Raw genomic sequence first — 72,089 nt, forward strand, 5'->3', positions numbered from 1 at the left:
GCCAGAATCAGATTAATGGAAAGTGTTTATGTGAAATAAAATAAATTACGTGTAAAAGTGTACCAGTATAAAAAGTCCAACGGGCCTTATTTTGCCCATGCCTGATTTAGAAGCACATAAGCAGCTGTGTTTTTATATAAATCTTAAACCTACTGCCTAACTACTATATACAGCTTTACACAAAGACCTTGCTTGACAATATTTTTACATAATTGTTGTTCAACTTCCAGGGCTTTCCAACAGTTAAAAACTCTCCATTGGGGTCTAAGAACAATTGTAATACAAATTTTTCTATCTTCTACTCTGATCACCTCCTCACACTTTGGTGTCCAAAACTTCACAGCTCCTTTGAAAACCTCTTCTACACCAGTTTCTCTAAACAAGTAAACCCTTATGCACCTATTCAAGTAGGCTTCTGTTATACGTTACTATCCAACCAAGGAACTTGCTACATACACTGCTCAAGCTTTGTTACCTTACCCAGTGTTTCCACCCGTCTGTCCTCTAGACAGTGAAGGTCAGGGCATCCCCCTCTTGTTTCTGCCTTTGCAATAAGGATTCTTCCTAAACATGTAACTGTATTAGGTGGTCTCATAGTTTACATTATTATACTTTATTACATTATTTATACATGTATTATTTCTCTGAAGCAGTGGACATCTCTACGAGTGTGAGCTGAATTCTTTGTTTGTATTGTAATTTGTACAGTTCTGCAAAAAATGATGGGATTTAAAAAATAAATTATAACACATGTAAGTGGATGTAGCAAGTTCCTTAGCTACTTAGTAGTTGAATGTATTTTTATTTTTTAACTTTCCATTGTCACAATGCATTTTCATTTTTTTGGAAAATATCACGCTAAGAGTGTTGTGTCAGCTAAACATATATTTACCTGCTGAACTGCGTCACCAGAGCTGTTTCCATCCTGGAGCATTCTTACAAATATTCAGTGAGTATTCAGTGAGGTGTAATGTGTGCAAAGGGGAAGAAGATGGATTCCTATAGGGGATCTATGAATTATAAGAGTTCCAGGTAAAATTAAACCCAGAAATCAAACTTTGGAGGTAAAGAAGAGATTTAAAGGATATTTTCACCTACATTTTCAGTAATAGTGTTTTCCTATTTGGTATACATGATTAAAGGAAAAGTTCTGCTTCTTTTGCTATATACCCACACCCAGTCTACTGATTGTACAGAAAAACATCAATTTCTATTAAGATTAACTTAGTAAACAAGGTGACCATGTTTGATTTGAACATTGCCTTTGCAACAGAGTCTGACTGCCCCTTTCCAACTTGGAGTCTTGGTGGGCAGCATATTAGGGGGCAAAAACGAGAAATTTATAATGGCAGATTTAAAAAATATATTTTTTACAACTTTCCCCTCTTATGACAACCCTCCCACCCACCAAAATTGTGAATCAGCCACTTGAAACATAGAGGTGCCTATGTCTGCAGGACCTGCATCCCCTCCTACTAACTCCAAATCCCTGGCTAGGCTAATTGGGCTAAACTCAGTTTTTCTTGATATTGTTAAAGTTGCCCATAATTTATATACATATGTATTTCCATTTGCCCAATATTATGATAGGCTGCTTTATTGGCCAATAGGAAGCAAACCTATGGCAGGACAAAATAGAAAAGCTTTGGCAGTAATAGTAAGTGACATGTGTGACCAGAGTGTCTTAGTAATTGGACATAGTGGTTTGGACTGCAAACTTTTACAACTATGTATATAGATATCCTATAGATATTCACAATTTATAGGTGTAACAGGTATTTTTAAATGACTTTAACAACTTTAGCCTTTATTCATTGATTCCTTTTAGATCAGATAATAGGTCCTAATAGGGGAGCTTTGGGTTAATTTAGGGCAGTGGTCACCAACCTTTTGTACGTCATGGACCACAAATTTCATATGGATATCTTACAGTTGTCAAGGGTAAAAATTCAGGTTTTATTCAGATCGGGATAGGCCACGTGCCTGAAGCAGTCACTAAAAAAACTCCAGACAAAAATCATAATCTCAGTATCTAAATATTTGCCCCATGTATATGTCCAACCTCCTTTGTAATTCCAAATTCCTCAGTATACAGTTCAACAGCATTCTCCTCTAAATATTATGGCAATTGTTATCATCCACTCAATGGGAAACAAAACAAACAAATGCCTGCAAAAGCTTGAGTTCATTAGTCATCACCTCCGTCATTGCTTATGATTGGACAGGTTTGGAGCAGCAACCACATGATCAGGTCACCAGTGTGTTCTGCCCACCTTGAAGCATGTTCATAGATAAGATAAGCATTGTACATGATACACAGCAATATATCCCATTCGCAGACTGCAGACTGAGCCTGATTTATTAAAACTTTCCAAGACTGGATAATATAGACTATTTTATGTGAACCTGGGTAATCCAGAAAATCCGGAATGGATCTAGTCCAGGATTGAAAACATTTGCTAAATAACAGAATTTTTTTTTAAGAAATCTCTTACAGATTTGCTTGATCTTCCAGGTTTTCCTATAATAGTCTCTAATCTTGGAGAGCTTGAGGAAATCAGGCCTACTCTTATAATTTGAGCACAAAATTGGATCAATTGGTATCTTCTGAATATTCATGTGTTGATGACCCTAGACAGGGATATTTTACCACTACAGGACCTTTTTTATTGATACATGGTACCAACATAATTAAGCTAACTACTCTTATTCACAATCACAGTCTTGCAGAACCGACTTCCTTTTCAGCTCTAAGATATTGTGGTTAAATGGTTAGAAATGGAAAAATATCACCAAGCGATTGTGATGTATACAAAGCCATGGTGGCCCATTGGTTATGTTTGCATCCCAGGTCTAAGGTTCCCAGTCTTTTCTCAGTTCTTTGCACAATCATCATATATAATCTGGTGACAGACAAAGCAGTGATGTGTTAGGATCTTTAGGAGGCTTACATCATATATAGATTGAGAATGATTCATGCTAGCTCTATGCAAAAAAAAAAATACTTTTTGTTAAATAAATTCTTTTTGCATGTATCCCTATTTAATGTACAGCGCTGCGTAATATGTTGGCGCTATATAAATCCTGTTTATTAATAATAATAATAATAATAATTCCATAAATATACACAAATATACATACCACATGTTTTCCTTTTTTTAACCAAGCTGGATATTTGGTCATTTTGAAGAGGTCCAGGAGAAAAACAATCTCATACATAAAAGGGCACATACTGCCCCTGATTCATCAATGAAATCCGCGCTCGCTGGAAGCGCGAACGTACGCGCGGCCATCGATCGCGGATTACCGCGGTCCGGACTCGAGTATGCGCGTACACTCGCCTCACTACCAGCCGGATTCCAGCCTTATCGCCAGTAAAAAGCTGTCGGATAAGCGCGGCTCCATGCGCGAGCTTTTTCAGTTGCTGAATAGCGCGACCGCGTACGATTCCGGATCGCTAATACGAATGCGCGAGCGATAATCCGATTCTGCTTGATGAATCAGGGGCACTGTGTCCTAGTAATACCTAGCAGCTGGACTCCATAAATAGCAAATGAAAACATAAATGACCTAATGTCGTGACCTTCATAAACCTTGACAAGCCTTCATAACTTGATGTTACTTTTTGTTAGATGTTGAATTATTCATAATGCGAATAAATTGGCATTTGTCAATTTGGATTTGCTTTTTGGTTTGTGAACCACCCATTACTCTGGTTGTCAACTCACATTATTAATATGTTCAGGTAACACTGAACCATTTGCAATTCAGCACAATGTAGTTTTGCGTTTCAACCAGCTGCAGATATGATCTTTCTTTTTAAAAACCACACCTTGAACACCTTCTACAGACATTAGCCAGCAGCAACATTCCAAAAAACTTTTGTTTTTTTCAGGCAAACCTTTACTAGAACTAAACACATACCAGGTAGTCATGTGTTCCTAACAAGGAACCTAACACCTTATTACTGAAAGGATCACAACAACATTTACGTGTCTAAGCTGACTCTCTGATCATACAATTTGAAACCACTATGATTCTTTCCCAATCCTAAAGGACAAAATATATATTTTTTGTATCCTATGATTGTGCATTGTGTCAGGGAATGCACGTTTACACACTGTATGCACACCTCTTGCATAGTGTTCCAATCCACTGATCAAGAAGCATGAACAATTTTTCTTTTACTTATTTTTTTACACCAGCATTCAAAAGTACAGTGGTAACAAAATAACATGTATGCTTTAACATACTTAAAAAAAGTATATTGCATATATTGTTAAATTTACCATTGTTAAATTTGCATATATTGTTAATTTTACCATTTAAAATTTACCATTGTTAACTTTGCATTGCATATATTGGTAAATTTACGAAAAGTATTTGCATATATTGTTAAATTTACCATTCTTTAAAAGAAGAATGGTAAATTTACCAATATATGCAAATATACAAAATAGCAGACCAACAAAATTTACGCCAAGTAGGGAGAAAAATATCAGTGGAGGGGTATTCATAGCAACAATGGTGTCAATTGAACTTCATGAACAAATTTTTAATGGAGTACAGAAATTGTGATTGATCAAGAGAAACATGGGAGGCCACTGATATCCAGACCACAGCTCTCACACAGAGTGAAATGGTCCAGCTTTCCAGCACACACACACATATATATTCCAATGGAATTTGAAGCCAAGCTGGGTTGATATAAAAAAATTACATTTTTACTTGACGGATCCACTTATTTTTTGTGTATTATCGGGGCTTTTTCTCTGCACCTTTATTAAGGGTTCTTTGCTGATAGGGTCACCTACTTCTTTTAGTACCAAGGTAAATTTTGACATTGGTTGTCACATTTTGCATGATACATCAATCTTTTTCTGATTGGCCATTGTATAGACTTTATTTTATCATTTATAACACATGCAAATCTGCTTCAGAAAACCATTTTCTGAATGTATACATGTATACTACTTTATTTGTTCCAATTAAAAAATATACAAATTTTGGAAATTTTCAAATCAGTGGGGATGACAGCTTTATCAAGACATCTTTTCAGGGTCTTTTATTGCAATCAAGATTTTCATTATGCTTTGAATGTTTTTAGCTACAATCTCTGGGAACAGTACAAAACAAAATTGTGTTGTATCAGCAAGGGAGGACTGGGAACGTTTGGTCTATTGAGACAAACCCAACCAACTGGCCTTTTCATGGCAGGGGCAATCTCCTGTGAGATAAAGAAACTTTAAAAGCTATATCGCAGATCTGCATTTCTGCAGCAATGACTTCCTCTGCATCTCTCTCTGCATTCATTTATAAAACCTCTGAGAACTCTAAAGATAGTCAATGGTGCATGACTTCTTTTTGGTAGGTGCTGTGATTGCAGATCTAATCAGTGAGCATATAGTTACTGTATGTATAAAACCCAGTGATTGTTACTGACTGTGTGCCTAACGTTGATTTACATACACAACCCAATCCTTCTGTGTAAATAGCCCCTGACCAGTCCTCTACACCAGAGGTCCCCAACCCCTAGTGGGCCTAGTGGGCTGCGGCCATCTGACAGGTGGGTCGCGAGAGCACAGAGACCAGCGGTGGTCAGGAGAATGACCACACTTGGGGGGCACACTGGCCAGAGCCGGGGACTATGTCTCCCATACAGATCGCAGGCTCAGGGCCCAGAGACACAACCCGCCCACTCTCCCATCGCAGGTCTGAGTGGGCGGGTTCTGGGAATATGACATCACTCAGGGGGACTTTTCTTCCCCTTTGAGTGACACAGGACTCCGGACCGCGTGTCCATTGATTCAGTGGTTCACAAGCTGCAAGAGGTTGGGGACCACTGCTGTACACCACATTACATATATGGTGCCATATGATTTGTTTCTGTTTTACAACTAGAAGATATTCAGGAGTATTTAGAAATAAATCACTTCAGAACACATTTTTTGAAACAATTCAAATCCCCAAATGCCTATTAGTAACCTTTAAACCTAATAAATAATGTCCACAGAAGCGTTGACAGACAGTTTCGGGAGGTTAGGAGATCTTTAAGTGTAGTTCTTTTCACAATGAGCGATTTCCTTTCAGATCTGACTGATATGATAAGTGTAACTCACTGGTACATCTCTTTCTCTCCATTTCCCAATACAGAGGATGATGGTGTCGAGATAAGAAAATAATTATTCTTACCCACCACAGTCCTATCTCAGGTATCAGGAACCTATACTTTTCTTAGATCTCACAAACCCCCAATCTTTTTGGCTTTCTGCTAAACAAAAATCTGCCCATAACCTGCACTCTCCTAATGTTACCATTTCTAAAAGTAAATTGATACTCATTGCCAGAGGGCACAAAGACCCAATTAGCATAAATAGATGGGAACCACATCTATTCCCATTGTGCTAAAGCTGTAGGATGACATATGGAACTTTATCTCATTTGTGGTGGTTTTACTCTTTTTGAACACCGTATTGGGATCAAGTTCTCCATATGAGAAAAAATAACCTCTATTTACCTCCGAAGACATCATTTGGCATTGTTTTTTTTAAAAAACGTCAGCACCAATTCTTTTGAAATGAGAAAGTCATGGTGCCCCACCATATAAAGATTTTGATTTTGGAGTACTAGAAAGCACCCAGGCCTCTAACAGTGGTGGAATGGCTACTGAGAGTAGGCAAAACATATCAGAAATTTCTAACCTACAAAACACAGGTTATTAAGCCTTTTTCTAAGATTTTGGATGGCTGAATTTCAAGACTTTAGATCCATGCAGTGAGTATTTGGAAGCTACCTTAGACTATGTTCTGCTGATCTTCAACACTAATTACCAAACTCAATGAGTGATCCCATTAATATCTGATTACTAGATCTGAAACCTTCAAATATTTGTACAAATCACCTCCCACAACCAAATGCCTGTATAGCTAGTTTTAAAGGACTGGCTTAAAGATCTTTCTAATCTAATGTTTGTGGCAATTACATGATTTTACATAATATTATTCACTTGATGATTTATTCTTTTTATTTATTCTTTTTATTCCTCTTCCTCAACCCTCATCCCTGCTATTACTGGCTGTCAAAATGACAGCTGGGAATTGCTTTAGATTGCACAACAGCAGTCAAAATGTAAATGTTCCTGTAAAAAATGACACTTGCAAATCAGTTTGAGATGACATTTGATTTGCTTATTATATCAGTTAAGGAACCCGTAAAAGTAAAAAAAAAATTACTTACCATTTCTTTTTAGTCCTTTTATTATTCCTTAGGTAACCCTAATCAGCCCCTATTAAATCTTCTTCCTTTATCCCTTTGTGCTAAAAACATAGTCACAGTATCTTTTTTATAAGTATATGAGTTTTATGGGTTTATGAGTAAGATGTATACTTTTCATTTACAGTAAAACTAAAAAAGTAAAACTTACAATATTTTTTTAAACCAATACTGATCAAAAATTCAAAAATAAACATTTTTACATATATTGTCTATAAATTACATAGCAAATTAAATTATTTTTGCAAGACACAGTTACCAAAACAAAAAACCTAGTTTTTATAGAGCATGGCTAATTTAGGATTTGAGGATACTTTGGATAAATAAATGTAACCTGATCCTACATAATTGTTGTAACTCTAGTGGCTTAACATGTAAGAGCCATGGTTCTTGTTTTGTCTGTACCACTGACGTTTCTACGCACCGCCTTTCTTGACTAATGGCAAAATGCTGTATATAAAAGGAATACAAACAGCGGGGCAGTGGGGAGCATTCAATGAGCATCCATACTATGTGCATACCAGTATTACCCAAAGTTAGCCAAAGGTAGCTCACAAGCCAACCGAATGTTGGATGTTCAGGCTTAATATAAAATCCAAACAGCAACATTAAATTGTGGGTACTTTTGGAATTTGGAACTTTAAACATATATTTTTTTATTACATAGGTTTGTAGAAATTTTGTTTGAAGGGTTACAAGGCGTTTCCCCTACAATAAAACTGCTGTACTCCAGCACAGATTGTCCATCGTCAATCTTCTAATTATTGGCATAGTCCTGGTTGGAATTTGAGCCCTGTATGAGATTTAGTACATATCCAGTTTATGTTTTGTTTGTTCTCATGTGATATCAAAAAATCATAGATAATATTACCTTTAATTAGATAAAATCAGAGGTTAAAGTGTAATGCAGATCAATCCAAGCATTACCAACAAGCATTACCAACAAGCATCCAAGCATTTTTCCAACAAAAATCTTAAGTATTTGAACCTTATTTCAGTAAGAAATAAACCCCCCCCCCCATGAATAGAGACTCCAACAAAAATGAATATCTTTAAGGACACCTATCAGAAAATGTCAGATTTATTCACTTGGTACTGAGGGATTTATTTACTCATTGACAGTCATCTCAACAGCAACATACTGATCATACCATGCTACCTGTGGTCTGGATTCTACTATCCAGTAGGGAAAATTCCCATCTAGACAGGAAGTAAAAGGGATTTTCCAACAGGTACACCATAAACCAGCCATTCTTGACCAGAGTTCCTCCAGAGGTTGTTAGGGGTTCCTTTGCGGTGGATTGACCTCCCATCTCATAATTTCTGCAAAGTCTTGGTGTTAACACCACTGGGTTCTGCCAGCTGCATGGCTCGAATAATGATTTTAGGAGTCTATAATTTTTCCACTGGCCACCAATTTAGGAGACTTTTTACCTACTGGCCCCAAAAAATGGTTTCAGTTAGGGCTCCCTGAGAACTGCAAATTATTTCAGGGTTCCACAGGGGTAAAAAGGTTTATAAAGGCTGCTGTAAGCAAAAAAAAAATACTTTTTCTTAGAATCAATTTACATTAGTCAATTGTAGTAAAGCATGTATGTTCGATGAGCACATTATTGAGAGTCAAACACGTGTTGAAGCCAAACTCTGCATGGGTGAATTGCTCATTTGGTTGAGGGGAAGGGTACATACAAATACTAATGTTATTTCTTGCTATCCCAGCATATGAGCACTGGTAACTTTAAAAAACTTTCCAAAAAACTTCAATTTTATTTCACATAATATAAATAACAATAATTTAACCCCTCAATATAACAAAACAGGACCTTTTTGTGTTTTCTGTTCATGGAAGGCCTCTAATCACCAAAACTACCTATGTCTGCATTAGCATGATATTCTTGGCTCCCAGCCACGAATTCTGTTCAGGTGCTGATATCTGCCATATGCAGACTCCTCCCTGGTCTAAACAGAATCGCCTATTTACCACCCCCTTTTACAACTTCTGAGGACACCAATACCACAGATGGGTTCCCCACACTCTCCAGCATCACCGAAATCACTGCCTTCCAGAAACCAGAAATCCAGCTGCCCACCCACTCTAAAATAAAACCACCTTACCCTTAACCAAAACCAACACCCAATAGGTGAACAGGCAGAAAACTTTCTCCCCACCAGCATCAACTGATCATGCCCCTCACCTCTCCTTGACCCCACTAACCAGCCTTCTTTACAATTCCACCACCAGGGTGCGCTTGTCACCCTTTCATGCAGTCCCTGCACCAATTTTCTTCATTTTTCAGCTCCAGGCCTTTCAGGATTTTTGGTACCATGTAATTGGAAGGTTAAAGTCAAAAGAGCTTCACTTCATTTACTAAGCAAAATGAAATGTCTCTTGCAAAGTGTGAAGTCTCTTTGCTAGGTAAACAGCCTATATTTTTGTAGTAAATCAGCCTTTTTGCATTGTCTCTCTATATTTACTTTTTCATTCATATGTATATCAAAGGTGTGATCATTTTATCTGTGTATGATAGGAGGTAAAGAAAAGGGATGACTGAGAAGACCTCTGACAGTCTCACGAAAATTTCCTCAAATTTCGGCAAACCGACTTTAAACATAAATAGCAAAGCACCTATACATGTTAGAACCACCAAATTTGCTGGGTATGTGTAGGAGAACAGTGGCAACAAGGGAAAAATACCAAAATTCCAAAAGACCTTGTGGTTTTCCAGAAAATGGCAGGCAAAGTGAAAGCAGGCAAATTGGATTTTTGTGTGATGGACAGCGTCCAGAATGCAGTATAAACATTAAGACATTGAGAAAGGGTTAACTCAACCCACCAGCAACAGTCTCAGCTCTCAAAACAGCAGAATTTCTATTTAATGTATGCACCCCTATTTAAATTATATAGCTGCCTAATTTGTTTACGCTATATAAATCCTCCTATTAATAATAATAATTGCTAGCTGGCATCATGACCTGGATGACATGTGTTGGTAATGCAACCCATAAAGTTGCAGACAAGTAGCGCGGTGACATTAGGTAAAAGGATAGAGGACTAGAGACAATTTTTGTGAATGGAGTACTGACAGGTGGCAGCATCAGGAGGAGGAGGCGGAGGGTCCTGGGACAGAGCGTGGACCACATTGGTAACTGGCATCTAGAGCTGGGTGTAGTACATCATCAATGCCACCCAGAAGTGTACAATTGTAGTGAAGTACTGACAGGCGGCAGCAGCAACAGCAGGAGTAGGAGGCGGTGAGCCCTGAGAAGAAGCAGGGATCGCAATATTAACTGGCATCTAGAGCTGGGTGTAGTGCATCATTAATGCCACCCAGAAGTGTACAATTTTAGTGAATGGAACACTGACAGGCGGCAGCAGCAGCATGAGAAGGCAGTGGGCCCTGAAACCGAGCGTGGACCGCATTGGTAACTGGCACCTAGAGCTAGGTGTAGTGCATCGTCAATGCCACCCAGAAGTGTACAGTTTTAGTCAATGGAGTACTGACAGGCAACAGCAGGAGGAGAAATAGGCGGTGGGCCCTGAGACAGAGCGGTGAAGGCTTTGGTAACTGGCATCTAGAGCTGGGTGTAGTACATTGACAATGCCACCCACCCAGAAGTGTGTAATACAATTTTAGTGAATGGAGTACTGACAAGCAGCAGCAGCAACAGCAGGAGGAGGAGGGGATGGGCCCTGAGATGGATTGGAGACTGCAGTGGTAACTGGAATCTAGAGCTGGGTGTTGTACATCGTCAATACCACCCAGAAGTGTACAGTTTTAGTGAATTGAGTACTGAATGGCGACAGCAGTAGGAGGAGGAGACAGTGGGCCCTTATATGGAGAGTGGACCGCATTGGTAACTGGCATATAGGGCTGGCTGTAGTGCATTGACAATGTCACCCATGACCACTCCGCCAGCGGCACTGAAAGTTCTTTCGGATAGAACACTGAATGCCGGGCACGAAAGAAGCTTGATAGCATACAGTGCCTGCAAAATGCCTGGGGTGTGACAGCACAAATGCAGGTTGGAGGGGACCTGTCCAGCAGCCCCAACATGGTCTCCCTCATCATCATCGTCATAATCATCTTCTTCCTCCTCCTCCTCCTCTTGAAACTCCTGATGCTAGTCAATGTCCCTTCTTGCTCCTCCTGATGCTGGCTGTGTGCTGTGGAGTGTAATCTCACCCTCATCCTCCTCCCCCATTTCTTCCCCTCCTCTCCCATCGCCACTTTCCATCAGGCCACACAGGGTACTATCAAGCAGAAGGATGATGGGTATGACATTGTTCCAGCCTGATCTCTCCCAACTCACAATGTTTGTGGCCCGCTCAAAGGGGGCCAGTACGTTGCACATCTCCATCTGCAGCCAATGGCCACTGGTCACTGATAAAATAGCTCAGTTGTGTGGCTGTACCAAGGGCCCCGCTGCCTCCATGCAGCACGCTGACCAAGTAATGGTGGATGGCTAGCTTTTGCTCACACTGATGCTGGAGCATGTGCAGGGTGGAGTTCTATCTTGTCACAGTGTCACAAATGGGTCTATGTGGTGGCAGCCTCTATTGTCGCTGGATCTCGCTAAGCGCCGCGGCAGCAGTAGGGGATCGGCGTACATGGCTGCAGATGGAGCGAGTCTGTCTCAGAAAGTCCCGCAGTCCTGGGTACATGTGGAGGAACTTCTGCACCACCAGGTTCAGTATGTGCGCAAAGCAAGAAACATGTGTTATGTGGCCTATGCGCAGCGCGGCCACAAGGTTGGCCCCGTTGTCGCACACTACGTTGCATGGTGTGAGCCGAGAGGGCATCAACCAAGCCCCAACCTCTCTGTGCAAAGTGGACCAGAGTTCTCTGGCGATGTGACTTTTCTCCCCCAAGGACACCAGTTTCAGCACTGCCTGGCAACATGTGTGCTTAAGGGAGCCGTAGTGGCGTGCCCGCTTAACCACAGTGTCCCCCGCTGATGGCCTTTCAGGAGCAGTGTCGAAAAGATAGGGGTTGGAGGTAGAAGGAATGAAGAAGGAGGAGGAGGAGGGACAGGACTGGGGTGGCTCATGCTTTCCCACCACACCCCTCGGCGGGGGTACCAGGTGCTACAATGCCTCTTGCAGACTATCACCCATTGAGCTATGCAAGGCCACCCAGCGAGTGGTGAATGACAGGTAGCGCCCCACTCCGTGCCTAGTTGTTCAGCTGTCCATGGTGACGTGGATTTGGCTAGACACCGAGAATGCCAATGCCGGGGGGGAGGTTACCCATTACATGTGCATGTAAACTGGGTACAGCTGTGCGGGAGAAGTAACGCCTTCTTGGTATATTCCACCACCGCTCAGCACAGGCCATCAGGTCACGGAAGGGAGCAGAGTCCACAATGCTGTACGGCAGTAGCTGCAAGGCCAATAGTTTGGCTATATGTGAATTGAGCTCAATTACTCTTGGAGTACCCATCTTGCGGTGACAAACGTCTGACGCCACGAAACCTGCGGGCAGAAGCTGATACTTCATCGCCGTTAAAAGTCTGGCACTTACCTCCTTCGACTTAGTAGCAATGACAGTTGGAGGTGGAGAAGGAGTCAATGTAGGTGGAAGAAGAGAGGATGACATGGTTGCACCTGCTTCAAGAGAACGCAAGTACTGCTCCCACTTTGGTTTGTGGTTCTTGCGCATGTGGGAAAGCAGGGATGTTGTACCTAAATGTGATCCGGCCGGGCCTCTGCAGATGTGCCTATGGCACAGGGTGCTATGCACCCATCATCATCTTTCAGCGTGAAAAAGGACCACACTGGAGAGGTGCGTGCAACCACTCTGCTGGTCTTTTTCTTTGCCTGCCTCTGCATCTGTTGGGTGCCCTGCATCTGCTCCAGCTCCATCTCCCCCACGGTCACATCATCTCTGACTGTTCCCCTGCTTGTGCCCACTCGTCTGTGTGTTCTTTGGGACTCACATGAGGCAGATTTGCAGCCCTTTCCATCCCCAGTCTGTTGCTGCTGTTGCTGCTGTCCTTCTTCTACGTCTGTTTCGGAACTGCTGCTAGCCCTTACACGCACCGGTGGTTCCCAGGTGACATCAGTCATCATCATCCTCATTTTCATCTAAGCCAACATCTGCAAACCCAGCCACTGATCAAGAACCCTCGCCCAGCAAGTGCTGACCACACTCTCTAAGGGTCTCAAAGTCTGCCTCCTCCTCTAAAATCCTCAGGCTGTTTGTCAAACAACAAGGGAGAATCATTGGGAGGTACAGGCACATTAGCCACACTAACTCCTGTCTTTGCTCCTTATACGGCTGTGCTGGTTCCTGCTGCTGCTGCAGAAGAAGAGCCTGCTGCACTTGAGGCCCCTGAGACCCAGTCCACAATACTCCCCACATGACGTGGCTGTATGATTGTATTCCGCCCTCTCAATACACCTACCAGCGTACTGGTGCTCCGCACACATCTCAGGCCTGTTTGACCACTTGTGCTACTGCCTTCAACAGTTTGCTACTGCTGTCCTACAGTGGCGGACTCCCGGGGAGTATGCCCCCTGCCAGATGCGACAGGTCACCCAACACCACGCTTTCCCCTGCGTCAACCACTCATCTTTGTCTTATTCGGGCAAAAATGCACCTAAACAGTTTCTTTGATAAATAGGAACAGGTATCACACACTAAAATTTTTTTAATAGCAGGACAGAAATTGGTAAACAGCAAATGGTATCAAACACTGAAATATCTGTATTTTTTATATAGTAGGACCGAAATTTATTTTTTACCAAACGTTCTTCTTTGGTAAAAAAGCAAGAGGTATCAAACACTGAAATATCTGTATTTTTATTTGGTAGGACAGATTTTTCTTTTTTACCAAACACTCTTCTTTGGTAAATAGCAAGAGGTATCAAACACTGAAATATCTGTTTTTTTTTTTTTTAGTAGGACAGCAATTTTTTTCTACCAAATGCTCTTCTTTGGTAAATGGCAAGAGGTATCAAATAGTGTTGGTGTTCGAACTCCGGTTGTCCTTTTATTCGACCCGAATATGGCTGTTCGAATTCGGAAAGACCCAAACAGAAAACACAGGATTCAACGGTGCAAATTTGTGTGTTAAAAGAATAAACTAAAAAAAAAATAATGTTATTTATTGGGTTAAGTAATTTATTGAATGTGTGTGATTTGTGTAACTAACTTATTTTTTTAAAGGTTATCCCACATTGACAGGATGATTCCACGACTGCACAGTCGTCGGAATCCTCCTGTCAGTGTGGGATCCCTGGGCACTAGAGGTTAAATGGGGACAAGTCTCCCCTTTCATTCACCTCTAGTGCTCTCTGATTGGCAGAGGAGAGCTCAGGGAGCACTATCCCTATTCCTGGATAGAGTTTCCCTATCCAGGAACACAGGACTCCTCTGGTATAGGATAGAGAAACTCCAACATCCAATACAACTAGTAAAGGGCTGCAAGAGCAATCAGGGGAGTGGAGCTGTCAGCTCTGCTCCCCTGGTTGTTCTTGCAGTTCTTCACAGTCCCAAAAAATAACCTGAATTTTCCCACCTTTAATGGAGTTCGAATTCGACATTCGATCACCCAAACAATATCCCCCTATTCGATCGAATTGCTGTTGAATCGAATATTGAGATATTTGACCAACATCAGTATCAAACATTTAAATATCTGTATTTTTTATATAGTAGGACAGACAGTTTTCTGTAGCAAACTGGCTTTTTTGGTACATAGGACCAGATAGCATAAAAACTACTATATCTGTATATATACAGATATACAGAAGGCTCCTAACCTGTCCCTGTCACAGTGCATGTCTCTCCCTGCTTCTATCCTTCACACAGAACACACTGTATATATGCCTGTGCTCAGATCTTTCCTGATTGGGCTCCTGGGCCTTGCTGTGCATCCTGGGAGCAACTGATTCGCTCCCAGCCATGCCATTCTCGTCGGAAATAGTGGATGTTCCCGCCCCCTGATTTTTCCCTTGTTTGTTCGGCAAGAACACGACCTCATGGCGAATTACAAGGCCATTCTCGCTTAAATGTTCGGTAAGTAAGAACCGCTCGATTCGCCGCGGGATCAAATCTTGCTCATCCCTAGTAAAAAAACCTTACAAAATAATAATAATAACAACATTGAAAACAAATAATAAAATGTAGTCCTAGTTGACCTCAATAAACCCTTGGTAACCTTAATAATTTATAAATAACTCATTCCTTGCCTTCTTCTCTATTAGTATTAATAAGTAGCTATTATATTTCTAACTTTTTAATGTCTAATTGTTTTTAAATTGTTTTTTTAATAACACATTTTTTCATTTTTTTGTATTTTTTTAATTTTTTTTGTGCCATGCTGGAAACATCATTTAGTGTTATTTTAAGCAGGGCACATTATAGAAAAAAACATATACTTTTTTATAAAGCAAAAGTGCTTTTTTTAAATAACTCTGGTGAAAGTGGAAAAAATATGTATTCATAATATTTACATCTGTTGTCTATAGATTTATTTTAAAATTAAACTTATTTTTGGAAGGCAACAATACACCCTGAAAAACAGTGAACATATTACTTTGTTATCTCAAGCAATGATAAAACTATAGCCAAATTAACGGGGCTGTGGTGGAAATGTCACATTTTCCTGGGCCTTAAGGGGTGTATAGGCCTTAAAGTTTGAATTATTAAAATCCAACATGACCTCTTTTATAATGGGACAAAGACAGCTTTCATACCTGATAAAAGTTTTTACCCTTTTTACCTCTATCCAATACTAAAAAAAACACCTGGCCATATTTGGATTTTAAATGTTATTTGAGTTAAAACACAATTTGCATTATAGTTATGATATAAAAGGGTTATTTTTGCAGTCTGTCTCTTCCCCAGTGAGCTTTCTTTCCTCTCCCAGTCTCTAGTGTGGAAACCATTAAAACAGTTGCTGCCTACCCGACAACAAAACAGATGGATTTCCTTGCTGGGGGAGAGAACACACCCTGCTCAATCCTCTCAATAATGCATTTCTTATGAACTGCTGACAAAATACCGAGCCATGAAAAAACAATAAATCTGAATTTGATCAGTGAATAATTCAATATTGCACAAACCTACAGATGGAGCAAACATTTTGTACATATACAATCCATAGACCAAGCATTGACATACCCAGCTAGGCTCTTTCCCCCTGATCATAAGGGAGCACTCTGGAGAGCTCTCCGGTAAGGATTTAGGAAATTTGAACAATGATTGTTAAAAAGTCTTTGTTTCCAGACTAGACAATGAAATGACAAAGAAGATTATATGGGTATGTATTGTATTGTAAGCATGTCACTTAAGCTACGTACACACTTCCAATTATTATCGTTGGAAAACGAACGACGAACGTTCATGCACGATATATACGAACGATCGTATAGCAACGATTCTGCACATAGAGTTAACGACACGATCGTTCGTAGATATTGTACACACAATAGATACGATCGTTTGAGCGATAGAGGAACTATGTGCACGACAGGAAAGTGAACGGACGTTCGTTCATCACGCATGCTCTGACCATGGACGATCAACGAACGACCGTACACACGAACGATGTTCAACGATCGTCGTCCAATCCGATCCGTCGGTCCGGTCGTTCGTTTCCAGCGACTTTCCTCGTTCGTCGGCGTCGTTGGTTACTTTTTTACGAACGATTTTTTGCCCAATCGATCGTTCGTCGTTCGATTGGAACGATAAAAATTGGAAGTGTGTACGCACCTTTACCTAAGCATGCCTCCATTGTATAGACATCTAAAAGACCTGAGATGTGTACTTATGTGATGTGATGTCAGAAGTCATTCTATAACAGCCTTTCTCAACGTTTTACCTATGACAAAGCCTTAAAATTATGCTCAGGTCCCAGAGAACACCTGCAGAAACCAATATGTGTTTTTTTTACACCTTAGCCTACAACCAGAAGAAATTTTATTCTTTTCTACATTACTGTGCCTTTGGGTTGATTTAGTTCCAGGATTGTTTTTTTCTGTATTGTAAAAAAGAAGACAAATACATTTATTGGGTAAAATCAAAATGATATCAAAAGTGCCCCTATTACCTTCTTAAAATGTTGTTATTATTAATATTTTTACTTGTAAGGTTTCTTTACTAGGGATGAGCAAGATTTGTAAGTTCGATACCATGGGGAATCGGGCGGTTCTTACTTACATTTAAGGGAGAATGGCCTTGTAATTCGCCATGAGGTCGTGTTCTCGACGAACAAACAAGGGAAAAAGCAGGGGGCGGGAACGTCCACTATTTCCGGCGAGAATGGCATGGCTGGGAGCGAATCAATTGCTCCCAGGATGCACAGCAAGGCCCAGCACCTGTGAAAAAAACTACCAGCTATTACTTGTTCAGCTTGTTCCATAGTTACACTGTGGACATTTGCAAAATAAATTAAAGCAAATCATGGATACAAAAAAATATATATTTATATGTTTTGCATGTTTGTGAAATGCATTTTTTACCTGAATATTCCAAAGAACTTTATTTAAAAAACCTTGAAATTTCCATTATTGAGTTCACATGGTGCAGCAGGGCAATATACATGGCCACTGCATGCAGGAAAGTCATTAGCATGGGCATGTCCCCATCTACCATCCAAAGCAATATTAAAGGATCAAAGGATTAGAAAACTGTCAGGTTTTTATAGCTATCTGTGTCCCTGGTGAAGAGATTTTCCCTCTATATTTGTCCTGTTGAACTTTGTCACAAGGATAAACAGTGATGAGAAATGCACAAATTCATAGTGATCAATGGAAGAGATTACAGGAAATCCTTCAGGGGTATCATCTGGTCTAAGCAGGATTTCTGCTAACTTTTAAGAGGTTTTTCTCTCGTTCCTTGTTTGGACACAAAGTGAAGGGACCCCCCCCCCCCCAACCTGGCAAAGGTCAGACTTAAGATACCTTATAACGGTCAACTAAACCAAGCAAATTCTTGAAGTTATCTATAGTGTATTTCATTAGTTTACCGGTGTAAACTCCAAGTATTTCTGAAAGTTTTCTAACTCCAAAAACTGTAAAAAAAAAATAAAACTCATAACACTTTACTTCAGTGCACTGTTTGTATGCAATTATCAACCTGATTGATATTTGAATTTGTCTTAAACGAATATGGTTTCCGATGGGCCATGCATTGGGTATTTCTGCATAATTTTTCTTGAATTCTTCCTGCAAACCATTGCTAGATCCATAAAGCCATAAAGTTCATCAAAAGACAATTCTGGAATGCAGATTGAGGTCTTTAAAAGACATTTAACTTGGAAGTGCAAAATGCAAAGGTACAAAAACCCTAGTTCATTTACATTACATGATGTTTCCTAAACGGCTACCGTTTAGCTTTAAAAAAAGCAATGTTATTTGTTAATGGAAAAAAGCTTTTGTTCTGTTTGATTAGAACAATGATGGTTCACCAAGCTCGCTCCAATTGACTATATTTTCCATTACAATCCTGGTAAAAGACACACCCATGCTAAGGCATCCGCTGCCCCACCAAGCCAAACCATCTGTGATTGTTAAACAACCCCATCAGAATTTTGCTATGAAATATGGAGGGGACATGGAGGGAGAATAAGACGTTCCAACTATTGCATCAGAACTTTGCAATATGATTTTTTGGCAACATTTTTAGAATCAAATTCTTGCAGACCAAAGTACAATTTCCAATGAACTCTACAATCAGCGTGCCCTGTGCTTAAGAGGAAATTGTTCTAGAGTGTATAGATTACTGTACAATAAGTTAGTAGTAACCCAATGCAATTATCTCACACTTGCATCCAATTAGAAATTAGATACTTTTAATTAGCATGTGACATTATATTCTATAGGGTGGAATGCTTTTGTTATTTGGCAATGGAATACAAAATCTTCATTTTAAGCTGAAAATCATGTTGATTGCTCTTCCCAATTGCTTCATTTTGCTCCATTTTTTTTGTTGTAAAAAAAGAAGAAGATTAAAATGCTTGTCTGTGCTGCAGTGCACATATTTCTGGAGTTTTGCAGTAACTGCGAAAGTGCCATATAAGAATAATTATATATGAAAAAGCCTGCATTTTATCATCAAAGGCTATTAAGCAATCAGCTTTTTTTTTACTATACAAACGTGATCCAATAGGGTAAGAAGGAGCTGCAAAATTTGCAAGCTCCTACGGGAAACTTTTCCTAATCTTGTTTTTTTTTTTGTTTTTTGTTTTTGTTTTTTTTTTTTTGCTTTTCTACTCATTTCTGGACAGCAAATAAGCTACAGCGGCACATAAACAAGTGTTGTTGAAAGAAGTCAAATGTCTCTTTAAAGTCAACATGAAACCATCTCTTCTTATCATTGTTGGTCTTTATATTTATAATATATGAAGCAGGCTTCATTATTGCTCATATAGCACATTGGATTTTACTAAAATAATTGGATAAGAGATGAAGCTTTGACAAAATGAGCGATCATTTAAAGAGTATATCATGTAATATATTGCAGCTTACCAGACCTTAGCTATAGGGGTTCTATTAATATTTTGTAGGCTTTTCTTTATTTTTACATGGTGCTTTTACCCACTAGGGTAACAAAGCTCATTTTACTGTGGTGTAACTACCTATCCCAACTCTTCTCCATAACATGGGGAACAATGATATGTGTCAGTAGCTAGCAAAGGCATAGAGCACAGGAAGTAATAAGGTCACAAGATTAATAAACACAATCAACAGGCACTTATTGAACAGACCTAACAAAATGTTTTCAGTGGTTTATTAAACAGACCAAATACGGGAAGTTAATTGGTACAGTTTACATATCGTTTAGATGTGCCTATGGTGTCTAAATACAGCTGTAATAAAGTAATCTTCGTTTTCATGAATACTTCTTATGCAATACTTATTTTCATACAATGAGTTTCTGTTCTTATTAACAGTGAAATTCGCAAATAAGAGCACGATCACTTATCAGCTGACAATAAAATAGATTTGTATACAGAAATAGGGTGCCTCCTATATTTATACACGTAGAGTACATGAACATTGGTACAATGACCCTGATTTATGATAGCTCTCCAAAACTGGAGAAGATAGACTATCATGAATGAACCTGGGTGATTCAGCAATCATCACCACTACTATTGATCTCCTCCAGACTTTGAGACACCATCTACCTATATGCATGCATTCCAACAATGGCTGCATGACATTTCCCAGGGCAAGTTTTACAATGGTGACAATTGTAAACTGTGTCTGCACAAAACTGTGTCTGCTTTTTTTAATCTTTACCGGCAGCACATGTATAATCTTTACTGAAAAATAGGAGTGTTGTCACCCTTTAAATGTCCAAACAAGAACTTTAATGAGAGTATTGGTAGGAATATTTTAATAAAAACTGAAGTTTCAACTGGAATTTGTTTGCTTCAAACTGGTCTACAGGAATGAAAAACCCTCTTGAAACAGGCCAATAAATGGGTATGGAAAGTTTATTACCAAATGATGATTATACCAGATTTAAATGTTTGGGTTATAGGGCTTTAGAACAGCATTAGCTCCATCCCCAGCAGCACCGGCACTCAGAGGCTGCAGCACATAAATGGGTGGAGGAAAGAAACATCGTCCATAAGACAAAAGACTATACTGTGTTTCGTGTTGAAGGTTGCTAGTGGCTGTTTAAAAGCCTTAAAGAACCTCTTTGAACACAAACTTTAAAACAAACCCTCATTGAGCTGTAGATGCAGCAACTATGGAGTTATTCATCCTCACTTTTGGGGCAGAATGGGAGTCTCCAACCCACTGTCCTCAATAGATATCTACATTTTTTGAATTCTTTATTTCTGTGGAAATTTAGGTTGCATGCCAAATATTTCTTATCAATAATAAAAATACTTTTTAAAAAAGGGTAAAGTTGGGAGATGCACATATAATTCTACTATTGGAAATACTTTGCAGTTTTGAGAAGCTGGGAAAATAATTTATGGCCAGCCATCCTATCAGTTTTACTAAGGTGTACTTAGAAAGTCCAAATTGTGAGGACTTCTTCCACAGACCACAGCCTTGTAAGGACAAGGGAGCAGCATTTTCATATCAGCATTTCTGGGATAAAAGTATATGAAAGCATCAGTCACAAATCATACCATGCGCCAGTACAGAACTACAAAGTAATACAAAATGCGATACTTTATTTGTGTTTTAATAGGCCCACTCTTCCAATAGAAAGAACAGGTTGTTCCCTTGGAAACCTAGATCCCATCCATTACAGCTTTATTTAATGATATGCCTATGACAATGGCTTAAATAAACACACACTATGTAAAAGCAAACACACAAGGACATTGTATATTTATTATCTTTTCTTTTTCAGGACTTTTTGACTCTGGTAACCCCCAGCTGTGATGATTCATATGTATGTACCCAAACAACTTTGTAGATATCCAAGCATCATTCATATTATTCTATTTCAACTATCTTTTGCTATTCAACCAGCTTTCACAGAGAACACTGAGCCTCTGTACACATAACTGGTTTGTCCTCATGGAGGCTGGCCATGGACTAGGCAATGATAGATCGAGGGACTGAAGGACATGACAATATAGATTTCAACTGAGAAACAATCTCAGATCTCCTGCTGTCATGTTGAATCTGATACTGATCACATTCCACTTCCTGAAAGCTGAGTGAGAGCATCTAACTGCCAAAATGACATAACCAGTCTCGGTGTAGTACTTACTGATATCCAAAGTAGTCAACCAAGGTACGAGTTAAGTACAATGATGCAGCATGTGAGTTTTGTGAAGAACGTTATGGTTGGTTGAAGAACTGAACTAAAAAGTAATGTGTTAAAAACCCTAAATTACTACATGCCCTGTGTAGCATTTATTCTCCTATTCAAATGGTTTAGATGCCACAAAGCCAACAAAGACTAGATAAATAAAGCCGGCTTATAACTGGAGCAGTACTTGAGAGATGGATCCAATAGGTCAGGTAAATGGGTGCTTGAGGTCAAGCCAAGGATCAAACCTTCTAGTCTGGTGTATTGTTAACTAGTTTTGTGAGAATTAAACCAAAAGTCAGTATTTGATGCACTAGGCAGGTAACTGGCCAAGAAAGACAATAATTAGAGTCAAGGTACACAGCAAGGATTAGGGCATTTTTTTTCATTGCCGATTTTGTTGTCATTATCATGCTCAGTAGAGAGCAGCCCATGCTGCACTTTAGTTTAGCTACTTGTGTAGCAAGGACAATTTTGGTGGAGTCAGTTACCCTTTATTCATGTTTTTCTTTTTTTGGGGGGATGTGTAGGGAAAACAGTGCCCAGACAAACACAGAGAAAACATGCAAATTCCTGAGCTGCAAAGTCAACAGCATTAGCCACTGAGCCAACCCTGCCATCCTTAACCAATTTTTTTTGCATCCCAATGTAATTGTATAGAATATTTACTTCTCCTGGATTACCATGTCCTGGTCACTAATTTAGCATGTATCATAAAAGACAGTATAATTTTGCAGCAGATGTTCTAGTTCCTGAGAATCTGGATAGGAAAGCTATAGCTCTCATTCTATTGTCCACAATGTCTTTTAGAGCCCCACTTCTTGCCCAGGCACAGACCACCTTCTCTTCTGTATATGCAGGGCTGGGTACACACGTGCAATAATTGTCATTAGAAAATGAACGATTAACAACCAATCAACGATTATTCACAATTATTTTGAACAATCGTATTGTGCACAATTCGGTAAATGCTGAAATGATACGATCGTTCAAATATAATCCACCAATAACGTACACACACTAGATACGATCGTTTGAATGATGCAGGAAGTGACGTGTACAAGAGAAAGTATATCACAGAACAATCCATGATCACTGAACGACTGTACACACAATAGATAGCGAACACCTGTCGCTCAATCAGATCCTCTGGGACGGTCATTCGATTCCAGCGACATTAGACTCATTAGTCATCATTGCTGTGCACTTTTTTTGTTAATGATTATCGTCCGAATGGTCCTTAATTGTTCATTTTCAATAATAATTATTGCACGTGTACGTAAAAAAATCAAACCCAGAGAGTCCACACACTTGGATGCCTGCATTCCTTATGTAGCTGATATCTTATCTCAACAGTCATTAGGCAGGGAGGAACAAAACATGTAGTGGCTTACCTGTTTAGACGGATTATCTGCAAATCTCTAATTAAGTAACACAGAACTAGAGAAACAAGGGTGGGAAAATAAAGTACAAATGTATATTTTAATGTAACTAACATTCCACTTTAAAGATGACATCAGGCAGGGCTTTATTGCAGAAACAGACTTCTGAAAAAATGAATTCTTATATGCCTGATCACCGAGCTGCACAGGCAATCCTGGCTTCCCCTGCAGGCACCAGGACTGAAGGAACTCCTGTGCAGGAGTTAGGTCATCCCAGCCTGGCCAAGCCAAACAGCCAAAGATTGGAATGGGGAAAAGAAGAAAAAGATGGCTGCACCCTCGATGAAACAAAGATAGGTGAGTATATTCTGGGTTTAGTTCCTCTTTATTCAATCAAAGACTGTGGCAATTGAAATTAACATTTAGTCAGGATCATTCTGACTCCATTATCACTACAGGATTATGGTGAAAAATTAATGCAAGTCTGGATGGAAATAAATATTTTGGCATTGCATTAGTTTATTGAAATGGCAGTGAATGCATTCCATAATCAAAGCTAGCGTGTGACCTATTTTTTGGTCAGGCAGTATATTTGTCTTGGCATATTAGTAACCATGTTTTTATTGCCCCACATTCTTCTAATTGTTTATTACTGCCAGGCACAAGGACAAACTCATTTGACAGCTCACGTCTCTAAAGAGAGTTTAGAAGCCTATTAATTGGCTCCTGGCCCCATGATAAAAATTCATAGGGATCAGGTAAATTTAAAGAATCCATGAACATATTTTCGAATATGTGTACCTAGGACGCACATTAGTATGTAAACAGAGTATCACCGCACATGCCAGGAACATTCTTATTTATAGTTAATTCTAAGCTAATAAGCTATATAAATTTTCAGTGCTTTGCCTATTTTAGCATCATAAATTTACACCATTTCGCAGGCATCCACAATTTCAGGGCTTTACATATTTGGAATCTATTTATGCAATACCCAATATTATTCATTACATTTTACAAAAATAAAACTACTATATACAGTTTTGAGGTGTCATGCCGGGTATAAGACTTGCCTTGGTTGGGGCCTAGCAGCCATGTTAAGTCCATGATGGGTGCCAATTTTGAAGGGTTAGTGATTGATGTTAGGTGAATCAGATAAACTCTTCCGCTTTGACTCCTGAGGAAGCGGACTAGGATCTGTGAAACGCGTGAAGCATACTTGTGAATTACAAAGCTATATAAATTATAAACTGAGTTGTATGTTTTTAAATTTTGTTATGTGCGTTTATTTTATTATTTATGAATAAAAGTTTGGTAATTTTAATAGTTGGTGCTTACTGATGCCTTAAAATTCTCTCAAAACATTTTTGGTAAAAAAAAAAAAAAAAAATGTGTGAAAAAAAGAAAACTTTACCTACCTCATACCTGTCTTCCAGCATCCTTACCTAAGTATGTATGATGTTATAAAGTCTAAGTTTGGCATCCTGTGAAAACTGAGAATCACAAATCTTAAAATAATTCACTTACACTTGGATTTAAATATTTTGCAGAAAGATGAATATTACTGTCAATCACTGACTGATATCTAGCTGCCAATAAAACTAATGCAGGGGAAATCTCTGGGTTGAATGTGAATGTTGCAGCAAAAGCTGATTTGTCATTGTATTTGCCATTGTTTAAAGGACTTATAATTTTATCTTGCTGTTTTTGGCAAGAGTTCTTTAGAGTGCCACAGTGCTTTAGGAATTACAGCAATAAAGCCTACTCACTTGGAATATACAACGTAAAATTAGAGATCCAGCATCCCAGGTTGCTTTAGCCACGTTAGCAGCTGAGAAGGAGAAGGAAGCAGGAGAACAAAGTGTTATAACAGAGCAGCCAAGAAATGTGTTTACTGAATAAAAGCCCAGAGCCTTGTGTGCAATCCTAGGAGACAAAAATTACGAAGGTCGGGAAGAAATAAAGAAGGGAAGTGCAACAAGTTTCACAGCTTTTAGATTTCAGGTTTTCGTTTTCCTATGCCATAGCTAAATTGAAAAAGCTTTTCTTTAGTGTCAAGAATAATCTGTACAGTACCCAGCAGAGGTTTGATAAGAGAGGAACAAAGGCAAATGTCCTCTGGAACACACCTAAAAAGAATCTGTTAACTTTATCATGAATGGGCAACATGACATGGTCTCTTTTTGTAATAAGTGCAATTTAAAGTATATGTAGACCAAATTTAAAAAAAAGGCAATTGTTTATGATGCACAATGCATAGGCAAACTAGACTAGTTATGTTATTAACCAGTTGTTATGTTTCTTTATTCACCCTACTTATTCATAGCTTCCCTTTTAGGGAATTCTGCTTTTCCAGAAAATGCTTATTTTAATAGACTTTCCACATGGATTATAGAATAAGGGGTTATTAGAGAAAGAGTCTCTTTTTATTAAGGCTTAAAGGCACACATCTGCCAATACAGGTGTGGATGACATGTACCATTACAAAAATCCTTTGCCTTTAAGATGTATGTTATTTAAAAAGTTCCCCTAAATTATACCTAAGTATAAGTGGGCAGCATGGTGGCTCAGGGGTTAGCACTCTGGCCTTTGCAGCGCTAGGTCCTAGGTTCGAGTCCCAGCCAGGACACTATCTGCATGGAGTTTGCAGGTTCTCCCTGTGTCTGCGTGGGTTTCCTCCGGGTACTCTGGTTTCCTCCCACATCCCAAAAACATGCAGTTAGGTTCATTGGCTCCCCCTAAATTGACCTAGACTACATTAATGACATATGACTATAGTAGGGACATTAGATTGTGAGCTCCTTTGAGGGACAGTTAGTGACACAACTATGGACTCTGTACAGTGCTGCATAATATGATGGTGCTATATAAATACTGTATAATAATAATAATATAATATTAATAATACCTACTAGATTGTAAGCTCTTCAGGGCAGGGTCCTCTCCTCCTGTATTAGTCTGTCATTTGCAATCCCTATTTAATGTACAGCGCTGTGTAATATGTTGGTGCTATATATATATAATTATTATTGTTATTATTAATAATAATAATAGTAATAATAATTTAGCTACTAAATAATAGATCCTTGCTGTGGTGATATCACATGAAATCTTAAATAAAACAGCATGGTCAATGACAATATATGCTGTCCTGTAAGTGCCATGAAGACTGTAGTTTGGGGATCATGGACTCATATCCATATGATTGCATCTAAAGAGTGATTCCCCCCAATACCAAGGTGTACCCTGAATAATTCCTTCCTATAACCAGGTGTTCCCTTTATACCCAGACATACCCTAAGTAATTAAATTTTTTTACCCAGATTTACCCTATCTGAACCCTTCCTTTACCTGAATGTACCTGGCAAAATTTGAGTTATTGCCCCCAATGCACAGATGTACCTTAAGTGATCACCCTTAAACCCATATGTACCCTGAGTGATTCCTCCCTAAACTCAGATGTATTAGTAGGAGTAATTCCCTCCTATATCAAGATTTACTCTAAAAAATTCCCAAATAAACACGGGTGTACCCTTACTATTTCCCACTCATACCCAGATGTACCCTAACTTTTTCCTACCTACAGTATATCAAGAGGTACCTTTTTTTTACCACCATTTTTTCTTTATACTGTATTTTCAACATAATTTGAAGGCTGAATGAAATGTTTTATGTAGTAAAACCCTATACATCAGGCCAAAAAAGAAAAAGGCAAAAAGATGAGAGCTATGCACATGCTATATGCTGATGTTTTAAAACTTCATTTAAATTAAAGTTAGGATTAATACAGTTCTCTAATTTTACCCTGATGCCCTAAATTCTCAGATAAAAAATATTCCTTAAATTCTCAGTACACGTGTACCCCATACATGTCTACATTTATCACATGTATCCCTTACTGTATAAAAAATAGTTCTAAATAAACCATAATACATTTACATAACTTGATACTAGAAAAATCTGTATGTAATTTACTATACACAATTGTCATTAATCTGTTCTTCTATGTCCATACCATGCTGGCAATATTCTGTTCCAATAACATATCTGTGCTTGTTCTGAACCTGCCGAGATCATTCAGCAACAGCATATCACACAGCAAGAGCATTTCATATGCTACAGCTCATTATATCATTCAGCACAAGCAAATTTCACCACTCAGCAAGGGAATATCAAATCACTGTTGTATCACAACTGCCTATTATATATTGTGATGATCAATCAGCAACGGTATATCAAACCACAGATTATGCATCACAGCACTACATATTTTTTATTGTGCTAGAAAAGTACATGATATTACCCAGCAAGAATAGATCATACTATAACACAATATATCTGCTAGCAAGAGAATATTAAACCACCACCCAATGATATCATGCAATACTATTGTATATCAGTCGCTTTTATTCCTGCCTTTTGTCTTGATGCCCTCAACAATTTCATCATTCGTTTCCAATACCTATTGTTTGTCTTTGTCTGTTGAGACCAGCAAAGTTTATTTCACTTCAACGGCATAACACCCAATCTTTTTAGCTACATGATAAAACACATTGCAGAAAGTTATTTCATCAACTGCTCACACCAAAGTAATTACAACCAATGGATGGCGGTTGGTACAAGGTATTTATACAAAGACAAAGAAACCAAATTGTCCCCCCCCAAAACTGTAAACGATTTCAGAATCATAGGAAGCAGGTCCTCTCCTGTTTGTTGTGCCTCTCTCCTGCTAAAGCACCCAAGGTGGCCACCCTTCTGCTTTTGCTTTGACCCAATTCTGCAACTAATACTTAACGTGGCCATATACCGGTTAATCAAATTCAATGGTAATCCAATATATATGGGGGGTACAGATGTCCCCCGACAGAGGAGGTCATAAGGGATCAACTGCTATTGGTATAACAAACCAAAGGGGCACCTCATGCTCATCATTTTCCTCTTCCTTCCCCATAGAACAGAGTCAGCTGCTTGGCGGAGAGCCAAGAGACCTGCCGGTACAAGTTTGTTCAGTGACAATATTTGCAAGTGTGTACTGAACATAGGGCTGCCCTTCAAGTTTAGGGGAGGGTGAATGTGCCTTTAGGCTATCAAGTATTGAATGTGTTGGTAGATGGGGTAGACAGATATATAGTTTCTAAGGGGGTTCTATTAAGAAGCAAATGTATGAATATTTTATCTATAAACAGTTGACTATTAAAGTGAACATCACTACAATTTATTGATTAATAGGATTCTTACCAAAAAATAATCATCAAACTTGAAATCATTTTCACAGTTTTTTGCAAAGTGAATTTATTATTAGGTATTATTGAATAATAAAGCACTTTCATGTTCACTGGCGATTTACAAACTAAGGAGCAAAGATGGGTGCATGATACACAGGCGGTAAACAGCATGAATGTCACAGTTACTACAATAGATTATACAGTGTTCTCCCCAGCTCCTTTTAGTGACCACTGAGCTGTTTGGGGTAGGTATTGAAAAGTTTAGTGACAAAATACAGCGCCTGCCTTACGGTTTCCCTTAGTCTTGCCCTAGTCATTAAGTTAAGTGAAAATTTAATTTTGCGATATTAGCATGCTCTAATCCTTTAGAAAATCAAGCCCATTCATTTTAAGACTTGTATTTCAGTTAAGGGTATTATTTGAATCCCACCAGCTACAGCCGTGGTACATTTTGTGTCTGTATAGGTTGAATCAATATTGGATATAATTGAGAAACGTCACTACAGTACAGTACAGAACCCTTTATAAATAGGTATCATGGTGATAAGCCTTTTCTTAACCTTTTTAACATGAGGAAACCCTTTAAATAATTTTTACGTCTCAGGAAACTTCTGCTATAAATACTATACATGGCTCACAGCATGGTGATCAATGGGAAGAATGTCTCTTATATTGCTGGCCAGTGGAAGGAATGTCATCCTTACAGATAGCCAAAAAGATCATTGATGCCAGTTAATGAATTGCTTGCTCATTAATGAACCCCTAGCAAGCCTAAGGTTCCATTAAACCCTGGTACAGAAACACTAATCTAGGTATTGTATTGTAATTGTTCCATACTCCATGCTTAACAGCTCTTTAACTTGTTTTTTTTTTTTTTTTTGCAGGCAAACTATCCAGGTACAGGACGGACTGGTGCACCAAAAAAGCAAATTGACTCAAGAGACAATCCAGAAACCTGCCTGGGAAATTGCCAAGTATGTCACCTTATCCTTCCCTCCAGCCCTTGTGTACATATTATCCGATTGCTAGTAAATAGCTGCAATTAAAAGCTTAGGTGATTGAAGTTGGGTTTTTTTTCCCAGCAGGATTTACTTGCATACCAAAAAAGAGAAGCATATGGAGAGGGAAGTTAGAGGGGTCCCTGTTTCCAAAAAGTGTATTTTGCTGATAAATTGTATATCTTAGTTAAAGTAAAACTGTAATATATATATAAATATATTGAAGAATTTTCAAGCTTATTCATAAATTTGCATACACGCACATTCAGTTCTGTTTACATTTTGCTATTATTTTGATGATGTGTGCTGCTTTTATCTTGACATGGCAAGTCTTATTAAAACTTAAGTTATTAATAATACTCAAAAGCTACTTTTTGTTGTGATTTGCATTCAAAATATAACTGTTTGAGTGCTGCTACATTCACATTCGACACAAGCACTTAGTGTACAGAAATACTTATTTATTCTTCATTCTGTGCTAGATACTCCAGAATGATAATATTATATTTTTATTTTATACAAGTAACATCATGTGATTATTATAGAATAAAAATACACTACAATGGGAAATATAGGGGGTCCATTAAAATCCCAAACTTATATTTCAGGTGTGTAAATTTCCAGGGATAGAAAAGGGAAGCAAAGAATCATATTGTAGGTTTGGATTCCTGGACTGTCCCTTAACCTTTCTGAACTAGGCACAAGAAGTAATTTTATGGTAAACATAGCCCTGGAGGTTTCCAGCTTTTGCTGGTTGTTGATTCTGATCTCCTAAAAAGATAGCATGAGTAATTTGCTAAACAAGTCAAGGCCGCTGACCTTATTTATCAGAGTTTGCTGTAATTTTTAGTGTCATTTAGCTAAAGTAAATCAGGAAGTGAGGTGTTCGTTTTGAATACCCAACCATCATTAATATTATTATTATTATTATTATTATTATTATTATTATTAATAATAAAAAGGGAATTTAAAAAAATATATGAATTTTGCTTGCATATGTTGGAGGATTTAGGTCACTGCAAGCCAAGCTTAGGCTATGTACACACGTGCAATAATTGTTGGAAACGAATGATTATCGTTCGGTAACCGTTAACAAAAAAAGTGCACAACGACACCGATGAACAAGGAATTTCACTGAAAACGAACACCCGTCCTGGCAGGTCCGTTTGGGCAATGATCGTTCACTATCTATTGTGTGTATAGTCGTGTAGTGATCATGAATGGTTCTGCTGTACATTTTCCCGGTACAGGTCACTTCCTGCATCGTATCTAGTGTGTCTACATTATTGGTTGATTATATTTCGTTCAAAATATTCATGAATAATCGTTGATCTGTTGTTAGTCGTTCGTTTTCTAATGACAATTATTGCACATGTGTACCTAGCCTTATTCACAAGGATGCTTAACGCCTTTATTTATTCAACCCCACTGCTAAAATTTAGCATCTCATAAACAGGCTTATTAAATAAGGCAATAACTGATGTGCGTGGATTATTTCTCACTTCTCACTTCTCTAAAAATCTCAATCTGACCACTTGAGTTCCCACTACACAGAACTAAAAGAGTGCAGCCTACTTACTATAGGGTAATAGGCAACTCATTTAGAATTGTTCTGTAGTGTAGTATGGCCCCCAATATTTGGATCACCCTGACCCCTTAAAATTATACATGTCTAGGAAGGCCCTGGTATTCTTGCATTGATGAAGAATGCAGTGATGGGCGTTTTACCTTTTGCATAGGTTTGGGGTTTTGTGATTCTAGATAAAATGAGTTGAGGAATGACATTCAGACAGGGCTGTCAGGTTCAGTTGACCTGAAAGCTAAAATCGTAATAAAATGCAGTGGCATATGGTCATGTGACTGACCACTGTAATGATATTTTAGCCACTAGGTATTGTTTTTCGTGAAGTCATGTGATCAGGGTATTCGGTTAATTTACCCGATTATATATGCCTGTCATGTTGAAATACAAGTGTTACAACCAGTTAAGTAACCTGTAAAAGAGGACGTTTGAATAGTAGAAAGAAAAGGGAAGTATTTCCACTCCTATACAGTTAAGAGAACAAGTACACCTCTTAACAATCGGCTCTATTCAAACAGTGCCTACAGATAAAAGTGATATACGTAAGTGCAGAAACACAAGAAAAAATCAATTTAATTTAATAAAAATTTCTATAGATTTAACAATGTATTGTGGAAAAAGTGAGCGTTTTTATGACCAATTCAGTTAAGTTTTTTATTGTTCAGTTCATCTGCAAGGTGATTGTGAACTGCCCATTTAAAATCACCACAGCATTTCAATGCAATTCAAATCAGTGCCCTCCATTTCTTTATTTGAGAAATTTCTTGGATGATCTGCTTGTGTGCTTCTGATTGTATCATGTTGAAAGATCAGTTTCCAGTGTAAACTTTAACTTTCAAACATATAATCTCACATTCTCATCAAGCACATTTTTATATGACTATTGTTGTTGTTAGTGATTGCGAGCTGCCCAAACATTGGGGCAGAAAATCAATCACAATAGTATTTCAACTACAATTCTTCATGGTTGGTATGAAGTTCCTGAAGTGCCATCTTCAGTTTATACCAAACATGTCTACCATTATTATGACCAGACAGCTTTCTCTTTGTTAGCCTGGTCTTTGCCTATATTCTAAACAGCAAACCAAAGTCTTGATCTATTTTTCCTCTTGGACAGCAAATGCTTTTCTTTAGTTCACTTTTTCACAATTTAATTAGTGCACTGTCTTTCCAATGGTAGTGAATCTCATACTTTACCTTGAGCAGTCAAAGTATAAGTTTGCTTTAAATCTAATAACAAGCTTGTAACAAGTCTAGCTTGTTGTGTTGGTTGTTTTATTGCAATACTTTCACATCCGAAACTAGAGCATTAGGCATAATTATATACACAGCCTTCCTAGTCATTGTCATTTGTAAGGGACTGCTCCAGAAATGTCAGTGCCACAGTTCTTATGGTGTATGTTTAGTAAGTGAAGCAGCTCAGATCAGCAATTATATTATATAAATGACAATGTTTAAACATTATATATATATATATATATATATATATATATAGGGATGTGTACTAGCAGTTATGTTTAAACTAGGCTAGTATTATACATATTATACAACAAAATATGTAATCTGTCACAATGTTCAGATGTCAGAATACATCATCTGTCATGATTTCAGAGCACTCTATGTACTCAGCATGTTTACAACAGAAAATATTGTTATTGGCATGCCAATAGAAGCAAGTCTAAAGTGGTCAGCATGGCCCTGACAAAATGTTTCAGCTAGTCATTAACATAAGTGCCCAATTAATTTAGTATTTCCATGTTAAGGGTACCCAACATCTCGTACTCCCTATTCTTTGTGCTCTGGATGAGAACTTCACATGGACAGCAAGTTTCAGCAGCACATTTTTGTTGTCAACAAAATGCATCAAATGTTTACCATCAATTTTATTTTTGGCTATGTGCCTGCCATATTTTTGCCAAGGTATTATGGTGGTTATCATGTTCATGGCAGTGTGTGGGTATTCCCTGCATACCTCTGGCAGAGGGTTTCTAGTACTCATGTTCCTAGCACAGTGCTTAAGACATAGTATAAAACATAGTTCCCCATATCGCTATGATTTTTATTGTGGATTTATCTGCAACTAGCGTTTGTTATACAACAAAATGTGCCTCCATGTTAGCTAGTAGTAGATAGTCATATCAGCTGGACTTGTTCTTCTAATGCTGAGGACATTTGAAAGCTTTCCAAGTCATTTACCAAGAAACTGTCTTTAGGAACATGGGGAAAAATGTATCTGTGAAGGTTCTCATTTATCTTGGTCATTGTATATCTATATCAATACCAGCTAGTCACATTTAGCTTTCCAAGCCACTTCAAATCCTGATGAATTGGCTTGGAAAACTGCAAAAAAGAAAAGAATGAAAGAAAAGAAAGCCAATTCAGTTTGCTGAGTCAGGTAGTTCGGTAGCAGAGGTCACTGGCCATATTGTAGGATCCACAAGATTAGCACTTATAAGTACTGTATGTCATAAATAGAGAGGTTCTCTAGAGCAGTGGTCCCCTACCTTTTGAAATTTGTGGAACACTAAATCCACGGACTCCGGACCATGCATGTGCAGGGAGCCGTTTGTCACTCAAAGGTGAAGAAACTTCCCCCAGAGTAATGTCATGATGCCAGAACCCTCTCACTCTCCCATCACAGGTCTGAGCCAGATACACAACCCGCCCTCCACCCTGAGCCTATACTTGTATGAGAGACATGGTCTGGGGCTCTGGCTGGACATGATGAATGTCTGGTATGTGCCCTTCAGCAATATCTATCAGTACCCACAACAACAACAACCATAATTCCCTTGTAACAGAAGAGTGTAGATCAGGCTTTGGTACTCTTTAAGCAACCTATGCAGAGAAACCAGTTTTTTAAGGAAAAAGTGTTTGAGATATGGAATCTACACGACTCCTGTGTCAGTGATTTCAGTATTGTAGTGCTACTCTGCTACCAGAGGTTTTGGATTGGATGAATCCTTTACCTGCTTTTTTAGATGCTTAGTGGAGACTATTTAGTTGTATTCTTAGGAACCCTTACCTTTCCCACCATAAATAGCTTTATGTATTCATTTACTAATGTGATAGGTGAGCTTTGTAGTACATTTTTCTTTTATATATCATAATTTTACAAATTAAGTCAGTGTTCTCCCCAGCCCCATTTAGCTAGGCGCACCACCCAGCACTTTTCAGTCACCACCCGGCTGTTTTTGGATGGCTACTGAGGAGTTTGGTCATAATAAAGGTGCTGCCACCCACCTACAATTTCGTCCCACCCGGCTCAAAAACATTTATGGGTTGAGCACTGGAAGTTAACACACACTAATTGCCAAAAAAAACTTTTTTCCTTCAATATTGTAGTGTGAATCTCATTAAAATATGAAATAAATCATATGTCATTACATCCCAATACCAGTGTAGCCAAAATAAAATTAAAACAAATATCTTGTTATAAAACATTCAGAGCTATTTGTTTTACCTATCTAAAAGGTTTTATTAAAATATGTGCTTAATGGGAACTCCTAATAAGCTATTAGGAGTATAAGCTAGAACTCCTATATAAGCTAGAATAAGCTAGAACTCCTAATAATAACCTTTTATGCAATATGTAAGACATTCATTGATATTTAAAACAATAGCAAGTATTTAGCAGCCTCCTTACTGTGTATTTGAACGTATTCAAAGTGGAACACGAGTATCATAACACTGCACACAAATACCATGTTGAAGGAATGACAGTGGGAATGACCTTTAAAAGACACACATTTTCAATTAGTGCATTTCTAAACTCAAAAATATACATCTAATATATCTCAGTTTATCATATACACTCAAAAATAAATATATTCAAGTATAAACCTGAAAAAAACAGGTAAAAATAGTTGACTTGGCTAAAAAACCTAGGAGGCTAGGTTTACAGTTATAGGAAAGTCTTGCTGGGCAGGAGGAATTGGTATAGATACCTATCCTTGTGCCAGCCATTACATCTTCCCCATGTATTCACTGCCTGCCCATGGTTTATGCAATTTTACTTTTTTTTTCCAGGTTTCACTTTAGACTGCTTATAATTTTAGGAATGCAGTTGGATGTGCAGGTGCATACACAGCTGCCCTTAGGTGCTGCTTTTGGCTGCTGGGTGCATGCACTCAACAGCCCATTTTCCTAGTAAGTCATTCTTATTGTGGGAGGAGTAAAGTTGCTTGCAGACATTGTTGTCAAACAAAGAATCAATATTGATTTGTAATCTGCCTTATGGGTTCCTATAGGCAGTGTCAGTCACTTGTAAGACCCATAACATTAGTCATATCTGTGGCCAGCTTTACCTTCTACTTTATGGAAGCTAAAAATCATAGAAAAAATATTTTTTTGCATCCATTGTAATTTTTAAAAACCGTCTTTGAGTAGACGGAATGTAGTTATTATAGACACCTCCAGTGTTCATTCTCTACCACCAGACTCATTTTACATGAGTGCAACATCTGACCCAGAAATATTATAAGAATGGAGCTGTCAGTGTGACATCACAATTGGCTGGAAGAAAGAAGAGCTTTGTAGGTTATTTATATTACAACAAAAAAAAAAAAAAGGCACGCGTTAACAGCCATAAAGTTCTAACAAGTTCAACCACTGGAGTTTTCTAAAATACCTTCAGGGCTAGAGCTTCTTGTAATTCTTTCCTTTACCCTATTGTCACTTTGACATCTGAGTACATAGAGTAATCATAGTAGCGGCTGACAATGAAGGTATCTGGGGTCAGAAGTTATACAGCTTCCAGTGACTGATCACAGTTGGATATTTACTGTGTCCCTGCAAGATATAAGGATTTTGTTTTTTAAATTTCAACCCCAGATTATGGTTACTTGTTATGCTTAATAAAAGGACATTTAAGCTCATCGAGTTTTCTTTTGCTAAAGCATTTTCTATGATGACCAATTGCCATTTTTAAGAGGATGTTTTTATTTTTTATTACACCTCTGCTGGTCCCCTGCAGCCAATTCTTGTCTATATGCATTTACTCCATCATTGGCTGCACATCATTGTTCTGGACTGTTTGTGGACCTTGCTTGTGCAAGATGTGTCAGCGTAGACACTTGTACATTCAACTAGGGTAGCAAGTGATAATGCAGAACAGTTGGGAGGCAGTCATCAATATATGAAAAAAGTGCCTTGATGCAATATTACGAGGTTTTATAACAATGAAAGCTGCATGTTTAAACAAAGATGAAAAAACTTCTTAAGCCAGGTTATGCTAATGTGTATTTGAGATAATCATGATTAGGTTTAGATCTACTGTAAGCTGAATTTAAAGTGAACCTGTTTCTTAGGCTGGTGTCACACCCATGTGAACAATCTGTATGGTTTAGTACATAGAAAAAATGCAGCACACCCGGTTTTTGGTGTATAAAACTAATTGGTTACCTTAATATGATGCACAATAATAAATGTTAACACGTGTACTGTGACACACTGCAACAGAATAAATAGGATGTGAGAGGAACCAGAAACATTTAAAGAAAAAGTTTCTGGCACAAAAATGTTACCGTTTCTAGCCAAAAAAGAGTCAAAGTTATCTGCACCTAGATAATAGGGATTGATTTATTAAAGGAGTTTGGGTTGTCCACTTGGCAAAGTAAATTATCACCTTGATGGACTGCGTAATATGTTGGCCCTATATAAATCTTGTTTAATAAAAAGAAAAATAATAACTTTGCATTTTTTCTTTACATGATTGGATAGGTAAATTCCACAGAGTTTCACTTTTTGTCTAAGCTCTGTAACAATTCCCTTGCAGAGTGATAATTCACTTTGCTATCTGAACTGCATAAGATCCTCTAGTAAATTAACCCCACTGAATCCCTTGGGCATGAACATTAATCTGCATTTAGTTGTATGCTTGTTTTGGGTGTGTGACAGAAACTACTAAAGACAAAAGATCAGATTTACATCCAAGCAATTAGTGTTCTTTAAATTGAGCAATGGTAGCCACCATAATCTCACAGTATGGGTCTACTTTAAATTATTAATTATAATTAAAGTGAACCTACACTGAAAAGAGGTGAGCAGTTCAGGTAGATGGTACCTTAGCAATGGAACACAATTTTTTACCACAATTTATTGTCCTGCCAAAAATCATTGGTTAGTAGACTTGCATGGACATGAGATCGTTGGCTTATCTAATGCCCATAATTATCTTTACACTATAGCTATGTACACATTTGCAATAATTGTAGATGGGAAGGATCTTCCGTGATCTTTTCCAATGACTAATGACTGCACAATGCATACATACAGCACCGTTCCGCTCTATGAAGAGGGAAGAACTATGGAGCAGCACCCTGATGCGCTCTCTCACTCCCTTTACTTCCATTAGGACTGTTCGTCGTCCATCGTTCGTGGATCTGCCAGGACAGTTGTTCGGATGTTGGACGACAAGCGATGTACACACGTAAGATTTTTGACAGATATCGGCCCTGAGCCAATTATTGGACGAGAACAATTGCACGTGTGTACATAGCCAAAGAGCAAATAAATGAGAATACCTTAGAGAATAGGTATAACCGGGAAATACATGGAAAAAAGTTTGCAGATGCAAATGAAGCTAACCCATTAAAATGCATTATGTTAAAATCCTATATATTATTTTTCTAGTTCAGAATCTCTGTTAATTAATTTGGCCATTGATTTTGTTTTAAAATAAGAAACCAAAAATTCCACTCATTTTCCATTCGAACTTTACAGCTCGTTTCTCCTGCTGTTTTTGTTATCCCGTATTCTCAGTGTAACAGCTATCAGCCCAGTCTTCCACCTGTTCCCTCTTGGTGTAATCCAGCTCATAGACGCGTAGCAGAACAGAATCCTTAACAGATGGGTTTTATAACTCACCCCCATCTCATTCCTTTCGCTTCCAAATGTCACAGATCTAAGTCTTGATGTCCCCTCTTAGGTTTCCCTAGGACATGTATCTACCCAGCTGTCTGCCAGTTCCCTGTGTCTTGCCAAGACTGCCACCTTTCATCTTTTTACAGGGCACAGATATATTGACATGTCATTTCCTTCAGGCCAGCAGAATGTGACACTGATAATGTCAGAAATGTGGACAATGTCATTCCTTTTCACATGAAATTTTATTAGCTCGACATAGTGGGATAATGTGTAATTCACATACACTTTGACATTGAACCCAATGCCTATGTTGTGCTTAAAGTAATAGGGAATGCAATTATGTTTCTTTTTTAAAAATTCAAAATGCCATTCTGTCATGCTGCTTGAGCTTCAATACTGTAGTTGGAACAAGTATGCGAGCCAAAACATCTTCATCTGCATTCTTTTTCTGGGCAGAGAGGGTCTGTATAGTAGCCAGACGGCAGTTTCAGATGGAAAGGTCATTAGAGACATTCTTTCCTGACAAGTTGCTCTAGGTTCAGAAAATCTACTTTATCTGATCAAGAAGACAAATAACAAAGCTGCTCCCTGTGTCATTAGAAGTAGACTTCTAATAAAGATAATCTCTTCATTAATAAAGCAAAAACAAAATATTCATGTGTACAAAAGTACAATCTCATTAATAGTACAATGTACAGGGTACAAGTATGTGGCTGGTAGGATAAACTTCAACTTTCTTCTGAAACAGAAATCTTTGCCACCAACTTCACAGCGGTTTTACAGGTCCACGGCAATCCTCTTTGGCCATTGGATGGTTACTGATGACTGTACTTGGTGTGCACAGGAGTTACATTCACCCAGTGTCTGAGGGCTCTACATTGGGGTCTACACTGAATCTACACAGCACAGGATTTATATAGGGGTCTGCACTACATGGCAGGCAACAAAAAGCCACCAGAAACCAGGAAAAGTTATTACTTCACATGTCTCCCCTGAGAAAAACCTTTATCTCCTGAAGATTTTTTGATTAGAAATTTTAAGTCCACTATGAAAGGAATGGCTGAGATTTGCATCAGACCCCAACTGGTATTTGCAGTATGTATTGTCCCGTAGCACTGGTGGTTCAGTTGGACTTCTTACCCTAGGTGGACCACTGTACACGTGCCACATTTATCCCCGAGACAAGCACAACTGTTCATCTCGGGTAACAATCATCTGATATGTGTATGTAGCTTAAGAGGAGTTCATTGTTTGGACTTATGCACATTTTAAGTAAATCTTTCTGACCATATACATATGAACTTAAGATAAATTTAATGGACAACAAACTTAAGTGAGTGTAAGTGTAAGACCCATAACACACTGAGGTTCAACCACTGAGGGTGTTATAAAGCCACACTGTTTGAATTTGATCATTAAACAAAAAGATTTTTTGAGATAATCAGCCCTCCCAGGCTGAAGAGGATACACTTTAATCAGGGAACCTGGGTGATTTCCTAATGGATTTCCTAAAGGTCATTTGCTATTTGTTAGCAAATGACCAGATCAATTCCAATTTGCCATCCATCTTCACTGATGAAAGTGTATCCTTTCAAGCCTTTGAAAGCTTTGATAAATCAGGCCCGTAATGATCAAGATGTTTTATGATAATTACATTATTGTTCAAATGATTATAATATAACATTTTTGTTTCTAATAAGTTATTTTTGACAGATAACTAAAAGACAATTTATGTTTTGCAGTGATTTCTGGCAAGGCTCCGGTCCTTCTACAGTGATGAAAAAATTGGATGAGAAGCTGGAGTCTCCGGACAACCAGGCTATGCAGGAACAGTAAGATTCCATAATCACAAATCTTCTTAGTCGGACTTTATCTTATTGTGATCAGAAAAAACTGAGATAGATATGTGCTTTTTTTTTTAGGAAAAGTGACCTCAAGAAGGCAGCAACATTATCAAAGTTGGTGACAAAACTTAAGGTTAGCAGTGCCAGTGAAAAAAGTGAAATTTTGTACTATTTTGCTATGATATCAAATCATATTTGAACCTATGAGCAAACTTTTAATATTTTGCAGTTTACTAATCCTTAGATAAGGAAGGCTAAATTATTTTCTTCCCTTTATTTTCATCTGGTGGTGGTGCTGCCAGTAACACTCTTCCTGTCCTAGGTTGACAACGCTTACTTATAATACTGTATCCATGGAGGAGCAGTGTTGTCACCCTTTGACAGGGCTGCAGAATACTTACCGCTGTCATCTGTAAAATGGGGAAAAAGATGGCTTTAGTCCTCAGAGCTAGGAACCAGGCTGATAAAATGCAGCAGAAGCATGGGGCAAAGGAAGTATTCAGCTTACAAGATTTTTTGTATCGCCAATTTTCTGGCTCCTTTTCAACAAATATAACAAAACACTGCATATTTAAAGACTAAAATGTGGCAAATATTAAGTTCACTGACAGGGATTACATGCACCTAATAAAACTTCACCTAACAACTTATAGCAATCTGATTTTTCTGGCTTGCAAAGTTACTAAATGGTTTAGAAAAGGTCAGTAACAAGCAAATCAAATCAATCAAAACTCACAAACACTTGAGGAACCATCTTGGTAACTGTACCTAAAGATTTGAAAGAAACACAATTACCGTAATGAGCAGAAGTTTGGTTTTCATGTTTGTAGCAGTCATTGATGATTCAGAGATCTGCCTTTTCAAGTAATGTGAATAGAGCCTGTAACTCCAACAACGTGAAACTTGCTTGTGCCTCTGCCATCACAGCTTATCACTAAAAGAAAAAACAGTTTTAAGAATCGCAAAGACCTGATATTTGCAGTTACATACTAAGATATTAGGCTGTCATATGCGCCCACATTCATTTTTCTATATCATCTGGAAGGGGGCAAAGGCAGGAACTTTATCAGCACCCCCTGGTAGACCAAATCTATTGCTGGATCATCCAGGTTCACCCATCATAGTCTATTGTTACAGAGTTTTAATAAATCCGGAGATGTTCTGTAATCCACACAGAGAACTGGGAACACTGGTAAAAGTTAGCAGTGGTGTACAGGAAGGTGTTTTGGCAGGATTGTTATGTTGTTTCAGATATTGTGCAGATGTGAGCAGCTTCGATCCAGCTAGGATGCGATATTTGTCTGATTTCCAACATTCAAGTTACTCCATACAGTTCATCCGATTATAAACATTTTTACATGATTGTCTGGACAGATATTAAATGGTATCTACAATAATTGTGTGCTTTTGTCTAAAATAGGGTAGTGAATAAAAATGTTTCAGCAACTCTATTAGTGTCTATGAGGCTTAAACATCTGCATTATTGGCAGGCTGACTATTAATCAGATTTTTATTGCAGAAAAAAGTGTGGTGTCATGCTTTAAAGCCCAACTAAACACAAAATCAAAGGTTTCCCTAAATCAACTCTCAAAGTTTTCATGTTAATTATTTATTATTATTACCTATAACTGAACTAGGACTGTGCACATATCCAGGACCTCTAATACTCAACACCTACTTCCTACACCTAGTTCCATCACTTCAAACAGAAAGATGGTTTACATTGTAATGCATGGATGCTGCAAGATTTATTTCAGCATCTTCTGTTCTTACTACTTTGAGTTTTACATAGTTAGTCAGGTTGAAAAAAAGACATAGGTCCATCAAGTTAACCACCAACCCCAGATAAAACCCCACAGACATAGTTGATCAAGAAAAAGGCAAAAACCCATCTAAAGCAGTGGTCGCCAACCTTTTCAGACTGACAGACCAGTAAATTTACCAGGTCAGGATTGTGCATGGCCAGGGATCCGGGTGTCACCTAAAGGGGGAGAAACTTCCCCCATAGTGATGTCATGATGCCAGGAACCCCCCCCCCCAATCACCCATCGCAGCCTCAGACCCGGACCTCAGACCTGAAAGTGGGCCAGTTGTGTCCACCAAAATTTTCTCACAGACCACCTGTTCTAAGGTAACCGCTGTTCTTAAGCATTCTTCAATGTGCTCCAACAGGGGAAAAACATTCTTTTCTGATGCCTTGGGGCAATCAGATGTTCCCTGGACCAATCTCTTGTATCATGCCTTTAAAGCTTTAATACCCAGGTACATTCTGTGCTTCTAGAAAAACATTCAGCTTTTTCCTAAAGCAATCTATAGTAGTTGCTGAAACTACTTCCTGAGGGAGCCTATTACACATTTTCACAGACCTTACAGTGAAGAATCCTTTCCTTGATCCTAAAGTAAAAAGTTGGGAAAAGAGTTCTCTATATGGACCATTTATATATTTTTACAGGGTGATCATATCCTCCCTTAAACGTCTCTTCTCAAGGGATAATAGATTCAGTACAGCTACAATCTCAACTCTATGGTACATCAAGATGGTGCATAGAAACCATCGCTTTGACGGGCTGGAGAACCTTTTGACCACCAGCTATTTACTCCACCACTTGTTATTCTCAGCCAAACTGAGCTTACAAGATCTTTAGTCCTTTCATTTGCAAACAAATAGCTAATGACTTTTAGGAAATCCATTCCATTTTTACTGGATTACCCAGCTTTACTGATGAATGTGTACTCTCTTCAGCCTTGGAGAGTTTTGTTAAGTCAGGGCCAGTGGATCTGCTTTACTAAAATATTGCAAAGCTATTGGAAAAGCTAGACCAATATATGAGAACCTTGGCGATAAAGCAAACCTGGAACAGATTTTTTCAATAAGATTTGTACATTTTTACTGTTCCTACTGCTGGTGCATGCACATTACTGTAATTGTACAAATTCAACATTATTGTATTTTCATTAATTATCACAACGTCTACTTTTACCTGGTTAAGGATTGAAATTAAAAGTTGCAAATTTAAATTTTCGACCTAGTAGCAATCCGCTTTAAAGAAATCTATACTATGCTTGTAGATCACCTTGGTTCACCAATGATGGTCTATCTTCTCCAGTGTTGGGGAACAATGCCTGCAACCATCCTCTAAGTTCTATGGGTATCCTAATAGTATGACATGTTGACCACGCATCAGTAGAAATGCAAGGGTGCTTGTGATGAAAGCAGTCCTGCCACTCTAATGTAAAACCTGCATACTATCACGGTCAAGTTCTTCTATTGTTTAAAGTATATGTAATCCTGAACAATAAACTTCTCTTATTTGCTTTCATTGGGTCAGTAAATATACAATAAACTGTTGCAGTGTGTTAATAATGCACATGCGGTAACGTGTGTTATCATTTTCTGCATTGTGACAACACTGCTTCCCTATGAACAAAGTACAGTGACTGAGCGTTGTCACCCTAGCACAGGAGGTATTTTCATTATCTGGTGGATAAAATAAAGAAAAATATATGCAGCTACAACATTCTAAAGATAAGCTTTAATATATTATGTTTTGTTCTTAGGTTTAGCTACATAATATTTACTCTAGAGTTTGGAAGTTGCCAGAGTTTGCGTAAGGTCAAACCAGAAGACAGACTTACAAACAGCAGCTTGATCGTTTAAAATCTACAAAATGTAATTAAAAGTAGATTAAAAATAATATCCCTCATGATTGAAATTGCTCTCTAAATACATGAAGTTTTATTGGAAGGTCTAATAGTACTTTGCATGGGGTCCTATATGCTAAGCAGTTTCATTTGGCAGCCACTCTTTAATTTGGGTGTTTGCAGGATCAAGGAGATTTGTAATGCTGATTAGGAGGCCAGTTAGGGAAAGTAAAAGTGGAACTCCAGACAAAAATTGCTAAGAGGTTTTCTGTAAAAGCTTTTGAATAAAATCGAAAAGGGCAAAAACCTCAACCAGGTATGTTGCTCTGTGCATCCCTAATCCCTATTACAAATAATTCCAAATAGCTCCTCCAACCTCTGTCCTATGACGTTAGACAGTAGCACATATACTAAGGGTGCATACACATGTTCAATATTTGTCGTTGGAAACGATCTTTCATGATCCTTTCCAATGACAAAAGACTGAACGATGCATACAGCGCCGTTCTGCTCTATTGAGAGGGAAGGGGTAAAAGACGGAGCAGCACCCTCCTTCACTTGTTCCCCTTTACTTCCATTACGATTGTTTGTCGATCCACCAGGACGGATCCATAAACGGCAAACAACGAGCGCTGTACACACGCCAGATTCTCGTCCAATATCAGGGATTGTTTGATGATTTCAAAACACATTAGCTCTTTAGCTTGATTGATTACAGCAATTTAAAAATTATGGATTTTGATGGAAGATTAAAGATTCGGGTTCACTGTTTTGTGTTGGGAACAACCTCACCAAAATTGGTGGATTTCTTAATCTTTCTTAATAGTAATTCATTCTCAGTTCCTTTGACTTATATGGTCTCATTAGACAGTGGCACAGCAAAGATGTTTTTTTCTCTAATGAATCATTGTAATAAGAAAAAAAATGTATAAACCATATGTATTACTTTTTATTCCAGGTACAGGAGCTTCCATCAGCCTGCCCCAGGTCTATCCGTGCTCGTGTGCAGAATGATACTTATTTTAATAAATTATTCAATTTTGACATCCCGGTGCTCATGTGGGACCGTCATTTAACAGAGGAGAATAAGAAAATCCTCAGCCAGAGGCTACTGCCATATGGATGGAAAGATGTTCCCATAGAAGGTAATCAGTCAGCATTCATTTACATTAACTGATCCATTAAAATCCAAACTGAAGAAATTTTCAATACTAGTTGTGTTTAAAAAAAAATAATTTTATGCTTACTAACCAGAAGGAATACCAACACCAAATATTGCACTTATGTATTTATATATGTATTAGGAAAAATCATTAAAGTCATTAAAGTAATTAAAATGGAACTAACTTAGATCAAATAATTTCATTTCATTTCAGCCTTATGTTACTCCCTGTATATTAGTAGGGAGTTGACATTGCTAAATCCAGGTCACCAGGCTCGCTGTGCTGCGTAGATTATAGAACTGCATAGGGAGAATTCATTAATTAATTTTTTGCCAAGATCTTGTATTGATGATAGGAAAGTTGGGAGCTGCATAAAGTCATCCCGGCACATCCTAAAGATTCCCAATGGGGGCAAGGTGTGGTGTGCAGTAGCCAATGCATGTGTGAATATTATGTCTTGTGCTCCTTGGACCATTCTTTAACAATCTAAGCCTGATGAATCCTGGCATTGTCATCCTGGAATTTTCCAAAACTCATTATTTGGGAAACCTGGTCATTCAGTATGTTCAGGTAGTCAGCTGGAAGTTGCTGAACTTAGACCTGATCTACTGAAGTACCCCAGATCATAGCACTGCCACCATAGGCTTAGGGACTTTTTCTTTGGCTAAGCAGTGTATCTAATTCAACTGTTCATTTAGGGTTCAGCTTCAATGAACACACAACTATACCTTTTATATCTTTATGGACTTTAACTGTAAGTAGCACATCAAAAGCTACCCTTAAAGTTAGTGAACACCTCTTCTTTATCCCGAATGCAGGAATATAAGGACCCATATCCCCAAACCAAATGCTTTGAGTAGACTGGTCTCTGTTCTATAGTTTTCTGCATTTATAAAGTTCTCTATGATCAGAGAATTTCTGAATTCTTCCTGTTTTAAACATATGAGGCTTCCCTTCTGCATATGGATATATAGCATCAGTTTAATATGTGTAACTGGGATTAAATATTGTAAAAACAAAACCCAATACAATCTGTCTTCTACCCAGCTTTTACTCCAGATATTGCAAGGGGTTTCCTTGAGTCATGAGCAATTTTGGCTATCTCTAAGAATACAGATACCCCAGGCCAGCAGTGTAAGGGTGACATTCTTTCTATTAATTTACTGTGGATATAGTAATTATAGAAGGGGTTCCCAGAAAAAAACCTGAATGTTATTTCAAGGGTTCCCCCATGTTAAAAAGCTTGCTCTAGTGTGTGTTGATGACAGGACATTGAGCAGTAGCTGATGTAATTGGTACAAAAAAAATATATGACAGCACCTGAATCTTTCCCCATCATACATGTGTAAGGTGCATACAGAATGACCCTGTGCCATTCACAAGCTGTAGCATCGTACAATGAATGTAAACTATCCCAACCCAGCACATACCTATACAAGAACCATACGGAATATACTCCACTGCATGTGATCCCATTATATAGTCTTGTTTGATGCTGCCATTAGCTCCCTGACCCTTCCCACTTATTCACACAACTCTTACTCATTCATGTAATCTTTCTGATATTCCACATCCCTAACAGACCTCTACCACATGTAATATTAGGATGAGTCCTGTTTCACGCCATCCCATGCCAAGCTTACAGCAGACCATACAAAATATAGAGACAACAGATTAGGAATTTGACATTTCAGTAGTGCATATCAGATCTGTGAAACAATGACATTACTTATTTTTGGTAGAACCATCAGCTGAAACACACAAAGTTTCACTGTCCTAAACTCCCTGCAGTGTAGGGCACAAAAAGCTGCATTGTGGGTGTTGGAATTAACCACATAGGAAGCGGATCATTTGCTGAGCTGCATTTTACAAAAAGACAATAAAAGTCCTTTTTGTTGGAACTATATAAATGGCAACCCAAATATCGGGGGAATGTATTGTATTAGCCATTAGCCTAGATTGTAGGCTCTTCTGGGCAGGGTCCTCCCCTCCTCTTGTGATACTGTCTGTATCTGTCTGTCATTTGCAACCCCTATTTATTGTACAGCACTGCGTAATATGATGGCGCTATATAAATCCTGTTAATTATTATTAATAATATTAATAATAATAATAGCAGCCATGGAAATCAATTGTGAATTATTATGCAAACGTATTTTTGTCTAATTTGCAATGTTTAGTACCAATAACGATTTATTTATGAAGCAGTCACTGAAACATTGTGGAGAAATTTCCAGGTCCAATGGCAGTAATCAATTCTCCACCAAGGAATGTCATAGCCACTGCTTTATCAATAGACCCCATAGTGTTATTTAGCACTTTGCTTATTTACCAACATACATCTGGCTTTGTGGTCTTCATGGGATGGTGAGATCATAAAAGCTGAACTCAAAGACTGTAAGCTCTTCAGGGCAGGGTCCTCTCATCCTGTCATTTACAACCCCTATTTATTGTACAGCATTGCATAATAGGTTGGCGCTATATAAATACTGTTTATTATTATTATTATTAATTATATTACTAATAATAATAATAATAATAATACTAGGCAACAGCTAAATGTGCATATGAGACATTTTAACTGCCAAATGTTTTCTTTCAGCTCAGTCCTAAAATTTACACAGCTGTATTAGTATAATTTTACCTAACAGGGTCAAAAACCTGATCTTTCTGTCCTTTACTTCCGCTTTTACAGGTCTTTCATCCCAGTTACTAAACCATGAAAGAAGAAGCAGTACACCTAATGACCTTTTTATTAGCTTTCTATTCCCCTTTATATTTGTCTGGAGTACAACTTTAAACATTTTAACACATGATGTATTTCCACCAAAGGATTGTGCTTGTCAATTATGATCGCAGTAGAGATCTATACACAGAGCTGTATTCACTATTTATATATATATATATATATATATATATTTATATATATATATATATATATATACATACACACACACAAAACCACTACAGATAACTTAACATAGAAAAAGTAAAAGTCTCTCCTTTACATCAAAAGACTGAAAGCAGCCGTGCAAATGCTATTGAAATGAAACTGTTTTTTCCTATTTTTTTAGTATTCTTGCTTTTCCAGGTATACAAACAAATTCAAATATATTTGACATCAGATTTATGAAGTCCAGTAAATCAATTTGTATTGTAAAATTTGTAAAACCTGTACTCTCCCCTTGGTCACTCAGTTTGTACATTGCAGGGATAAATCCAATTGAAATTTATTTGGCTGTGTTATTTGTTGGACGGATGTGCCTTTTTGAGGTCATCGCAGTTGATTCTCCTTCCTCTAATACAAAGCACAAAGCAATATTATAGTTGTACACAATGAAAATGCAAACTACATCACAGATGCAAAGCAGTTGTGTATCACATTACCAACATTCATCTGAGAATGCAAACTGAGGAGCAGCACACTGTTTTGCATTTTACATATTTGGCAATTATATGAGCTAGGCAAATTGAATTAACTTTGTTCCAGAGGCTCTTATTCTTATTTTTTCCATTTTCTATTAATTTTAAAGTAATGTCTAGATGATTCTGAAAATGGTTTTACATTGAGTAAGAAGATCAGTTGTTTGCCAATTATTTTTCCTGTTAATCACTTTTTTTATAAAAGATTTATTTTGCATATTTTTCTTTGTGAGTCCCATACCCCTCTTGTTGTTTTGTGGGTGGCTATTTTGGCCAAATGGAAAACACAGAGCCATGCTTTTTCAGTTGCATCAATAAAACTCTAGCCGTTTGACACTCTGCACCTGGTAACAAACATTTCCTGCTGATAAGAGAACCATAAAACTATAAATTATAGTAGAAGCAGAATCCAGACAAGCAGATGTATATGTTAACAGATAGAGTTGTAACTCTTCTGTTGAACCTGTAATATAAACCCTCCACCCACCCTGCATTGCTGTTTTAAGCTATCCACACATAGTAGCACACAAGGTAGATAATTGTTGTGGAAGACAAATGATTGCCGTGGTCAGTTGCTAAATGGCTGACCAGGTAGGACTGCTGTCAGTTCCTATGGGGAAGGACACAGTGGGGTTCTGCTTGCCTGTCCTCCCCTCTTTCCTCTCCATATAACTGAACAGCGCTGCGTGTACAGAGCCTATTGGTTCTGCGTTCACTGGCAAGGAAAACAAAAAATAGTTACCATCAAATTTAATTTCTGTATGTAGCATAACTGCCATATACTGGTGTTGATTGGATGGTGAATTAGCCTAACCATGCTGAATTTTGGAGATGTATTTAGCTGTTTACCTGGGTTAAGCTTACATTTAAAAAAAACTAAATAAAATACATATATAAAAACTGTTTTACATGACAAAGGATTTATCAGTTAAGTCTTGAGCTTTACAAGTCCCTGCCACACAGCACAATGACCTCTTCTGCAGGGAAGAAGACCTGATTTTTAGTTTCTTCTGAAGTTTACTAACACTTACACAGTGATCTCCCCAGCCCCTTTTAGCTGGGCGCACAACCCGGCACTTTTCAGTAACCACTCAGCTGTTTTTGGGTGGTTACTGATGAGTTGGGTCAAAATCAGGGGCCACCACCTACCTACTATTTCTTCCCACCTAGCTTAAAAAAATTTCTGGGTTGAACTCTGTTTACGGATCTTGTCCCTTTCCCCGCCTAGGACTCGACGTTGAAAGTAATAGAAGGAGACTGATGAGCTTATTTCTCTGTCTCCTCCAATCAGCTTGTTCCTTGTTAGTACATGAGCAATGCAGCATTACTGACAGGCTCTTAGTGCTGCTTCCTCTTCTCCAAATCTTGCTGTACAGTAACTGCTGAAGGCTGATATGAAGTCAAATTCAAGTATAATGAACTATTATACTATTCAAGTAATCAGTTCTGCAAATCAATATTTTTAATGATTTATTTAAAAGTACAAAGCTGTATCAATTTGTTTCTGTTATACTGACATTGAGTTTAATTTTTATCTTAAGTAAAAAATCCATATCAATTTTTTTATAGATGTCACCACTACATTAAAGCTACTCAATGATTCTGCAAACAGGAGACTTTTTGACTGGCAGACACCCAAGGGGTGCATACGTTGTGCTGTTGTTGGAAATGGTGGAATCCTGAATGGTTCCCGTAAAGGGAAAGAGATAGACGAACATGACTATGTGTTCAGGTAAGGGATATAATTGCCCCCTTCCCGCAGTCAGATCCTGAGAAGGAATGATAATGTAGCTTTTTGTATCGCCTTTCCCATCCTTTTAAACATGGGGTAGCCTTTAAAATAACTTTACGGTCTTAGGGAACCCCTTTTACGATTATTATTACACCCACACCTTAAAGTACATGGTAGCTTGGTGGTCAATGGGAAGAATTTCTTTTATATTTTAAATATAACCAAAAAAGATCATTGGTGCCAGTAAACTGACCTGAGAGGCACAGATTGCTCAAGGAACCTCCAGCAACCTCCCTGGTTGAGGAAACCTGATCTAAACCTTGAGGGCCCATTACTCCAGAAGACAATGGGATGCAACACACTAATTTTCTTGCATTGCATTACTGAAAATGAATTGGCTACAAATCACTTAAACCTAATAAAAAGGTTGGGACACATAAATTGTATCAGGAAAAAATGCATTATGCAACAGCAACTGAACACATTCGGAGGTACGTTGGGGTGCCATACGTACAATGCCTGGAAAGGTGCACTAAGCGTTGTAGCCATCCATGTGTTTCCACATTTATATTTATTAAACAATAAAATGTTGACCCTTTAAAGATAAAATTTAATAATATGATGATGAATGCAAATTGGCTTTCAGTATTACCCTTTAGTGCTGTTCCGTATTCCCTAGCGGGGGCCATGACCTAGTTTGGGGCCATTGCAGTGAAATAACATTTTGCGGAGGGGAATCTTCTGCAAAGAGACTGCCGTCTGCAAACTGTAAATAGTTATTATTCTTCTGTGAAGTGTTTTATTGGCTGAATCTGAAAGTTATCCCTGCAGGAGAGCAGTCAATGAGATCAGCACAAGCTTAAAGTTGTTCTTGTCACTCCTGTCCATCAGCACCTAACACTGTAGTATTTAAGGATCACTTGTCATAGGAGAAGTATGTAGTGTGCTGTTACAGACCTCTCTGAATGTGTGTTACCTGGCTCAGTTCTTTTATTGAGTCATTGACCTTGAGACAGAGACACTTATAGACAGCTCCACGTCTGTGACTCAATATTAAGGTAAGCCAAGTGGCATCACCCATAATAAAAATTTAAAAAACTCTTGTTTATAAAATTAGAATAACTTTGTCACAAATTGTTGTGACGAAAGTGCTGATGACATCAGAAAAATCTTCCAGCAGATTCCAGAAGCCACTGTTACACAAGCCTTAGCCGCATTAACTAAATGTAGCAGAAGAGATTTTTTTTTTATTTCTTAAATGAGAGGAAGTTAACATGAAATAATAAGCAATCTCCCCCCACTATAAGGCAATGTTTTTTTGAATAAATTAATTATTGCCTTGATGGCAGAAAATTGTTCAATTTAAGAAGACATGGTCCCATTGGTTTTCTTTTAAGGGTATGTTAGTTAATAGGAATTTAATGGATAATACATACCGAATCATTGGAAGAAGCAAATTATTATGTTATAGGGGAATTTGGACCTTTGAAAAGTTTATATTGCTGTGTTGGAAGTTTTTTTTTGTAGTTTTTTGTCCTCTTAAACAAAAAAAATGAAGAGAAGTAAAATTAGTGCTAATCTATGTTTACTGCGGTCTATTAGGATATAATGATTATTGGATCTTGTTATTGGATAGTGTAAAGGTTGTCTCTTGTTCCTTAACTTGCTATGTTGTGTAAAAGTGTTATTTTACAGATTCATGTGATTTATTTTGATGATTAGATTTTGTTAGTTGTACTGATTTATTTTTCATTTTAAATAAAGAAATGAATAAAATCTTCCAGCTTATTTATTTTGCTGGTTGTGTACCATTGGGGAGATTTCCAGGAGACTGTCTAAAGGATGCAATGGTCACCATGACTAATGAAAGGTTAAAATCATCAAAGTGGAAACACAGTCAGCAAAAGAAACTGGGTTTAATCTTTCCTCTCAAAACAATCACAAATGATTTTAATGAAACACTCTGCTTTCAAATATATATATGTGCAGTTTTAAGGAGATTGGTGCAGCTCATTGGTGCATTCTTTGGGAAACACGGAGATTGACTAACATATACATTGTAATACCATCCTGTGTACAACTAACTGCAACCAGTTCTCTTTCTTGTACCTTTCCAGGCTGAATGGTGCAGTGATTAAGGGCTTTGAAGAGGATGTTGGTACAAAGACTTCATTTTATGGCTTCACTGTCAATACCATGAAGAATTCATTGATTGCTTATAATGAGTATGGCTTTACTCAGACACCCAAAGGAGAGGTAAGCTACACAGGGATAGCCACCATGTGATCACTGGCCGTTATATTCAGGAATAGGTGATTTCCCCCTATTGAGATTCTAGGCATTATCCAAATTGCATTCTATGCCCTCACCCTGTTTCTCTTTAGATCAAATCCTAGCATTATTTATTCTGTAGAGAGAATCAACTTCTGCATCTACCAGGACCTCTTGCCCTCTACTCTGTGTTTGCATGCTTTTGCAGAATTGTTATGCTTGGGAAGAAAGCAATATATTCACATGTATTGGCACAGAGGTGGGTGGGGGGATAGATGGAGCTCTGTAGTTCAGCAGAAAGGGTTGACAACATTGGTTGGAGTTTTAGTGCAGAATTTTAAGCACTGATTTGTATGCTCAAATTGGTTAATAAGTTATGAGCACTGGATTTCTGGTAGATCAACAGCTTTTTTTCTAAATGCAATGTTTTAAAGGGATACACAGTGTATGGGGATGCTCTCTTCTTTTCCTTTTCCATCCGCTTTCCTTGGAATGGACAGAACTGTCTGTATAGGGTTTATTTGTTCCCACTCTTGCTGGGGAATGATAGCTAAGAATCATTTCCAGTGACTGTAATTGAGCATCGATACTACACTGATTTATGTTTTTTTATAGTTAAAGAATGTTATGCTTTCTGCTAATCCAGCCATTCTCAACCAGGGTTTCTCCAGAGGTTGCCTGGGGTTCCATGAGCTGTGGCTGACTATACCCCCTTGGACGGTACTTGCATAGTTGAGGATCCAATGCCATAGGCATTGATCTCTATACTTTCCTATAAGAATTGAATTTGTACCACCATGGTAAGAGGGACATTCTTCACAATGACCCTCCACTGTGAGGGCATCTTTCCCAATAAAGCAGGGACCCCCGAAACCTAAAAAAAAATTTAGGGTTCCTTAGGGTTAACAAGGTTCAGAAAGATTGTACTAATCTGTGAAGCCATAACTAAGCTCACAGGCCAAGGAGAAAAGGCAGGATCATCATTTTCCTGGTGTCTTGACATATTTATCCAAGCTGTCTATAATAGAGCTGTACCCTGATACTTGCAACATTTGTGCTAACTATTTATGTATACTGTATAATATGTCTAAAAGGTCATTTAAACCATATTTCTTGTCTGCATGTAAACACAGGGAGTTCGTTACATCTTCATACCTTCTAATTCAAGAGATTATGTCATGCTGAGCTCTGGCATTTCAGGAGTTACGGTTCCTAGTGGATTTGACAAGGGAGACATGTAAGTTCACAACATGTGTATTCTATGTATACAACCTGGGGCTTGATAAAGATAGAACTAAACTTAAAAAAATTGTAAGCAGGGGGGTCTTTTATTGCAGAAGGGTCAGGAAATGTCTGTTCTGCAATAAAACAAACTTAACTGCCTGTTTGCAATCTTTTGTATAATGTACACTGAGCTGCACATGTGTACGATCCCGGCATAGATGTCTGCTGGGAATGACTGAACTCCTTTTTGCTTTAATGGCACAGTAAATTTTGCTGACATGTAAGCCATTCCTTAAAAGTTTTCAAATGGTTGACATCATGTGCTGCATCATGATGTCTCTGTCCTCAGCTGTAAAACATAGGAGGATTTAAATCCACTTTAGGAAAACTTGCAACCAAGCAAAGGAAGAGGGCAGAAATGCGAACACTAACAGCATTTACATATTTCAAAAATATGCTTAACAGGCACAAAGATAGCATTCAGATCTTGAGTAGTTATTCACATCTGTCCTTCCATTTCTTCCAATATACTTTCATCAATACATGTAGCTCACCAAGACTGGAGAAGAAAGACTATAATATGAGAACTTGGGTCCTCATCAAACCTGGAATGGATTTCCTAAAATCATTTGCTATTATTTGCCAAATGTTTCCAATCCTGGACTAAATCCATTCCACATTTGCTAGATAACCCAGGTTCTCACATGATAGTGTATCTTCTCCAGCATTAGTGAACTTTACCAGATCAGGCCCATTTTGTATCATGGTAATGATGGCTGCATTAAATTGCATGAGAAAAGACGAAGAATTGGCTAAGCATTATTTTTTCTGCTGCAGTGCACCACAACATGGTAACGCTGTGTTGAGTTGGCTTGCCTTAATGCATTGGCGTGCATATTGTGCATTGTGATGGCATACAAGCTGAGACATGAAATATAGCAGTGCTCCACAGTGGACAGGTATGATTGGGCTCTAAAAGTTCTAACCCAATCTCACACTTTCCAATAATAAAGTATGTTGATAAGAATTGGTTTTTGTGTGTTAAAACGGTAAAACCAACAGTTTTTTTTCACTTTTCCTCCTCAGGCCCTCAATATACTATGGCCCTGAAGCAACTCCGAAGAAATTCAAACTCTTACACCCTGACTTTTTGCTGTATACCAGGGAAAGGTAAGAAATATCTTTTATCTTTCCATTCTCTTTATTAAAGCATTATTTTTGTTTTTTGGCTGTTTTGGTCATTTGAATTGGCTAACAGGTTTGCTTTAGAAAAATAAAAATCATTAGAATGTCTGTAAGTGGGCATTGACATCCAACAGGGAATATCTTAAACTGCCTGCATGCAAAAAATTATGTAAGTTTTAATTTTCCTTGAAAACGTGCCCAGTCCCTTTCCATTTCTTTTGCCTTTTTAAAGCTCCATAAAGTTTCAAGTCAATGTTTTCCATTTCATTCTGTGTTTGCTTCTTACAGATTCCTGAAGTCTGATATATTAAATACGGAATATGCTAACCTGTACATGCCAAGCACTGGGGGTCTGATGCTGCTGACTGCACTACATACCTGTGATACGGTACAGAGAAGCCCTGATCATGACATATTTCAATCAAATACATCATCTACTCAGATAATAATGTCTGTTTGTTTCTGTTTCTTTAGGTTGATGCATATGGATTCATCACATTTAATTATAACCAATATTCAGACCATTACTATGAAAAAGAAAAGAGACCACTAGAATTCTATGCTAATCATGACATGATCATGGAAATGCGTTTGTGGAAAAAGCTGCATGACAGCGGGATAATGAGTCTCTACCAAAGATGAAAGAAGTTCTTTTCCACTGAACTCCAATGAACCTTCCTCTAGGAGGATAATCCCTATGGAAAAAAACTGGATAAGTGAAACACCAGATACAATGACCTCAGAGACTACTGTAAGGAAAGACTAAAACTATGACGTTTTGGAAGGACAGATAACGTATGTCTTTCTTGTACTTGATGCCAAGTAAAGTTGATTGGTCTGGTAGACGGATTAACTACATTGTATAAGAAATTTAAGAGCCGGTTCAGAAGATTTTATAGTTTTGATTACCACTGCCTTTGCTTGCAGGTTTAAAGTAGTCCTATAATACAAAAAAATTGCTCATGCTTAGTGTGCGAATTCTAAGTAGTGTGTAGGCATAACACCTACGGAACATTCCTTCATCTCCTGAAGGATAAGACATGATCCATTATCAGAATCTTTTTCATGGACTGGCATGCTCGTCTGAAAAATAGATCTTCATCTGAATTTTAGGTCCATTTGTCTAACACAATCATTATAAGGTGTCCTCATCTCCTTGTTGAAATTTTGTCTTTATGAATATGCAAATCCTGCTACAGAGATCTGCTAAGTAATGTGAAATTCAATTCAGGAGCCTAAGAATATGGCCTAAAGCAGGGGTCCCCAACCCCCAGTCCGACCTCGCGGCCGTCTGACAGCTGGGCCGCGAGAGCACGGAGACCAGTGGTGGTCTGCGGCTCTGGCCTGTGCACCCTTCAGTGGGGTCAGGAGAAGGACCCCGCTTGGGAGGGTGCACTGGTCAGGGCACAGACCATGTCTCCTGTATGCGTTGCAGGCTCAGGGCGGTTGGCGGGTTGTGTCTCTGGGTTCTGGCAGCATGACGTCACTCATTTGAGTGACACTCGGCTCCCTGCGCATGTAGTCCGAAAAGATTTAGTGGTCCGCGAGTTCCAAAAAGTTAGGGACCACAGGCTTAAAGAATAACTAAAATGTATAATTTGCTACTACTGGACCTTTTTCTTTAATATAAAAGTATAGGCATCTTTATAACATCCGTACATAGCATCCAGCAAAGGCATGGGCTACACTTCTCATCCGGGGTTCCATAGAACATTAGGGTTCATCCAGAAGTTGCCAGGGTTCTTTAAGCTGGGGTTGACTGTCTTTGGTGTCTTGTTTACTGTCTGAAGCTGCCATCATGGCCACAGAATGACCCAATGATGTTTTTACATGCCTATATGGGTTTATTACAGACAACATTCTTTACACCAATCATTATTCCAAGGGGACATTTTTCTAATGAATTTATTTTTAATTTAAGGGTTCTTCAGGGGTGAAAGGGTTGATAAGGGTTGGGCTACACCTTTGAGACACCATGGGCTTTAATGGTCAAGCCAATTTTGAGGATCTAGATCTGAGTAGGATAATTTTGGGGTAAAGTTGGTGACCATTTCATGCTGGTTTTATTTTTTTTATTTATTTGTATATGTAAGGGAGACCAATGGAAGCAAATTATTCATTACAATACAAAATCTCACTTGAGACTAACCTATTCAGCAACAGAAAAAAGCAACCTTGAAACCAGAGGAGTGAAAAGCAGGCTCCAGTTACAAGACAAGAATCTTTTTCCTGTAAAATGTCCCTTTTTTTCATTTGAAGAACAACGGGCTCTTGTTTACCAGTCTGTTCCGCCGGTTAATGTTCTACTACACTGGTTACTAAATTTAAACAGTAATTTATCAAGAACACTAATGGACTGAAAAAAAATACTGAGCAAGAATGTCTAAGTCTATGTGATTATTATCCAACCGGCCTGTTAATTGAAACAGTTGTATGTTTTTGGACACAGCAATCTTTGAAGTCCCAGTTCGTTTTACCTGTAGAATTGTTTACCTGTAATTATTTTACAGAATGATCACTTTTATTTTCTTCACATCAGTGCCTGGGGTGGCTTCTCAGTTTGGATAGAACAATCAAGCATGTTTATGGAAGATCTTTCACTTAAAATGTTCCTTGCCACTCCAGCTTATGTCTAATTCTAGCACAACAGTTGTGATTGTGATGTTACAATGAGATGACATCATCTGTACTACTTACTGTTTTTTGTTATTCTTTTGGTACATTTCCCTGCCACATTGTTTTCTTAAGGCAGGAGTTTGCAGTGCCTAATACATAATAGGACAAAGGTGTTCTCCTCACTGTCTGACAACCTCACATGAATGTTTAACCTTTCCCACATCTGAACTCTAAAACATAATCTAACCTGAAAAATGACCCCAACCTCCTCCATAAAACTTCAAATTAAACTCTACTGTTCTACAACGGCAGCCTATATATGTCTCTCATTAAAGGTGCACTTTAACCCAATGGCTAAGACTAAATAAGTGCAGCAAACTGTTATAAACTTCTTCTCTTGCACTGAGATTTAACAACTCCTACTTTTAATGTGGTTCTGTGCCTTATCTATAATATACCTGCCACTAATAAAGTGTGCAAATGTGAATGACTTATTAAAGTGTATCCAAAACCAAAAGCAGAAATGTAATATAGTGTAATTTATTAGTCCTTCATATGATGGTTGCATTAGTTTTACCGTTTTTCAAATTAAGAACTTTTTTTAGTAAGTACAGAAAATACATAACGGTCTTGCCTAAAATGCAGTGTCCTTGTCATAAAGGCAGACAACTCCAACCTATGTTACAACCTTTGCTCCCTTCATACATACAATGGAGAAAGGAGTGTAGACTTTCGGGACAGGCAAGCTGTAATTTGCATGATCACTGGGTGAAAATTAAGGAAAAAAAGTCTAATTTTAATTTAAAGCCTAATTCACAAAACTAATGCAGCCACCACATTTAAGGACTGTTAACTTGCAATATATTATACTGTTGTATTTGATTTAAATACTCTTTACTGTTACATTAAGAATTTTGGTAAAGTAAGAAATAATGTATTTTTTTAATTCTGTTTCATCAGTGTTTTTAAAGATATTTTTTAATAAATGTGTAAATAAGTTTGTACTTGTTTGATTTGATGAAAAGAGAAATATAGAAAGATTATATAAAAGAAATGTACTTTTTGTCTGGAATTTATTTTTTAAATACAGTTCTGTTCCTAGTATGTGGGGGTGTCTAGGCCAACAGCATCATACAGTTGTATATCTGAAAGGTCTAAGGCAGGGGTTCCCAACAGGTGGATAGCGACCTACCGGTAGATCGCAAAGGCAATGTGAGTAGATTGCGGAGCCCTGCCTTTCAATAAAAACTCCACCGCGCCGGAGTTATTAGGTCCAAGTTTTTATTGTTGGTAGATCATTTTGACTTGGTCTTTTTAAAAGTAGCTCGCAAGCCAAAAAAGTGTGGGCACCCCTGGTCTAAGGTATTTCTCAATGCCAGGAGATGTGGGGATTTGATGAAGTCACTACTGGGCTGATTGCTGTTAAACTTGCTGGTGGATCTGATGTGTGGAATCAAGTCCCTGCTTCTACCAAGAGGGTTTGTTCCACATAGTGCAGAATAAGACGTGATAAGTCATTGACAAGGAAATACATAAACAGGGATGGAATCCACAATAGTAAAAATCGTGGGGCGGGCACGGGTGGGAATGCTGTGCCCTCACTTTATTTGGGAATGGGCAGATGTGCCCACTCTTATTTTGCAAGGAATTCTTTGCCTGTTTTTGTTTTTTTTGGCCACAGCACTAAGAGTTTAATCTCTTTTCAACTCTCATCCATGTATGCAAATATCAATGCAAATACCCATGACATAAAAGTATCTATTTCAATGAATACATGAGCCAACCAAAACTGTGATGCCAAAAATATAACTAAATTGTAAGAAACTATACACAATATGAGAGTAATTCTGTAAACTACACACAGGCAAATTAAAACGCAACTGCCCAAGGACCCCACTGGCGTTGTGTAAAGGCTGGAAAATGCAAAAACAGCAATATAGACGATAGAAAGAAATGTATAGTGTCAGAAACCAGCATTTGTATATATATTTAAATATCTATAAATACACTAAAATAACGAGAGGCTAGTAAAACAAACAAAGTGTCAGATTGTCAAACAGAAGGATATAAAGCATGTGTTTAGTTAGAAGTGATGCTGTGTGTACGAGAGTAGGCTGACTACAATGGGAAAAAACGTATGGATTGAAACACGAGAACAGCCTCCACCTGGAGGTCATTCTATAACTGACCTCAATGATAAACATCTGATGAAACATAAATGACCTCAATGGCTATAACCCAATCACCCAATCTTTGCCATACAATTTACCTATAGTAACAAACTACAAAAGGTGCTATGTGCTAACCTAACCACATGATAGATTACAAGACATGGAGATCCAAGGTAAAATGGCCTAGGCCTAGAAGACCACCAGGGTCCCACCAGAGCAGGGCAGAGGCACAAAATAGTAGGTCAGACAGTCCAGGGGCATTGACTAGGAGATCACAGAGATACGCAGCACAGGAGTGTCAGGCAGAGATCAAGTCCAGGGAACAGAGCCAGTGGTCCTGCAAAAGAAGTCAGACAGCTAAGCAAAGTATAGAAATGGTTAGGACAGAAGGATAATCAGGGTCACAGGCATTACCATGCATCCCCAGCAATGGGTTCCCAAGTAGGGTCATACCACAAGCAGGAAAGGCAAAACTCAACACTACAATGGGAAACTAATTTCTGGGACCTGGGAATAATTATAGGACTGACAGCCAATGACTGGACAGGACTGGGGTGCTGTGGTTAAATCTCTCTTGGAGCAGGCTTTTAGTAGACCATGGTGGCACACAGTGCCGGATTACCAAACAGATAAATACCTCCTAATAGTACCATTACAATTTCATTACAATTATGGCTCAGTTTCCTACTAATATGATAGAACCAAATACATAAGAAAGATTCACAGCTAGTCCCCGGGTTACATACAAAATAGGGACTGTAGGTTCGTTCTTAAGTTGAATTTGTATGTAGGTCAGAACAGGTACAATATTTTAATAAATGCAATTAGGACAATTGTTTGTCTCAAAATATTATTAGGCAGCGTGCTGTCAGTTACTGTATAACATCCTCACTCTGAGTTAATCACAAACAAAGCAAAAAAAAAAATCTTTATGGAGCCTAGACAGTAAGTTCTGGAGCAAGCTGTGCTATGATATGCAAAAAGAAACAACTGCAGAGTTTTTCTTGGTCATTAAAGAGTTACAAGATGTTACAGATCAGCTCAGCTCTTAAGATCACCAACAACTTCAGCTGTGTTTAGCAAAAGATTTCATCTGCAAGTCATGCAAACCACCCCCCACCCCCCATAAAGCCTCCGTCCTGCACACGAGGGAGCAGAGAAGCCCCGTTCGTATCTAGGAGGCATCCGTATGTCGGATGCCTTTAACCCGGGGGAATACCTCTATATTCGCAGTTCCTATAAAGTTGTGTACAGATGTTCGTTAGTGATGGACTCTAGTAACAATATTATAAGCGATTGCTAAACAAACAAGCTGCTCAGCCACTGCATGTTCTGTTCTAACTGGGTTAGAGGGGAGGGTAGCACCTCATCAAGGACTACAGTAGTACTCATTAGTACTGACTTGTCGTTGATCTGATTTAGCAGATAGGTATAAATTCAGTACCACAAATTCAAAAATATTAAGGGAATTTGAAGGCATTAATCACACATGTTTATAGCAATAAAAGCATAACATTTATTTACAACATAATTAAGATCTACATTAATTGATAGATAAACTGCACTAATGATAGAGCATTTCGCAGGTGGATAAAGCTGCTTCAGGAGAACCTGATAAATAATACGCCTTGTACTTAATGTTTTTGCAGCTACAACCTTAGCTCCACCAATAAACAGGAGATTATCCCCAGGTAAATTCTTTTGCCCTATGCCATGGATTTTTTAGGATTTTTTAACTATAGCCTCTAGCTCTAAGTCTATCTCTAAGGACTCTAGCTTGTTAACAAAATCAGCTTCAAGGGAGCACTTTCTGCATAATCTCAGATATTAAGAATATTGTATGCTTTGATTCAGAGAAAGGGTTAAACACTTTCTGCATGCAATGTCATGTTGCTTGCTGTAGGATTGATAATACTAATATATAGGCAATTTCCTATTTAATGTACAGTGCTGAGTGATATTTTGGTGCTATATAAATACTGCTTAAACCAATATATATATTCAAAATTCACATGGAGAATGACAGATAGCTGAGTGTTGTAGAACACTTGTACTGATGCTAGATTTTCAGCCACAACGATCACAAATGATTGTCCCCTGCAATGAACATCTAGCATCTGTATGAAGTTTTTCTATATAATGGCAAACAAAGAAAAGCAAACGGGTTCTACAACAAATAGGATTCACTGAACCTTTACAGGTATCTAGAGTCAGATCCCAACATGACACAGCAGGATACATCATAGATAACATACAGTAGAAGTTATATTAGCAAGCTTTATGTTGCTGGCTCCAAGCCATTGTACATTATAGATGCCCTACCCACAGTCCTTAAAGCACAGAAATGGGTTCAGTAAAGTAGAACTATGGCTTCTTGTGTTAAAATATTCTGCAGTAAATAATTTTAGGTGCATATCCACTTATAGATTTATCTTAAAAGAGTCTCACAAACTCAAACACAGGGCAAAAGTTGCCACATGGTCACAAAAAGTTCATTAGGATGACTTCCCTGGCACCATCCTAATTAACTTTTTGTGACCATGTGGCAACAATGCTGCACTGCCCTTGAATTAAAAGTAGAGTTGCCCCCTCTCATGTAGGTTAAGCCTGTTTGCACTACAATGGGATAAAAAATATATATTGACAGCATATACCTCAGTTGTTGAGCATGTAGGTAGGTTGAGCATGAACACATGTTTTGGCTCAGTAGGGGCAGGTAAAGGAAGTTTTGTGTACCTTTTTCTTGATGAAACTTTCCTACATAAGCTCCTGTAATAGCTTTCCCCACTGATGATGCTTACCTCTCCTCACACCCTCACTACCTCATGCCCTCATTCCAGAGCCCTGTATATGTTACTTGTCAACTTGGGTTGGGTCTTAGACAGGGCTAGGAACATTCCTGTCACCCCATGTATCAATGCTTGGCCTTAGTAATTGGCCACTTAAGCATCAAATGCTCCATTGTTGAAGCCAGGGGGAAGAGCTACATACTTCAACATACCAAGTATTTCACTTGAATCTGGTATGTGAATGAAAAAGGGCCAAAGTTAAACTTTAAGCTGAAATGTAAAACAGTATGTGAGCAGATAGGGCTTTTATTGCGGAAGAGATATACTATGTCTTAGACAAGTGTTGTAATACATGAAATGGCACATCAGCATCACTACATAACAGGAATCTAATTTATTAAATCAACATTAACTGTTTTTAGGTACCTATTGTGCATTTATGGGCACAATCCGTTACGGGCCAGTACTAATCCCTCCCCCCTACAGATACTAAGTACTGCTGTCCCAAAAAGCTAATAAGATTCAAAATTTAAAAAAAAGAGAATAGAAAAAGCTGGAGTTTTTTTTAGGTGGTAAGGGATTATATTAAGTGATTTGTACAAAAAAAAGTCAATCAGTGATAAGTACATACAATAGTTAGGAATGATCCTCCCCATTAGTGCTTCAAGGGTAAACCAATCGACTATACATATTAAATCCCTAATAGTTCAACAAATGGTGGCCCTTTTGCTGCCCTATCCACTTGAATGCTTCCCCAGCAGTTACATCATCCAGGTTGCTACTTTGAACACCTTAAATTTCGCCTCTCTTTTAGGAAATTTATTCATGGCAGGACAAAACTCACGTGGTTACTGTGTGATAAAGTTCTCAACAAATCCTCTGAGGAAGCCGTATGGCGAAACGCGTTGGGACACGTGACTTTAATTTGGCCTCTATTTGTAGAACTATTACGGTTTATTATGTATAGTTGATTGGTCCTCTACCCCATGAAACACTAATGGGGAAGACCAATTATTGTATGTACTTATCACTGATTGATTTTTATATACAAATCACTTTAACAACATCATAATAACTTACTGCCTATTCTCCTTTTTTAAAATTTTGCATCTCTGTAATAGTTGTACATTTCCTTAAAAAAACAGTGAATCTTTTAAACTTCCTGCTGTTACCTGACAACTCTGCCTCTGATGTACTGAAATCCAAAGCAGTGGTGTCAACCCGACCTGAATTTTGCACTGCTGAAATACAAAACACTCATTTATGTCATTTATTTCCCAGGATAAAAAAAAACGCTGCTGCTTTGACTCCCAACAGCCTGTCCACACACTGTAGTTGATTTAGAAGATGTAGAGACTGTTTACTTAGCGATTGAATGTTAATGCATGGTCTTGAATACATTAAAGCTGTGTTCAGTTTAATCATTAAGTTATGTGCAAGGTATAACCTTTGTACAATTTCAGAAATCACACTTTAGTGAACCCAAAGTTTCACTCCCTTTTGTGTGCCACTTTATTGTGTACTGTTGGGGTTGCCCCTTGGCCTGCCAGTAAAAATTGAACTAGTCTTCAAAACTAATAATAGAAAAAGGCAATAGAGATTATATATTTATGGGTAACCCTAAGTGCAATATAAAAAGAACAGGGAACCACTTTAATTCCTTTTACACTTATCTTTATGTACAGAGAAGAAAAAAAAAGAATTGCACCTGCATGCTCCATTGTACTCATTGCCTTTATCTGTAAGCTGTGCTGTTATTTGTGTCAATTAACCATACTATGTTTGCTTAACATTGAAGCAATTTATCTCCAATATTTGTCTTTCCTGCCCACTTGTTACACAAGTCGACATTATAATGGTTACCACACCCAAACTATACATTAAAAGAACTCTGTGCAACTTACCTTGTGCAGCAAGTGCAGTTCATGTATAGAACTCTGGTATTTGCCTGGAACCCCTCTTCTTGCTTGAGCAGTGGAAATAGTATATAGTGGAGTAAGTGGTAAAGCCTTGTATACCCCATGAGCAAAAGTTTGCTGCTATAATTCTTTATTCTGCACCTATGTAGCCGGGAATTTGGGTTGTCCAATCCGAAACTTGGACGACGCGTAACCCAAGATTGGAGAGGTTAGACTATCGTGTGAGAACCTGGCTGATCAAGCAAACCTGGAAGATACGAGATATTGTAGATATCAGGTGGTTTACCTTTAACAATGATTACAGACTGGTAGAAAAAGCCACATAAACAAGTCAGATAATAATCACCCCACGTAAACAATCATGCCCATCTCGGGTGAAAATCTGCCTTGTATATCCGTGACGGCACATTGACAAATGACTGGTCGAGAATGACCACAGTTCCCTCATACATAGGAAAGGAAAGTGAGCTGCTCACTCATCCTCCCCTCTCCATGACATTGTGTGTACTTGTTTGATCATCTGTCACTAGAAATGATCACAAAAGATTGTTTTCATCAACAATCCTCTGATGTCCATCAGACGTCTGTATGAGGCTTTAGTTTTGTTGTAACTAACCCTGTCATTGACCCCAAGGTAAGTGAACAGACTATTTTCATTGTCATTTAGTTCAAAGTAAATAATCTCTAAAATCATAAATGCAAAACAAAAAAACATGTTCATTGTTCTGAAGTATTTAAATCAATGCTTTGAGTTTTGAGTTGAGTTTCGTGACAGGAGGGTGCAGCTCATCATATACTAGTCATTGGTTCCAAGTGCATAATCATTATTACCTGGTATTAATTATTTACCAATCAAATTTCAGCCATGAGAACTCCCTTACAACCTCAAGCAAATCAAAGCACTCCCCACTGTTTCCAATAAAAACTTATTGATAAAGTGAGTGTCGGGAAGTGCTCTCATTTGTGGATAGATATTAGGGAGCGAATCAGACTCAATGTTGCATCAAATAAAAATGTGAACTGACGATCAATAAAGTGATCAAATTTAGATTGAATATACTCTAAGGCTACAAACACACGTCAGAGGATTCTCATCCGATAATCACTGATCGTCCTGCAGATCCACAGATGAGGAACGGTCGTAATGAAAGTTAAGGGAGAGAGTACAGCGGGGTGCTGCTCCATCATTCTCCCCCTCCGCTCTCCATAGAGCAAGACAGCGGTGTACAGAGCTAGTTCATGCATCATGCAGTCTTTTGTCATTAGAAAGGATCGTGAAAGATCCTTTCCAACTACAGTTATTGGACATGTGTACCAAGCCTAATTTATTAGTTACCCACTTTTTATTTAACAAGTTTTAAACACAACAAAAAGCAAAGAGAAATGCTCACAATGCAATCATTATTGGGAATTATTACAAGATCCTATGTATGTATCAAGCCCTCTGATATGGAGAGCAATGCTGGAGAGACCTTATAATATTCAACCTATAATCTACCCATAAGAAACTCTAAACCCTACGGTATTGTCACCAACACACGCCTCAGCGGTTTAGCTTAGCTTAGTAAATAAAGAGATTTCCTGCTATGCGTACATGAGAATCCAGCATGGCACGCTTTGATGGTAAACAATGAGCTTGACAACACACAAGAAAACACGTATGTACAACACGTCACGTACTTACTCTACAAGGTAATCAAGACAGAAAGGAGACAGGCTAAAAATGAAAAAAAAGTAACAGTAAAATGAATGGAGTAAAAATACATAAAGAATAACATAAAACAAAGCCTAGAAATTACATTGGATAATACATTCCAGTTAGATCTAGTGTTCAGCTGGAAATACTGAAACAAGCTAACTTTATTATACATATTAATAATAATGTGTGTCGTTTATATTTACCTGAATTCCAGTTTTAAGAAAAGCTATGACTTTCCGATGTGTGCTGCAACACTTAAATATAATTATGCGACATTTATTATAGGTGATCTTCACTCCAATAGTTTTCACCTCAGTGACCTGATCCTGATCACACTTAATGCAGCTTTCTTTAACGGAGTGGCAACAATGATGCACCGTTCCTGAATTTAGAGCAGTGTTGCCACTCTTATGTAGGCTTGCTATGCAGTGAGACAGAAAGAGGTTAAAGGGGCGTGGCTATTGGTGCTGTCACTTCTGATTGATTCAATCCTCACCTGGCCACACCTAGTCCTGCCAACTGCCTTTTGGATTGGCTGCTCAGAAACCCTCCCACTGTCATCTGCAGGGCCTGGGGAGGGGAGCATGTGAGATACAAATGGAAGATTTGGCTCACTCAAGTAAAGGATGAATTTAAATTCTTTGATTCACCTGCATCATATATTAACTGAATTTGGTACTATAAAAAGCAAAAATTTGCTTGTGCTCCCATGACTGAATGGTAGCTCATATCTCAAGCATGCGCAGCAGGGGCTTTCCCTACAATGAAAAAAAGTTCTGATCTCAAGTAAATTTAGATTTGTTGATGTACGGAAAAGAGGCTTGGTGCTTCCTCCATGCCAGAACAAAGTAAGAATTCAGGATGGGATGGAACCGAATCGAGTCCAGGAGGGATCGGGAGCTCTGCGAAAGTTGAAATAAGTGTGATTTTTTATTTTTATGATAGTTCCACTTTAAGCACTGTCCTTAGGAGTATAAGCTTCAGCACATTTTTCTGAAACCAAGCAATGCACTTAAGAGCAGCTTCACCAGGTGTACTATTCCTTCCTGCTATAAAATATCCCATTATACTAAAACACAAGCACCAGAAATTCCAATTATACAAAGAGTGTCTCTTACAAAACCAGCATGGAAAAAAAAGACTCTTTTGTTAATCAATGAAGTGACACATCTATAAATCTAAGATAACAGACCCACAGGATGAGCACTGCATTATTGTCTGAAAGACAGATCCACATTTACAAGCTAATACCAGACAGTATTTTTGTATTTTATGTTCCCTTGTAAATGTGTGAGCAGAGATGAAAGTTTTAAAGGAATAAAAGCAAAATAAATTTTAATTAATTATACCCGACTGATGGGGAATGACCACCGTACAAGTCAAGGGAGGAGAGCACAGCGGGGTGCCACTTGCTCGTTCTCCTACCTCCCCTCTCCATAGAAGAGAACGGGTTCCGTTGTGTACAGCGCTCAGTCATTCATCTTTCACTTTTTGATGCTGGAAACAATCAGAAAAGATTGCTCACAGCAACAGTAATTGCAAGTGTGTACACAGTCTTTCTTTGGTAAAATAAATGGGGGTCTGCTGTCTATGTATCTTTTTCTCTCAATAGTTTATGTGGATAGCAAGCAATGCAAGTACTTTACTGATATCAGCAATCTAAGTTGTCATATTGGGAAAAGGAATCACTGTCCATTATCATTCAAACTTGAAGAGAGAGAAACACTTGGGTCAGTCCTGCTTTCGTGGTCAAGGAGGCTTCTGATACCAGGGGTGAGCAAAGAAACAGGGAGATCACCCTATGGCTGTGCCACTTCACCTTCACTGTCCAATGGGGAGGGACCAGACCTGTAAGTGTTACCTAACTGTAGAAGGAGAAAAATCGGGTCTTTTGCACCGCCAAAATTGTCAGTTCGTCATGGCAGTGTTGTGAAAATCTCAGAGCTTGATGGACAGAAATACAAATCCTTTGCAAAATCCAACAACTCCCATGTATGTATTTCATATGTATATTTAGATGTTTACTGGAGTTCAGACACAAGTCAGAGGAGGTAATTGTCCTGTAACATTAGTAGCTTATCTAAGCACTGTATGCATTCAAACACAGGTCCACAGGTCCCCAGGTCATTAAGTGAATGACCCTTTTCCAACCTCTTATTCAAAGGGACTAATGGCAATGAAACAGATAGATCACCTTATCACTGTGCTGCTTCTTCTTCACTGTCAAGCCAATAGCTGGGGGAGGGACCAGACCTATAATTATTACCAAATTGCAGCAGTGAATAATTAAGTCCCCTGCAAAGCCAAGCAGGGCTGCTCTGCATGGCAATGCTGTGTAAATCTTCGAACTTAATGGACAGAAATACAAATCCTTTTGTAAGTACAACATTTTCAATAAAGGTATACCACCTGTTTGCCTAGAGTTCAGCTTAAAGCACAGTTCAGACACAAGTCAGAGAGGGAATTGTCATGGCATGTAACTGGAGTAGCCCATCCAAGCACTGTCTGTGTTAGAACAAGTCCACAGGGTCCCAGACAAGGTCATTGAGTCAATGACCCTCTCCAACCTCTTGTTTAGAGGGACAGATGGCAAAAGGTACAATGCAAAGGAACCTGAAACCTGCCTGCACTTAGCCTAATTACTGCTTCAAGTTGTGCCATTCACTAGGTCAGGGGATGGCAGACAACACCAGTGCTGGGGGATGGGAAGTCTGCGGCCGCTTACATGATCTAACCTGTTTCCATCCTGGAAACTTGAAGTCATTAAAAGCTTTATGGTATCTGCTAAAGCAATAGAATGGACTACTTAAGCTACGTACACACGTCAGATTTTTATCGCCCGATAATCGGCATCGGCCAATTATCGGGCGAAAATCTGCCGTGTGTACAGTCGGTGTCGTCCATCGTCCGGACGACCGACCTGCCGGATCCACGGACGATGGACGACAGCCGATCCTAATGAAAGGGAAGGGGAGAGCGCGCAGCAGGGTGCCGCTCCGTTGCTCTCCCCCTCCCCTCTCCATAGAGCATGAACGGTGCTGTATGTACAGCACCGTTCATGCATCGTGCACTCCCTTGTCGTTGGAAAGGATCGTGAAAGATCCTTTCCAACGACAAAAATTGGAAGTGTGTACGCAGCTTTAGGCCCTGGGAGTGCTGCCATACGTCATATGGAGGATGATTCGCAAGGGAAAATGTATTGTTTTCAATTGGACCTGTTCATACCAGCGAGTTATGTCATTGCATTGGAAATACTTATCTCTATTCAAATTCATTGAGAAGCAGCAGAAATGCAACACTTCGAAAACATGTGATATCACACATTACCAAAATTGTTTTAGGTCATGTTTCAACCGGTTTGTTCTATGTTAGACGGGTTTGCATTCCTTTACAAATCTTCTATCTGAAACTGATGTCAAACTAATACCATATACAAGGCTTGGCACGCACCTTTAAACTATCTACACACTATTAGAATATTTTTTAAGAAACATTAGAGTCAATAAAAAAAAAACTTTAATCTAGTGGAAATTGATGGAAAACTTGGGAATGGCCGTACATCTGCTGATTAGGCACGGGTGGGAGTGCATGCAGAAGGGAGGTCTCTTGTTAAATTTATAGGCAATCAATGGCTTCTTAGCCTTCCACTGTATCCAAAGGTACAACATTAGCATTGGTGGCTTTCCAATAGGTAATTGCTAAATTCACTGATACTGACTGGTGTATGGCAGTAATCTAGCTATGCCATCAATACTAGGGAGATATCTGTGCTATTGGTGATGGCTTTCCAATTGTTATTCAAAAATACAATCCATATTGAATGGCCGATAGCAGTAATCTAGATAAACCAATAATACTAGGCAGATATTGGTATTAGTGGAACCTTTCAACTTTTCAAGTCTTTCCAACTGATATGAGATAATTCAATCGATATTGAATGGTTTATGCCAGTAACCCAGGTAAATCATCAATATCAGGGAGAAGTTGGTAATGGTTTTCCAAATGATATTTGAAAATATAATTAATATTGAGAAGTTCATGGCAGTGATCCAGTTAAACCATCAATACAAGGGAGTTATTGGTACTAGTGGTGATAGCTTTCCAATTGATATTTGATAATCTAATCAAATTTGGTTGTTTCAACCAATCCAATTGATATTAAATGGTTCATGCCAGTAGTCCAGGTAAACCATCATAACCATGGAGAAATTGGTGCAAGTGGTGATGTTTTCTCAACTGATATGTGATAGTCTGATTGATATTTAGTGGTTCATGGCAATAATCCAGGTAAACCACTAATACCAGGGAGATACTGGTGCTAAAGGCAATGGCTTTCCAAGTTATATTCAATAATCTAATCGATATTGAATGGTTCTTGTCGGTAATCAAGGAAATCATCATTACCTAGATGATATTGGTGCTAGTAGTGATGGCTTTTCAATTGAAATTTGATTTGGGGTGCTTGTATGTGGAAGATTTTGCTGTGAACAGACAACATGCGGTCAAAGGGAGCTCTCCATGCAGGGGAAACAAGCCATCCTTAAGCTGCAAAAACAGAAAAAAACCCATCCGAGAAATTGCTACAATATTAGGGGTGGCAAAATCTACAGTTTGGTACATCATGAGAAAGAAACAAAGCCCTGGTGAACTCAGCAATGCCAAAAGACCTGGACGTCCATGAAAGACAACAGTGGTGGATGATCGCAGAATCATTTCCATGGTGAAGAGAAACCCCTTCACAACAGCCAACCAAGTGAACAACACTCTCCAGGAAGTAGGCGTATCGATATCCAAGTCTACCATAAAGAGAAGACTGCATGAAAGTAAATACAGAGGGTGCACTGCAAGGTGCAAGCCACTCATAAGCCTCAAGAATAGAAAAGCTAGATTGGACTTTGCTCAAAACCATCCAAAAAAGCCAGCACAGTTCTGGAAAAACATTTTTTGGACAGATGAAACCAAGATTTACCGTTACCAGAATGATGACAAGAAAAAAGTATGGAGAAGGCATGGACCAGCTCATGATCCAAAGCATAGCACATCATCTGTAAAACATGGCGGAGGCAGTGTGATGGCTTGGGCGTGCATGGCTGCCATGGCACTGGGACACTAGTGTTTATCCATGATGTGACACAGGACAGAAGCAGCTGAATGAATTCTGAGGTGTTCAGAGACATACTGTCTGCTCAAATACAGCTAAATGCAGTCACATTGATTGGGAGGCATTTCATAATACAGATGGACAATGACCCAAAGCATACAGCCAAAGCAACTCAGGAGTTTATTAGCAATAGTTTATAATAGTTTAGCAATAGGAGTTTAAGCAAAGAAGTGTAATATTCTTGAATGGCCAAGTCAGTCACCTGATCTGAACCCAATTGAACACCATTTCACTTGTTGAAGACCAAACTTCGGGCAGAAAGGCCCTCAAACAAACAGAAAACTGAAAGCCGCTGCAGTAAAGGCCTGGCAGATCATTAAAAGGAGGAAACCCAGCATCTGGTGATGTCCATGAGTTCAAGACTACAGGCTGGACCTAACTGTACATTTTTCAAATAATTTATATTAAAATATTGAATGCATGCCAATTGTAGCACAAGTGTATTTTGATGTGCCTTCCTGTGTGCTGAGAAGTTCCTGGCTTTGCCCCCTTCCAGATGAAATAGAAAAATTAGTGTGGGGGCATATGACAGCCTAATATCTTATTATGTTACTGTGCAAACATCAGGTCCTTGTGATTCCTAAAACTGTTTTTTCTTTTAGTGAGAAGCTGTGATGGCAGAGGCACAAGCAAGTTTCATGTCATCAGAGTTTTGGGCCATCATTAAGTTTTTGTTTCTCCAGGGAAAGTCAGCAAAGGACATTCACACTGAGATGTCACAAACACTGGGGGAGAAGTGTCCTTCCTACAGCACTGACGAAACCTGGATATCTCGTTTCAAGACCGGGCATTTTTCTGTTGAAGATGAGCCCCGCAGTGGGCGCCCCCCAACCTCAGCTGACCCGGCAACCTGCGATGCTGTCCATGAGCTGATTATTGAGGACCGGCGAATATCCACAAAAAAGCCCAGATACTTGACATCTCACGGGAACGTGTTGGGTTTGTTGTCACCACTATCCTAGACATGCGCAGGCTTTCAGCTAAGTGGGTGCCGAAATGTTTGAACAGTGATCAGAAGAAGGAACGAGTTGAAGCATCCAAAGCCGCTTTGGCCCATTTTGAAGCTGCACAGGACTTTTTGACTAGGTTAGTGACTGAGGACGAAACCTAACTCCACATCTATGATCCTGAAACCAAGGAACAGTCAAATGAATGGCAAATAATGACAATTGGGTCTGCACCATGATGT

The 72,089-nt window shown here is 38.4% G+C and overlaps 1 protein-coding gene across 1 annotated transcript; it reads left to right on the plus strand.

The window, feature by feature from the left end:
- The first annotated feature begins 23,562 nt into the window (after positions 1 to 23,562).
- On the plus strand, positions 23,563 to 58,215 carry ST6GALNAC2 (ST6 N-acetylgalactosaminide alpha-2,6-sialyltransferase 2). Its single transcript, XM_072403218.1, has 12 exons — positions 23,563 to 23,746; positions 27,877 to 28,012; positions 29,499 to 29,588; positions 39,804 to 39,893; positions 39,984 to 40,038; positions 44,506 to 44,692; positions 49,703 to 49,865; positions 51,983 to 52,121; positions 53,270 to 53,373; positions 54,447 to 54,530; positions 54,834 to 54,933; positions 55,020 to 58,215. Exons 1-12 carry the CDS (start codon positions 23,563 to 23,565, stop codon positions 55,185 to 55,187), a joined length of 1,500 nt encoding a protein of 499 aa, XP_072259319.1. The 3' UTR covers positions 55,188 to 58,215.
- The last annotated feature ends 13,874 nt before the right edge of the window (positions 58,216 to 72,089 follow it).

This window comes from Pyxicephalus adspersus, chromosome 3 (assembly GCF_032062135.1).
Source record: "Pyxicephalus adspersus chromosome 3, UCB_Pads_2.0, whole genome shotgun sequence".
Taxonomy (NCBI): Eukaryota; Metazoa; Chordata; class Amphibia; order Anura; family Pyxicephalidae; genus Pyxicephalus; species Pyxicephalus adspersus.

Excerpts from the sequence above, each read along its gene's own strand:
- ST6GALNAC2 (XM_072403218.1), top strand. The coding sequence starts at position 23,563 with ATGAATTCTTATATGCCTGATCACCGAGCTGCACAGGCAATCCTGGCT. Across the intron at positions 39,894-39,983 it reads AACCAGGCTATGCAGGAACA|GAAAAGTGACCTCAAGAAGG; the intron begins GTAAGATTCCAT and ends TTTTTTTTTTAG. Across the intron at positions 54,934-55,019 it reads CACTACATACCTGTGATACG|GTTGATGCATATGGATTCAT; the intron begins GTACAGAGAAGC and ends CTGTTTCTTTAG.